The 69,639-nt window shown below is 46.6% G+C and overlaps 8 protein-coding genes across 10 annotated transcripts; 2 read left to right on the plus strand and 6 right to left on the minus strand.

Moving 5' to 3' along the window:
* Nucleotides 1-9,496: 9,496 nt before the first annotated feature.
* On the plus strand, nt 9,497-12,755 carry LOC136546226 (probable methyltransferase PMT2). The gene is made up of 7 exons (XM_066538190.1): nt 9,497-9,695; nt 9,926-10,588; nt 10,683-10,893; nt 11,036-11,330; nt 11,442-11,831; nt 11,919-11,996; nt 12,080-12,755. The coding sequence occupies exons 2-7, from the start codon at nt 9,938-9,940 to the stop codon at nt 12,306-12,308; spliced, it is 1,854 nt and encodes a 617-aa protein (XP_066394287.1). The 5' UTR covers nt 9,497-9,695; nt 9,926-9,937; the 3' UTR covers nt 12,309-12,755.
* Nucleotides 12,756-13,121: 366 nt separating this feature from the next.
* Nucleotides 13,122-16,051, minus strand: LOC136544100 (uncharacterized). Its single transcript, XM_066536368.1, has 6 exons — nt 15,938-16,051; nt 15,737-15,798; nt 15,348-15,516; nt 14,639-15,203; nt 13,710-13,773; nt 13,122-13,523 (listed from the first exon to the last, which is right to left on the minus strand). The coding sequence occupies exons 1-5, from the start codon at nt 16,049-16,051 to the stop codon at nt 13,757-13,759; spliced, it is 927 nt and encodes a 308-aa protein (XP_066392465.1). The 3' UTR covers nt 13,122-13,523; nt 13,710-13,756.
* A 1,981-nt stretch (nt 16,052-18,032) lies between these two features.
* LOC136541951 (ATP-dependent 6-phosphofructokinase 5, chloroplastic-like) lies at nt 18,033-24,436 on the minus strand. Of its 3 annotated transcripts, none has more exons than XM_066534139.1 (14): nt 24,301-24,436; nt 22,903-23,228; nt 22,705-22,792; nt 22,493-22,566; nt 21,485-21,596; nt 21,014-21,109; nt 20,839-20,940; nt 20,685-20,759; nt 19,916-20,056; nt 19,688-19,804; nt 19,498-19,602; nt 19,307-19,387; nt 18,669-18,797; nt 18,033-18,578 (listed from the first exon to the last, which is right to left on the minus strand). In XM_066534139.1, exons 2-14 carry the CDS (start codon nt 23,208-23,210, stop codon nt 18,411-18,413), a joined length of 1,596 nt encoding a protein of 531 aa, XP_066390236.1. In that variant the 5' UTR covers nt 23,211-23,228; nt 24,301-24,436; the 3' UTR covers nt 18,033-18,410. The 3 variants fall into 3 exon arrangements, with proteins under 3 accessions (XP_066390236.1, XP_066390237.1, XP_066390238.1); XM_066534140.1 differs by having other exon boundaries at nt 22,903-23,231; XM_066534141.1 differs by lacking the exon at nt 24,301-24,436 and having other exon boundaries at nt 22,903-23,000; nt 23,104-23,221.
* A 15,541-nt stretch (nt 24,437-39,977) lies between these two features.
* Nucleotides 39,978-50,243, plus strand: LOC136541952 (sugar transport protein 7-like). Its single transcript, XM_066534142.1, has 3 exons — nt 39,978-40,381; nt 48,575-49,521; nt 49,622-50,243. Exons 1-3 carry the CDS (start codon nt 40,237-40,239, stop codon nt 50,081-50,083), a joined length of 1,554 nt encoding a protein of 517 aa, XP_066390239.1. The 5' UTR covers nt 39,978-40,236; the 3' UTR covers nt 50,084-50,243.
* On the minus strand, nt 44,915-46,381 carry LOC136541954 (uncharacterized). The gene has a single exon (XM_066534143.1). The coding sequence runs from the start codon at nt 46,125-46,127 to the stop codon at nt 44,919-44,921; it is 1,209 nt and encodes a 402-aa protein (XP_066390240.1). The 5' UTR covers nt 46,128-46,381; the 3' UTR covers nt 44,915-44,918.
* A 532-nt stretch (nt 50,244-50,775) lies between the features above and the next one.
* On the minus strand, nt 50,776-51,399 carry LOC136544101 (uncharacterized). The gene has a single exon (XM_066536369.1). It carries the CDS (start codon nt 51,397-51,399, stop codon nt 50,776-50,778), a length of 624 nt encoding a protein of 207 aa, XP_066392466.1.
* Nucleotides 51,400-52,010: 611 nt separating this feature from the next.
* LOC136544103 (secreted RxLR effector protein 161-like) lies at nt 52,011-52,427 on the minus strand. Its single transcript, XM_066536370.1, has one exon. The coding sequence runs from the start codon at nt 52,425-52,427 to the stop codon at nt 52,011-52,013; it is 417 nt and encodes a 138-aa protein (XP_066392467.1).
* Nucleotides 52,424-52,804, minus strand: LOC136544104 (uncharacterized mitochondrial protein AtMg00810-like). The gene has a single exon (XM_066536371.1). It carries the CDS (start codon nt 52,802-52,804, stop codon nt 52,424-52,426), a length of 381 nt encoding a protein of 126 aa, XP_066392468.1.
* Between the last annotated feature and the right edge of the window lie 16,835 nt (nt 52,805-69,639).

The raw sequence follows: 69,639 nt of genomic DNA on the forward strand, positions 1-69,639 counted from the left end.
AAGGTCCGTACCGTTGTTGAACTGTGTGCGGTGAGACTTTGTAGTACTAACCACATACTCCAGTAAGCCTTAACTTGGCAATTCTATTACGAGAATGGCTACTCGCGCACTGGGAGTGGAGAGATGGCGAGAATAGCATGTACCCACGTGGCAATGGGCTGGATTGGTGGAGTACTGTATTCTCGGGTGGCGTGGACCCATTCTTATTTTAGAGGATCTGAGAGTAGGTTGATATATGTAGGTCGAGGACCTACATATGTCGTGTGGTCTAGAATTCCAAGCTGGGTTATAATCGGTTCGAATCGTCATTGCTCCTTGGTTATGGAGACTCACTTCTCTGTTCATCATCATAGTTTAATAACTAGAACTTGAGTAAGGTTTGAGAAAGAGATTGATATGAAATTCATGATCTCATTACGGATCATGGAAGATTCATATGTGGTACTTATAAAGTTTTACCTTTGAAGTAAAGAATTTTGTTAAAGAGCTTTTACATAAAAGAACTTTGATTATTGTTAGAGCCATACCTTGAATCCCATGAGCCGGCATTCCTGAGTTCTATCAATTTTATTTTGGTTAAGTCTTGTTGAGTACTTTTGTACTCAGGGTTCGTTGACCCTTGTTGCAGGTGAGGCTCATGAGCAGATCTATTTTAGATCGTGCTGCATGACGGTTGTTCCTTGTGATGACGATGAGAAGTAAATGTGTGGCCCTTGGGCAGGGCAGTTTCATTGTGTGTTTTGTATGATATTATAATGCCACTCCACTATTTCATTTTGTAATAATCATCGAACTTAGTTGTGAGGTTTAAAACTACTGTTTTGTAAATTATGTTATGGTAAGACTTCCGTTGTTTTTACTTTGGTATCGATATTTGAATAAATGTTATAATACTGCAATGACTCTGTAATGTGATCCTGCTCGGAAATCATGGATGATTCGGGGTTCCCCGAGGACACCCGACAGTCTTCTTAAGTTACCGGAAACATATGCATAGATGTCAAAGGTTGTCGGACAGTGATAGGTGCATGTGGGCCCTATAATTTAGGAGGTTCTGCCATAAGAGAGTACATATGCTACTAAGCCTTGTTGCCCATGCCGGTGGGTACAAGATGATGGTAGGCGCCCACAATACTGTTGAATGACATATGCACATGGGAGGTTGTGTTATCTTCTTCGGGTATGGTAGACGTCAGCGTCTGCCACACTGTTGATACCTAGAGGCATGCAAGGGGTTTTACCATGTTTGCCTAGTATGATAAATGCCAGTGCCCACAACACTATCGATGCCCAGAGGCATGTGGGGGAGCCTTACCGTATGGGAGTTAATGGTGCCCACAATACTGTAGGGAAAAATGTCAACGCCTACAACACTGCTTGGGTTCTATCGTGCCAGGGAGGTCGTAGAGTACTGTTTCTATAGGTGTACAGGGTACGGTCCCTAGTATTGTGGTTTGACTTGTGAGCCCTGCCTTACTTTCTCCACCCATTTCCTGGTCCTTACCGAGTGGGCATCCCTGGTTGGTTGGTTCTAGTTGACTCTGAGCATGCTAGTCAGAGAAGAGCAGCGAGCTAGGGTTTGGCGCATCCCCGGTCAGAGATGTGGGTCAAAGTCAGAAGTGGTATTTTTGCTAGGCCTTCTGGTCAGAGAGGCCATCTGGAGGCAGGCTAGAGACCAAAGCGAGAGCTCCAGTTGGAGAGGTAGGCCAGAGTCGGAAACGGGCGTCGTTCCTCCTCGGCCAGGCCTTTCAGTCGGTGATTAGATTGCCCTTCTGGCCAGTTGTTTAGGTACTTGGGCCAGCCCATGAGTTGCGTGTTGTTTACAACGTTGCCTGCTGGGCCGAGCCTTTGTTTGTAAAGCTAGTTCATGAGGGACCCTAGGTTTATGAAGCTGACAGGAGCCCCCGAGCCCTCGGATGATTCGGGTAGAATCGTTTGGGGGATTTTTATCTTGACGACGGGTGCGCGCGAGCGCACCCGCAGGTGTAGCCCCCGAGCCCCTAGGCAATTTGGGCAGAATTGTCCGGGGGGGTTTCGTGTTGCCAGCGGGGGAAGTTTCGTTTTGTCAGCGCGCACCCGTGGGTGTAGCCCCTGAGCCCCCGGGTGATTCGGGCAGGATTGTCTGGGGGTTTTGTCAGCGAGCGTGTGTGCGTATTTTTTAGTCGAGATGGAGTCATCAACCAAGGTGTTGTTGCACAACCGAGATGGTTAGTTTTAGGGATTGGGTGAGACGGAGCTCGTGGATCCTAGCATCGGTGCGCGTCGTGGGATCGAGGCAGCAAGTTTAGGGATCGGACAAGACAGAGCTCGTGGATCCTGGCGTCGATGCACACCATGGGATCAGGCGAGTCAGAGTCATGGATCTTGGCGTCATTGTAGTCTCGCGCAACCGAGGTAGTTAGTTTAGGGATTGGACAAGATGGAGCTTGCGGATCCTGACGTTAGTGCGCGCCGTGGGATCAGGTGAGTTGAAGACGTGGATCCTGATGGGGCAAATTTGGGGTCACAGACCTAGGCGTTTAGTGTGCAGTCGAGGCGTAGCCAAGGGATGGGGCGAGTTCGGGTTGTAGACCCAGGAGTTTTTGGGTGTCTTGAGGCCCCAAGCCCCGTTGGGCTTTGGTAGGGGTCAGTTTGAGTTGTGTGCATTACCCCATCCTTGGTTTCTCACAACCAAAGGGGTTGAGCTTTGTTGCTTGCCTCGATCGCTCGGGCTCGAGTGACACGCTCAGTGAGCTCGCTAACGGGTATGATTGAGTGGAATCCGGGTCCGTCGTTCATGACAGGGTCGACATAGCCCTCTTGGGACATTCCACTGCTCCTTTACCTGCAACCCGGTAGATGCCTAGGTCATTTCGAAGACCGACCCAGGTGGCCCGCCGACCTCCCCTTCGATGGAGATTCTATGGGTTTGGCAGAGGCTTAGGATCAAATGAGAAGGTTGAGATGACCCTATCCGCTTCGGGGCAGACTAGGCTAGGGCCGCATGGGGCTCATCTACATTTTCTCCCTTGACTCTGTTTGATGTGAGGCAGCCTCGAGCCCTTTGTGGGCTAGCCTTCGAACCCCGGTCGGTCGTTGCTCATGTTAAATGAGGCAACTGCCGCTTTGTGACGCAACATGGAGCATTGTGATGCATTTCGCCGCACGTGCGATGCCTTAGTTCTTGAGCCTCTGGGCGATTCAGGGCCTGAATCATCCAGGGGAGCATGGGCGTATGGAATGAATGCATGTATGGACGTATGAATGACTATAAAGAAATAGTGGGGGTCGGTAGTATTACTTGGATGACTCGAGTGATGGGGTTTGAAGAGCTCCAATCAGAAATGTCTGACCGGGACCCATGCTCGTCGTTCATGACAGAGACGGCATGCCCTACATGGGGCATCCCTTTGCTCCTTGCCTGTCTCTTGATGTTTTCCTAAGCTGTTCGATCAACTTAGGAATCCCAATGGTTTCTCCTAGCGGAGATCCCATTGTTTTGGGCTTTTTCAAGTCCCACCTGGGGAGGCGGAGAGCTGCCTATGTGTGGTGGCGCTTTGGTTCTTGCGCCCGGCGTGCGGTAGTGATGGGCCATACCTAGGCCACGTCCCGTCTGATCAGGCACCTTTCCATCGAGCAGGGTGCGTCTCATAGATCAAGGCGCGTCGCATCGTATCCCATCTGCATTAAATGGAGAAGGGAGAGGGTTTTTTGCCCCGTCGTTTCGCCTTTCCCTGATTGTCGCGCCTTCCCCAACTATCGCGCCCTTTTCTTTAAGTAAGAGAAGGGAGAGGGTTTTTCGCCCTGTTCCTTCGCCTATTCCTCATTTGTCGTCTCTTCTTTCTTCCTTCTCGCCAAGAGCGTCTGAGTGCCGTGATGGTTCCTAGGAGAGAAAAGAAAAGGGGGGGAGCGAGAGAGAGGAGAAAACTCACAAATCTGTCCATGAACCTAACGCGAAATGTCAGGTTGGAGGTCATCCACTATGAGGGAGTCGGTGCTGGAGGCCTTCGTCGTAAAGGGGTTTCTGCCGTCGAAGGAGGTGGTGCACTGGAGGGCTCCTAGGAGGGAGGATCTCTCACAACCTTGGCCCGACGAGGTAGTTTCCTTCCTCACCTTCCATGAGCATGGGCTAGGATATCACGCGCACTGGTTCCTACGCGGGCTTCTCAAAGAGTGGGGTTTGGAGCTGCAGCACCTCAATCCAACTAGGGTGCTGCATATCGCCAGCTTCGTCACCGTCTGTGAGGCCTTCCTCGGGATGGAGCCACACATAGACTTCTTTCGGTGGCTATTCTCTGGGCAAACTTTGTCAGTGGGGGATCTGCCTAAGGCCACGCCAGTGGGGGGCTTCGCCCTATAGAAGAAACCGAGCGTAGGGGGCTCATATCCCACGTACCTCCCCTGCGACTCCAATCAGGGGTGGCACGGGGAGTGGTTCTATATTAAGAACCCAGTGGAGGCTCCATTCCTAGAGTTCACCAGCAGGAGGCCGGAGAGGCGAGAAAGTTGGTTGTGGGGCCCTTCCCATTGGGAGAAGAAGAAGGTGGAGATCATCGAGGCGGAGCTCTAGAAGCTCATGCGTGCGCAGCCTTGATGGGGTGCGGGTGTTCCACACCCTCTACCACCATCGGGTTGCTCTATTGGTGGAGAGGGCGTGGCTGATGTGGAACTACGGCGGCCCGACGGACCCCGATCGTGCGTCACCGGAGGAGCTGCCGAACGACGAGGTCTGGAGTCGCCTTGACCGGGTGCTGTAGCTGAAGCCCAAAGAGAAGGTCAATGGAAAGCCCAGACCTCTCAATGCCTCGGTGGTGTCCAAACTGGTATGCTTCCCTCTCTTTACTCTATGTTCTTTCCCCCTTGCTTTCCTGCTTTTTGATTTTGAGTCGCCTATTTTGTAGGGACTTGACGCTTACAAGTCCCGGCCACACCTTTCGAAGGGGGTGAAGGCCGCGGCTCGACAGGCCGCCCAGAAGGAGGCGGCGGATGCTAGGAAGAAGAAGAAAGCCAAGGAGTCTCAGTGAAAGTATGAGAAGGAGAAGGAGATTGCCCGACGTGTGAAGGCCAGGGAAAATAGGAGCAACGTCGAGTCTGAGCTCGAGTCGGAGGACCCCACAGAGGTAGGGGATGACATGATCTTCTTCGAGGAGGAGGAGAGCCAGGAGGTCATTATGACCTCGGTGGAGCAACGCGATCCCATGGCCATGTCTATTGGCGGTGAGCGGGAGGTGGAGAGGCGCGGCGATATCCCCGTGCCGAGGAAGCATGCTACGAGCGCGAACGCCATCGACGAACAGGAGGCGAAGTCGGAGAGGTGGGCCGGAGTCAGAAACAGGCACCATTCCTCCTCGGCCAGGCCTTTCGGTCGATAATTGGATCGCCCTTCTGGCCTATCATTTAGGTACTTAGGCCGGCCCATGAGTTGCGCGTTGTTTGCAACGTTGCCTACTGGGCTGAGCCTTTTTTGGGAAGCTGTTTCGTGAGGGACCCTAGATTTATGAACCCGATAATGTGTATGTGTGTTATCTTTTCACAAACATTTTTCCAAAGGATTAGCCACTCAACTTGCCACGCCACTCGATCCTAGCGATGATACAAAGTTAGATCACTCGAGTGACACTAGATGACCGATATACAAACAAGTTTGCCTCTCTTGATAGTACGGCCATCTATCCTAAACCTGGTCATCAACTTCTCTACACACCTATGATTAGTGAAATGAAATGCCCTATGTTATACCTTTGTCTTGCGCATTCCATTCCATCTCCTCCAATGTCGACGCAACACATGCACCAACACGATTAACAATGATATGATCCACTTCATATCATCACGTGATCATATTGGTTCATCAATCTTGACTTCACTTGCTTTTTACCATTGCCTTCGTCCATCGACGCCAAGTCTTGCTCAAGCTTCACCGCCACGTGGTCCATCGCTCCAAAGCCTCCGACTTGCCCTTCACGCTTACAACCGGTCCATCAAGCCAAGTTTTGTCTTAATCTTCTCCACCTTAATCACATGACTCAATGTCATGTCTCATGTGCAATGAGCTCCTTCATCATCACATGTATGAGACTTGCAACATCTCCGAGCCATTTCAACCTTCATGGCATATGTTGCTCACACACATGTATCTATGGACTAATCACATGTGTATCTCACATAAACACAATTAGTCCACCTAGGTTGTCACTCAATTACTAAAACTACACAAGGACCTTTCAACAACTCCAGTAATCTATTTATTCAGGGATAGAGGAAGTATGTAGCAGGTAGGTCTGGCTACGGCCAAAGCCGCTGTAAACTCTACTACGTTTAAATTTGAATGTATCACGAGCCACTCACTCGATTCAATTCAAATTTTGCTTGACATGATGGAAACTGCGGCGTCGATTTTGGGGCCATTTGGTATGGCTCCTGGACCAGCTCCAGGAGCAGTTCTGCAGCTCCACATGCCAAACGGGAGAAAATGGATCGGCTAAGAGTCGCGAAAAACCGCTGAGAGGAGACGAGAGAGAAAACTAGAGCCGGAAAACAAGCTTCTCCTAGCTCTGCCCGGTTGTCGTGGGCCCCGCGCAGGGTGATGGGCGTTTTTGCCCCGACCGAGTCGTGCGGGCGCGAGGTCGCCGGAGATCTGTGCGCGAGGCCGTCGAGGGCGGGCGGCGTGGGTCCATCGGGGGCGGGCGGCGCGGGTCCGTCGGACGCCGGGCTGTCGGGCGGAGGCATAGCGCTGTGGGCGGAGGAGCGCGGGGAGGTGCAGGTCGAAGGGCATGCGGAGGAGGGAGCTAGCGTGGGGGAGGATGCGGCGCCACCGGTGGACCGTGGCCGAGAGCGCTCCCAGGCGCAGGCAGTGGCGGGATGGGAGCACGGCCTCCAGAGGTTAAAGACGCGAGCGGACGCATGCGGCCGTGCAGTTGCAACGTGAGCGACCAGATAAGGTACGGGGAAAGAAAAAGAAAAGGAATAAAAGTATTATGGAGATTTCACCCTAAATCTGCAAGCATATAGCAGACACGAGGAGCTATTCAATCAGGGGCATTTTGGACATTGTCCCTATCTTAGCCATTCATAACAAACATGAGGAGTTGTTTAGCCAAACAACTTTTCAAAACAGCTCCAGCTTTACCAGAGAATATGCTTCGGTACAAGATCCAAAGTCAGAACTATTTTTTAGAGCCAGAGCCCTACCGCACGGCCCTAAAATCCAGGGCGGTTACAAATGCACGACGGATCACGGATGTGGGTGCGGTGCCGTGGGCCGTGGCAGCGCAGCCATAGTCAAAAGGAAGCGCACGACGAAGGCCGTTGAACCGTTGGGTCCAGCTGCACTTCCATTCCAATTGCTTGTTTTCTTCGGCCGGGCTGCGGTGCTACCGGTAATCTGGATTCTAGAATGCATGCAGCCCTGACAATGACAAGCGAGTTTGCTCGTAATCCACTAGCCCAGCAGGCAGCAGCTGTGTTTGCTCAAAAAAAAAAAAGCTAGAGCATTTCCTTGTGAACCGAACCGGGTTTTCTTTTTGTTTCTTTGTAGCTGTTGTTGTTGAGAGAAGCAAGCGGACCACAACTTCCGTGTTCCGTTCCGTCGCAAGAGAAAGCACAGACATCCTGAACAGCGGAAAGACGCAAGTCCCGTGGCGAGAGGTGTGGGCCTCCGGAGATTGGGTTGGGCTCCGCTTATCATCGTCCAGCCTTTACATGTAGATTACTACTCCACGGTCCACCACGCGGTCTCCGGAATCTGGATGGCCGGACGGGCCCCACCTCCCCACTCACGTGGCCTCATAAGTGCGACGACACCCACCGCACCCATGGGCCCCAACCCGCTGCATGTGGAGCCCACACGATTTAGCTCGTCGTGGGTCGGCCCAGGGCCATCACGCGCTTCTTTGGACTTGTTGTACTGGCGCGCGTGAGCGAGCGTGACGAGGTCAATTTGTACAGTACGCGACCATTTTTGTTCGCCTCTGAAATTTGCGTCTCACTAGCAAATAGAAGTACCTCTATGTGGCTTGGAAAACTTATTGATTTAGAGCATCTTCAAAAGTTTCTAAGCCCACTTTTAATCTTAATTTTTAGTAAGATTGAAAAAAAAATCATTTTCCAACAACTCCTTATTTCACCTCCTAATTTCTCGGGACTCGGGAAAACCAATCAAGGACGTGCAGAAAAATGAGGACTAGGAGGGTTCTCGATGTAAATATATAGGAGAGACGTATAAAAATGGTCGTGGATAATTTGAAAATAGTATATGATTTCTGATGTAAAATTCTCTTCTATGTTTTAGAAGTTAGATTTTAAAAATGGTTGGAGGAACCAAATAAATATGCTTCCAACTTATTTTAGCCATTTGAGAAACTTCTTGATTTACCAATCGATTTTTTTGTATTATTATTGCAGATGCTCTTATACAACAATCATGCCATTGTTCTAATATGCTCCAATAATACTAAAATAGCTAGCTCGTAGAATATTTTTATTTTATTCGATGACAATAAGATACAATAATAAGTTTGCTCTTTATGAAGAGCTAAATTCATGCACTTTCGTATGATTTATATGTGTATGCTCATACTTCTTTACACTAGCATGTTGGATTACTCTATTTTGTATTTTTTTTAATTTATATGTGTTAGCAAGTTGGCTTTTGTTATTTTTTTAAGGGAAGTTGGCTTTTGTTACTGAAGGTGCTCTTGGAATTGAGTCCCGTAACATGGCTAGACATGTATTGTCCGAAATATGGTTTCTTTCTTGTTGAATTTGGATTATGCTAGCTTTTTTATTGTAAATGTGGTCTTATATTGGATATAAATGGCTGCATTCGTTGCAGCTTTTTCTGGCTGCGGTTGCGGCTTCGGCCACTGCTTCTCTAGTTCATAATATAATAAACTATAATTATAGAGTTGGACTTAGGGTTTAGGATTAGGGGTTTAGGCAGCCAAACACATTCATTGGATTTGTTCGCTTATACTAAAATTTGGCTTATACTAATGTTTATACTCAAATATTTTGAGAGGAAAACACTATTCTATGACTGAAAAGTAGCTCAAGCGAGCAGGCTAGATGGCTAAGTGTGAGATGCAGAGAGGAGAGTGAAGCAGCGACGAAGCCAGCGGGGGGCTACCCGTGCTCCAGCCCCCCCTACGGCCATGATTTACATGGAGCCCGGGTTTAGCCCGGGCTACCGCCATGAGGAGGAAGAAGAAGGCAAGGAGGGGCTGGAGGAAGAAGAAGAGGAAGCCAGCTCTGGCTTCGTCGATTCCTGGCTTCGTCGCTGGAGCGAAGCATGATGAGATGGATTGCCTGACAGAAAAAGTGCACGAAAAAATATGAGAGAAATATTTTATTTTCAATATTAAATATATAAATATAAATTTATTATGAGTCAATTGGTCATCAGGCCGAATGTTTGTTCGCGCTCAATCTTCGATAAAAAAAATAAAATATCTCCACTACGCGTGCTTTAGCTAATACCCGACCCATTATACAGCGGTGGCCGGTGGAGCCGAAGCCGGCAAAACCTCTGTCAAATAGCCCAGCATACTCCGCTCTATCTATTCTTCTTCCATTACTAACCCCTTCCTTTACCCAGCGTGCGCGCTCACCTCCCTCTCTCTGTCGGCGGCGACTGGGCGGCCGTCGCTGCCGCCCTGCGCCAGGTGCCCAGGTCTTCTTCGGGCCCTTCGCCGGCGCCCGGCGGCAACCACCACCAGGTACGCCACACCCCTGGGTCTTCCCTTCCTCCTGTGCGAAACCGAGCACCCAAACGCTAACTTGATACTGTATTCGGATCTGATCTAATTACAAGTATATATGCATGTACATTAAGATTGTTTTGCAAAGATCCGCCCCTGAGCCGTAGCATTCTATTTCTATGTACATTCCTAATAAGGATGACTAAATAGTGCAAAAAGTTCATGTTTTCGACTGTCTAATTCCTCAGGGTAAGTAAGCCATGGCTTTGAAGGCGAGCTCCGGCGACAACCGGACCAGGAGCACGGTGTACCTGTGCATAGTGATTGGCATGTGCTGCTTCTTCTACATCCTCGGCGCGTGGCAGAAGAGCGGGTTCGGCAAGGGGGACAGCATCGCGCTGGAGGTCACGAAGCGCACCGACTGCACCGTCTTGCCCAACCTTAGCTTCGACACCCACCATTCTAAAGCTACTAGTGGCAGCAGCTCTAGTGATCTTGTTTCGCCGGCGAAGAAGTTCAAGCCGTGCGCTGAACGCTACACGGATTACACCCCCTGCCAAGACCAGAACAGGGCGATGAAGTTCCCTAGAGAGAACATGAATTACAGAGAGCGGCACTGCCCGGCGCAGAAGGAGAATCTGCACTGTCTGATCCCACCTCCAAAAGGTTATGTGGCTCCGTTCCCGTGGCCCAAGAGTCGGGACTATGTCCCTTTTGCAAATTGCCCGTATAAGAGCTTGACGGTCGAGAAAGCCATTCAGAACTGGGTTCAGTATGAGGGTAATGTGTTCAGATTCCCTGGTGGAGGGACACAATTCCCGCAAGGAGCCGATAAGTATATTGATCAGCTTGCATCAGTCATTCCGATCGCCAATGGAACTGTCAGGACTGCACTTGACACTGGTTGCGGGGTAAGAGGAAATGCCAAACTGTGTATTGCTCGTTGCTAATTCGAGATAGGTTACAAAGTCTAGTTCATGTCTTAACACACCATAACTATTTCAGGTGGCTAGCTGGGGAGCTTATTTGTTGAAGAGGAATGTCTTGGCCATGTCGTTTGCGCCAAGAGATTCGCACGAGGCACAAGTGCAGTTTGCCCTGGAGAGAGGTGTCCCAGCTGTTATTGGTGTCCTTGGTACAATAAAACTTCCCTATCCATCGAGGGCCTTTGACATGGCCCATTGTTCCAGGTGCTTGATTCCATGGGGAGCAAATGGTGAGCTTAATCATGCGTCCTCTTATATTCTGCATCAAAGCAAAAAAATGCAGGGATTGTAACTATCATTGATACTTAGAACATTCATTTATGTTTGATGCAAGTCATTTTACAACCCGAAATTGTTTTCGCATTTTCACAGATGGAATGTACATGATGGAAGTTGATAGGGTTCTAAGGCCTGGTGGCTACTGGGTGCTGTCTGGTCCTCCGATTAATTGGAAGGTGAACTACAAGGCTTGGCAACGCACAAAGAAGGATCTTGAGGCAGAGCAGAACAGAATAGAGGAAATTGCTGACCTTCTATGTTGGGAAAAAGTCTCAGAGAAGGGTGAGATGGCAATATGGAGGAAAAGGATGAATACTGAGTCTTTCCCTTCTAGGCAAGAAGAATCAACTGTGCAGATGTGTGAATCAACAAATCCAGATGATGTCTGGTATGCTGTTCATGTAATCTTGTTAATAAGATCAGTCATTTGAACAGAGTGCTTTGGTTTGTATGGTTCTTTTCTGTTCCAAATTCTTACAAACTACTGCTACTTCATCAGGTACAAGAAGATGAAGGCCTGTGTGACACCCCTTCCAGATGTAAAAGATGAAAGCGAAGTAGCTGGAGGAGCAATCAAACCCTTCCCAGCCAGGCTCAATGCAGTTCCTCCAAGAATTGCTAATGGTTTGATCCCAGGGGTTTCGTCTCAGGCCTTTCAGAAAGACAATAAAATGTGGAAGAAGCATGTGAAGGCTTACAGCAGTGTGAACAAGTATCTGCTTACTGGTAGATACAGGAATATTATGGACATGAATGCAGGACTCGGGGGATTCGCTGCAGCAATAGAGTCCCCAAAATCTTGGGTGATGAATGTTGTGCCGACCATCGCAAAGATGCCCACCCTGGGGGCTGTGTATGAGCGAGGATTGATCGGCATATATCATGACTGGTTTGACATTTTACACTTGAATTGTGTGCTCACAAAAGTAGTGTGCTAGCAATCATGAACTTACATTTTTACACTACCCTATTGCAGGTGCGAGGCTTTCTCTACTTATCCAAGGACATATGATCTTATCCATGCTAGCGGCCTTTTCACCTTGTATAAAAACAAGTAAGCTACTCTTGTCTTTTGTAGTGAATTCATAGCTTGCATTGCCTGTGCTGATCTATTTTATCTATTGAAACTACCAACAGGTGCAGCATGGAAGATATTCTCCTGGAGATGGACCGCATCTTGAGGCCTGAAGGTGCCGTCATAATACGGGACGATGTTGACGTCCTGACCAAGGTGAACAGCCTCGCTCTGGGTATGAGGTGGAACACGAAGATGGTTGATCACGAGGACGGCCCCCTCGTGCGCGAGAAGATCTTATATGCCGTCAAGCAGTATTGGGTTGGTGGGAATCAGACGGCTGTAGCTTGAAGCAAGCACGTTTCCAAGGTTCTAACATGAGGAACTCTGCAACCCAACCTTACCCGACGAACAAGAATTAGCTTAGGATTCATCCTGTGGCAAGGAAAATGGTCAACCCTTGTAGGGGTGGCACTGAAGCAGCCAGGATACCGTGCTTGGCTGGTGATCGCTGCACCACGTAATGTTGGTAACAATTTTTGGAATTCTTCGTTGGACGTGTACTCTATTCAAAAGCTTATATCTTAGAAGATTTCTTTACGGTCCCCGTACTGATTTGGGTGTAACTTATCAAGTAGAGTAGCTTTCTGTAAGCAAGAAATACAAGGTTTTTTTGGACAACCCAGGTCTATTTATGTAGTCCTGAATGATCCTGAAGAAAAAGGGCTGCTTATGGCTCTACTGTTGCAACTTGAAACATGCTGGCGCCAGGCATAACTTCGAAGCCAGAATTTTTTTGTTTTCTTTGAATCTATGGCCATGAGCTCTATCTGCTGTACCATACATTCAAGAAGAATTACAAGTTCAGAATACTTGACCTCCCGAGACAAACATCAAAACGCTGCAACCAAATTGGAACAGCATCTGATCACTGATTTCGGTGTACCTTTCTGTAAGCAAGTACAGATCTTAAAAATATTTGCGCGCCATGTGCGCCCTATCAGGCACTCATGGAGCATCTTGTAAACAAGTGATATCACAGGTCATTCTTTATCGTGGAGGGAAATCGGACACAAATATGCATATCAACGCTTTGACCACCTGTCTCATCGAGGGTTATCGATTTTGACCTAGTTAACCTAGGAAATGCTGATCGGAGGAACACAATTTTCCATTCAAAGCAAACACATTGTTCAGAATCAGTAATCTGATAGTACATGTCCACGGACCAGGAATACTTGCAGCTCGAGATAATTGGGCTGACGTTTATCAAACAAAAAAAGATAACAGGGCTGACCGCAAACAATTTCCAGTACACTGATAAATCACCAGACTGTAGTTCAAACAGATCAATTCTAGAGGTTGGGCACAATATTAAGGGTAGTAACTGAGAGCTAAGGCCTACAGTTAGTGGCACCATATACCCATGGCAACGCACGACCTATCTCCATCTACATAAGTTAGCTACTCAAGCTGAGAAACAAACTCTACACAAGTTTCACATCCGGTTCCAAAAGAGACATGCGGGCTCCCTCTTCCTCTTCGCCTTTGCTGGTCTTCCTCATCCTGTCAAGAGTTAGTTATTAGTGTTTAGGCAGTTGATACGTAGCCTTCTTTTTCATGGCTCAGAACAACATATTGAAAACAGAGTTAGTCTAGCATTTAGTTCCTAAACCAACCTTTGTGATGTGATGGCAACAGGACTCTAGTGCTCAAGAACAAGTGGAAAATTCTCCAGCTTATGAAACTGACCTTTATGGCGTGAATCATGCAATTCCGGCTTTTCTTCAATGACAATCTCAGCGGCTGAGAAACCCTGCAATTATCTCATGAGATTTACCAAATAGGCACTACAGATATTTGCCTTTCAACGATTCAACAGGTCACATGATTGCTAGACAACACTCCAGCAAAGCTTCATATGACAGGAGATGATCAATACAATGTTAAAAGAACATTAATAGGTTAACAGGCAAACCACTATGTCCCTGAAATATGGTGTGTCATGCGTTACGGTCATAATGGAAACAAAGTACAAGAACAAGCATAACATGTAACAAACAGACTACATTTTCATAATGCACATGGTGGCTGGGTAAGCAGGAACTTCCAACAAGTTTGGACTTTGGACTAAGCATATAAAAGGTGCAAACTTAACAGGTTTACTTTTACACCATCTCCCCATGCTGTGCTCAGTATGTCCCACCATCTGAATTAAAGTTTTACAGGAGGCAACATTACAAAAGACAACGGAAGGAAGGCCCTGCTATTATTTTATCTAAGAATGACCACCTGACAAGATAAAGATATTTCATCAACATTTCATTAACGTTAAGAATTATAGTTGATTGCCCAAATCTTCTCCTTAAAAGTTAAAAGGCTTATTGAAAGTTCAAAGGTATAGGAATAATACATTACCCCTTGGCATCAGTGCAGCACCCAGCCCATCTTTACCAATTACCATTCAGGGACCTAAGGTGTGGCAACATGATATTATGCATTTGTGTGGGATGGTGATATGCACATAACAATAGATAATAAAAAGTAGAATGCTAAAAAAATATTATCAGAGTAAAGGGTGAATCACAAGCCAGAATGAGTATCAGGGTGTCAAAAGAAGAATTTTATACTAAATTAGATTAACTGTTGTCAACTGATTTATTCGAGGTGCAAAATTCAACCTGCATTTTCATGAGTCAGATCCGCAGCGGATGTTACTCCTTCATTAATCATCTGTTTACTGGATGCTTCACGCTGGATCTTCTTCTGCTTGTGGCCACTCTTCATTGGTCCACCACTTGGGATTCCAAAAACTTTGCCACTTCGTTTTCGTAATCTCCTGACTGTACTGTCTTCTGAGCCTCCAATAGCTCCAAACATTGGAGTCATCCCTTCAGTTGGTAGTTCAAAGGCATCGGTAATCCCAAGGTTCACTAAAGCTTTCCCACACTTTGGAGTTCCTCGTTCTCCTAAGCGAGAGGATGTACACTCAATGGGAAGAGAAACCATCTCATGTTCACTTGAACAGCGGTCCATACTCTCTTGTTCAACATCATCAGAATCATATTTGATTGAACTGGAAAAGCTGTCACTTAAGAACTTCTTCATGTAATATTCAACTGAATGACTTGGTGCATTCGCAGTAGATTCTGATGGTGATCGTGCATGTTCATTATCCAGCTCCATCTTTGGATTAACAAGCCTATGCCATAGAATTGGAAAGCCAAACTTAAAGCATTCGCACACCTACATAAAGTCATGGATCAGTAAGATGGGTATCTGAAGGATTAAGGAAAAAAGAATATAATAAATCGGTGCACAGGGCTGCCCATTGTTTTAGTAGCAATGCTTCCAAAACTCCGGTCCCTGGAGACCAATCATAGCAATTACCTCCTCAGAAAGTCCATTCTCACGTGTTTTGGGAATATTCAAGAGACGGGCAATCCGTATGAGGTAACCGTCCTCGGACTCAACTGTGGTGTAATCATGGCGCCTCACAATGGCAGAAGATCTGAACACTCGGCTTGCCAACGATGCTCCTTCCCTGTTTCCATGTAGGCTACAGCACCGTGAGATCAATTGTGGAGTACCAACGGAAATTGTTTGACATCACTTTTTTTTTTCTGTACTACCATTGAACTTCTCAAATTACCAAAGAAAAATACAATCTACTGAATTTCTCTAATCGTGGACGAGAAAGCGGCATTTTTCAAACATGATGCACAACTAAAGCACATTTGGGAGAATGAAATCGTTAAATGGAGCAGCAGAGGAGATGCCTCATTTGCGGGGTGTAGGTGGTTCCAGCGACGCGGATCTTGCCCTCCTCGCCCTCCACCCTCTCCAGGCACCAGTCGACGAGCACAGCATAAGAGAGAGAATGACGCCACGAAGGAACACATCAGCCCACCGGACTACGCAGCGCGCAAAGACGAAAAATGGTACGGGGAGGGCGGAAGGGAGGGTGAGAGGGCGCGTACACATCTCCGTAAGGCGGGGGGCCTGGCCTGGGCGGAGGACGCCGTCGGGGGCCGGGGGATCCTGGCGGTGGAGCCCGGCGGGGGCTGGGACGGCATTCCCACGGACTGTCCCATTCCCACGATTCACGAGAGGTGGAATGGCCGCGCCATGGGGGCAAACTAAGGAGAGGAGACGGCTGCGCCTGCGCTGCATGCGACTGGGCGGAGCTCAATGGCACGCGGTGGCGGCAGTGGTGGACAGAGCCCGAAACTAGAACAGCCCTAGCATATTCCCCCCTAGCACACTGCTTGGGATTGGGAGGCCAACTAGGGAGGAAAAAAGTTGAGCGATCGTTGCTTTTGTTTTTTTAAAAAAAAAATAACTTTTGCTTTTAAGTTTTTTTTAGAATTACAAAGTATAGTATATCGTAGATGTCTACGACAGGCACGCACACTCACTCATGTGAATATATGTACGTAAATCCTACCCCTATGAGCACCTCCGAAGCTCTAAGTCGTCCACAACACGCATGCACACTAACCCCTATGAACATACGTATGCAACTCCATGACACGCATGCACACTCACAAAGTCACCACAGACGCCTTGTTATCGATGGGGACGTCATCTACCACTGAAAGCATAGCGCCGTTAAAATCCTGGAATAAATCTAGGAAAGTACGAGCACTCGTGTCAAGTCGAGGACTTGAATCTAGGTGGGCAGATTCCACCACAGGAAACCCAACCAACTGATCTATGATTAAGAGAGAAGAAGATGGTGATCACAAAAATAAAAATAACGAGCAAGAAAATAACGTGTTTGAAGAGAGGAGAGAGCTAGCGCAACTCTAATATTAACTTATGAGCTAGCTCAAAGTATATTGTTTATGCTATTTTAATAAAAAGGAGAAAAATTAGCTTTTAATGAAGAGCTAGTTTCAAAGTATATTGTTTTATGCTATTTTAATAAAATATAGAAAAGTTAGCTTTTAATGAAGAGCTAGTCTGATGCATACATTTTCAAAATTATATGAGTATGTCACGTGAGCCTATTATTGTTATAAGTTACTCTCCGTCTCACAAAGAGCGTCATTAATTCTTACTTTCTAAAAAATTAAAATTTAACCAAATATATATAAAAATATATGTATTAATATTTATGATGTACAATAGTGTTATTAGATAAATTACTGAATACATTTTATAAGAAATTTATTTAGAAATACAAATGTTACTAAGATTCTCTGTAAACTTAGTCTAATTTAAGAAAAATTTGATCAGCACGAATCTCGCAGCGACATTTATTTTGGAACGAGGGGGTATGAGCTAAAAGTTAGTATGAGACTAACCTTTAGCGATAACCATGCACCATATCCTGATGAACAGAGTATTGTGTTTTTTGTGTGTACTCTGTTCAAAAACTGGTCCCATACTGATTTGGGTGTAGCTTATTAGGTACTCCCTCTGTTCTACATTATAAGTATATAGAAACGTCACAATAACTTTATAATTTTAAATGAAAAGAAGGTAGTAGCTTTCTGTAAGCAAGAAGTGCAGGTTTTTTGGACAACCCATGCCTATTCATGAAGAAAAAGGGCTGCTTAAGGCATCCCTAACAGTGCCATTTCAACTGGCTCATAGAAATCCATGTCAGCACTTTTCTGATGTGGAAGAAAGAAGATGAAAAAGAAAAAAGACTATCTCTTATCTCAACACCTATCTCACTCAGAAAACGAGGTATTTTGTTGACCGGCTCATAAAGAATGAGAGGAAAGAGACAAGATGTGGAATAAAAAATCATTTACACATAGAGTTCATGTAATGAAGTAACAATGACATGGCACATATAATGATATCTTTAATAAAATAACAATGACATGGCATGTATAAGACGGTCTCTTATTGTTGAGGACGCCCTTATAGCTCTACCGTTGCAATTTGCGACATGTTGGCGCTAGGCGCAGGCGTAAGCTTAAGTTCCAACTTCCAAGCCAGAAATTATTATTTTCTTCTACTCAATGGGCATGAGCGCTATTCGCTCTACCATACATTTAAGAAGAGAATTACAAGTTCACAGTGACCTCCCAAGGCGAACACCACCAAACATCGAAACGCTGCAACCAAAAGCTCATCTCTGATCACTGCACTTCCTAGTAAGAATATCCAATTACATATTATACAGAGTACATCATCAATAAAAACATCTCACTAAGCTGAAGCCAGTTTTGTACTGGTGCGATTTTGGTGAATTGTTTGCAGCAATAGCATTTTCTGATTTTTATTTTCACTTATGGGACAAACCAAGAGTAGAGTAAGACGTCAGAATGACCTGGGAGTGGCTCTGGCAATTTCGCTATGAGCTCCTCCAACCTCTTTTTTTTTTTTTTTTTTTTTTTTTGCGTAAGACGGATTTATTCAAGTTTCCTGTTAGCAGTCCCTTGAAGGATTAACAATTCTCTTGGTGCCTTGCTCTGAGGTGTTAATGAAGTAGAGTCAATGGAAGTCTGGCTGGCCAGTGGATGTGAGGCAGCGGTGCCACATTCTGCTGTTGGGGTTCACGTGCTTTGGTGTTGTAATGACCTCTGTGATGGGAAGGTAGACATAATGTGTGTTGCAAACACCTGACGTGATGCCACTGAACCCAGCAAATGCTCCATGGACCTAAAGGACATCCATAGAATTTTCTTCTGTAAAAATCCTACTCTTCCATTGAAATGAATATTAGCACACAATGAAAAGAAATCAACTTACAGCATTTTGCCCAAGCACGGTGCAGAGAATAGCATCATATGCATTTGCCCGACAGGCCCGAACCATATATGTTGGATCAATGTATTTTAGATCAGCAGGAACACCGATGTCCTTGAAATGCTTCTTGATCTGTAAGGTGATACAAATGCCACTGAATTATATGTGAAGTGGAAAAAGAATGTCCACAAAAATGCAACAAGAGCAAGGTTAGAGGACCATAAAGGGTCAACTCACATTGGTGTGCTAGTTCAAAGAAGGCACACTCTATAGAAATTCAAGCAATTCTTTTACAGGTTCCTTTTTAGGTGTGTAGGAAACCAGAGTTACATAAACTATGTACTGGTCAGGAATAGATAAATAATAATATATAATCTTGAATATGGTTCCACTTTGTAAACCTAGTATCAGATCTATACTTGGCATTCTTTGCGAGGTTATGAAAAATGAAACTTGACAACAGCAATTCAGCATAAACCACACATATAATAGCCTCAAACAAAGCTCTTGATTCTAGCAGGTATACCAGGCAGGAAGTAAAACCTCGATTAGGTTTCACAAAAAACCAGAGCCCCATCCGGCCACCCCCAACCAAGAGCCATATACAAAATCTATTTCACAAGGGGATTAGCAAGAGATACCTTCTGCTGCATGTGGACACCGAAGTCACTAAGTATCACATTTCCTGAAGCATCAGTTGCATTTGATTTTTGCAGTAAATCCTGTCCCAAGAGTACAAAAATACATTTCCAATTTTCATTATTCACCCATGAAACTAGAGCATTAGAAGCAGTCAAGAAGGATAAACTGTTTAACCACTGCGCTGTCTTACCTGCCCTGCACCTTCAGCAACACAAACCACACAAAATCCCTTTGTATTAAGTAAATGCTCAAGGTGTCGCAAGACACCATGTTCTCCATCAAGTGTGAAGGATACCTTCAATCATACAGTAAGCTTTTGTCAGTACATGTGAAGCAAAGACAATTTAAGTTCATCATCTTAGCGTTTAGTGTTTACAGACCTCAGGTATTAGGCAGACATCAATCTGTCCACTGGAAAGAGAAGCATGCATGGCTATGAATCCACTACTTCTTCCCATTAACTTTACCAACCCAATTCCATGGTATGCACTACGCGCCTATAAACACATAAGGAAGAAATCAAGTAAAGCAAGCACAGACTGTATGTAGAATTCAACTTCATTTCACTATCATTTTGACATGCACTAACATTGAGAATCGAAGCCTACCTCTATATAGGCAGAATTGATAGCACGCTGAGCTTCTTCCACAGCTGTATCAAAACCAAATGTCTTATCCATAAAAAGTATATCATTATCAATTGTCTTTGGAACTGCTACAACAGAAACTTTCAGTTTTCTCTTTCGACACTGCAAACCAGAAAAAAAATATATAGACATAAACAACAGAAGAAGAATAACACTCCATGGAACACACAATATCTGTTTCGAGTGTAGATTCATTTACAACCTTCCTGAATCCTAACTAATGTAGCCCACAGAACGGAAGATAGTTTTAGTACCAGGAAGTTGTGAAAATACACCCACTTCTCACAGCAGGTTTACTCAATACCAATAATTTCAGCTATAGAATTGCGTTCAAAACTAATTTCTTAAATTTAAAATTCAATAAACTTGCTAACTTTTAACTCGAAAAGGCAAAAAGTCCCAAAGGGGTGGACAGTTGCCCGCGTAGTCAGCCAGATATTTGCATATATAGTTAATAATATAGGTAGCAATTAGGTATACTCCCTCCGTTCCAAATTATAAGATGTTTTGGCTGTTCTACGTACATTGCTTTTGCTATGTATCTAGACATAGTGTATATCTAAGTGCATAGCAAAAGCTATGTATCTAGAAAAGCCAAAACGTCTTATAATTTGGAATGGAGGGAGTATATATGAATCTGATTACTGGGCTATAGTGAAATGAACTAAATTTACCACATCCAAACATGCCCCAAAGTCCTAGAAGTATGAAATAGAAGAGAGAGTTATACCTCCTCATGAATAGCATTAGCTCCTGCATGGCTACCATTTCCACCAATTACAAACAGCATGTCAATTCTTCTGGCCTACAAACATAAGACGATCGTGTAAACAATATTGAAGCTGCAACACGGAATATGGTGTCTTCCATTTCAGGTTGCTTACCTGTATACTATCTACAATCTCACTAGTTTTAGCTCCTCCACGAGAGACTCCTAGGAAACTTCCTCCAGAAAGATTTATGTTTTCCACCACGTCACGCGAAAGCTGAAGATTCTCACCACAATGATTCAACAACACCATGAACAATTTAGCACCTGGGATAGAAAAGCATCCTTACCGGCATTTCTTTTAAGCCTTTCTCAAAAAATCCACGATAACCAAATGGGATTCCAACAATATTCTTCACCCCATAAGTCTCCAAGGTAAATACTATCTGGAAATATAAGTAAATATAGTCACATACCACCTACGGCTGTGGTTATTCTATTCAGTGTTTACTTGAAAGTGAGGGATTCACAATTCAAAAAACATCTACAAGTTCAATGTATAAGCATTAAAACATGGAGTAGCATACTAAATTACACTAAGTTCATTTGCATTTGGCCTCCCATTTTTCTCGCTAGCTCTGATCAAATGGATTATCATAGCCCATAAAACGTATCTTTCTCCTAACATGGTCAATACTTGTGTAACCTTTACAAGTGTATGTGATCCATAAATGTCTGGTGCAATATTTCATCAAGAACTGAGCATATTGAGAATGCAAATGGTGCAAAATCACTTGAGCAATACTATAAAACAATCATACCTGTCTAATGACATCATTTAAACCAGGGCAGAGCCCTCCACAGGTAACAATGGCAGCCTTTACTTCTTCAGGTTCATAATATATCTCCTTACGAGGACCTGCACGATGAACCCTATAGAAAGCAACTATCACTTTCTCATCCATTTCTCATTCTTAAAATTAAACAAATTTCTTAAGTGATAGAAGAAGAGTTTCTAATAATTCAGTAACAGGAGAACTTGGCAGTAAGGGTGAAAAAGATTCTAAAACAAAGAAATAAGAAAATAACACTGCATGATTAGCCAGACCAGCGAAAGGGCCTCTAGCTGAGTTGGTTAGGTGGTTCGACTCCCCGTGGGAGCGAATTTCAGGCTAGGGTTAAAAAAATCCCCTTGTCTGTCCCACGCCAAAGCATAGGTCTACGGCCCGGCCCCGGTCGTGGTCGTTCTCACATGGGCTACAATGCCACGGTTATGGGTGGGGCAGGGATTCGGGGGTTTTCTCGACCTGCGTGAGAAGGTCTTTTTCTTAATGCAATATCCAGGGGCTGTCTTACCCCCCGCAGGTCGAGTTTTTTTATTTATTAGCCAAACCAAATAATAAGATTATAGACACTATCAATCGTTCTCTATTAGGTATTACTCATGGTGAATATTGGCAGAAGTTAACAACAATTGGAGTATTTCGGGGAAACATTCATGCTTTTAGCATAAAAAGGTGAATCACCTCCTCCAGAAGAAAGAAAAATAACTAATGTGATGCATGAGATCATACCAGTGTTCCACCCAGCTACAATCAGGATCAATGCACTCAGCTCCAGCAGAAGTAGGAGAGGCATACTTTATCACCAAATAATAAGAATATAGACACTATCAATCGTTCTCTATTAGGTATTACTCATGGTGAATATTGGCAGAAGTTAACAACACTTGGAGTATTTCGGGGAAACATTCATGCTTTTAGCATAAAAAGGTGAATCACCTCCTCCAGAAGAAAGAAAAATAACTAATGTGCTGCATGAGATCATACCAGTGTTCCACCCAGCTACAATCAGGATCAATGCACTCAGCTCCAGCAGAAGTAGGAGAGGCATACTTTATCACCTAAATAAACACACTATGGTAAGTGATAAATTCACCAGTAAGAAAAAACAAAGCCTCTTCTCGAGACCATGCCTCGTTATATGTATTCATCTGCAAGTGCTCAACAAGTTATACTTGTCATATGTGCTCAATATTGACCTTCAGAAGGGCTCTATCACTCTTATTTACATAACCGTTCCACATATCAGCTGATGAGCCATCACCATCATCATCACCCAGGGGAATTCTGTCATAAAAAAATAATGGATGTTGAAATCAAAGGAGCCAGCTACAGTTCATCGGTTTAGATATCAAATCCAGTTAAGTCAAAGAAAGATATAGCAGACAGGAATGAACCTGTTTTTCTTCAAAGAGAATGTAGTTCTTCTTGGCTCCAAATCATATATATCAGTGATGTGTGGCAAACTAAAACGCCTGTTCCAGTCTTCCTGGTACTTTTGATTCCAAGAAGGGTCAGTGAAATCTAAGTCTAGCTTTCCTGATATAGCTGTCACACGCAATGCTGCAAAAAAATTTCTACACTTTTGCCTGCTTAACTGAGTGAAACCATATTGACACCGGTCCTTTGCTGGACTCAGCCAATGCTGCTGTGTGGTAGAACTTGTACTTGCTTTGAAAGCAACAGCCATCCCAGACAAGGTCATAAAAAGATTATAGTGGACCTGCTAATCCGCAGAAGGAACTCAGTAAGATAATGCTAATATCCTATAAGAACAGTCACAATTTGAATTTGGTTGGTGGATAGTAACTCAAATTGCATCATATTTGTGTAACTAAATTGCTAGAAGCAAGTCACATTCAGACATTCTATCTAATGAAGACTAAAGAAACTTGCAGATGGATCATGCAAAGCTTGACACTGGCTCATTTTTACTTCATAATCGGCTGTGTTCAGTACGTTGGCACCGTACAGTATAAAACCTGCATTACCGAATGCATTGGTAGTTTACAAAACTGAAAACACCAGAATATAGTTAGACGAACTGCTAGCTGTCTCTGGCTGACTAAATGTAATCATGATAGCAACAAGATCTAGCTCCAGTTCAAGCTATTTTGGAAATACACCCAATACGTAAACTCATGGCGGCCGAAACAAACCGAAATTTACACTATGCAATGAAAGGCTCATTGAAGCACATGAAATCTAAATGAACTATCCAAACAGCACATATAACAATCCAAAAATCAAATTCGAGAAGCAGGAGGTTCACGACTTGCTTGAATCGCTGGTAGCATACATTTCCGTCCTAATCAACCAACACGACCTTGAATCACGAAACTAGCAAAACCACAGCCCTGACAGCGTCGTTCAAACAGAGCACGAGCATTGCAGGTGATCCGCTAGAGAAACCAGCAAGCCGCAGTCGAGGCGCCCACAGCCCCACACCCCGCTCCTCCAATCAAAGGTACCCAAAACCAAAACCCACGGTCATCTGCAAACATTTGCAACAAACACGAGCACCGATCGCGAGGAAGCCCCGCATCCACGCCGCCACGGACGCGAATAAGCATTGGCATTGCGCCCCTTAAAGTGTACACGCTTGCGGCGTCCATGCCCTGGGCGACCCTAACCGCCCGAATCGATGGATCTCCGCTGACCGGGGAGCAAAAACGGAGATAGATCGATCCCGTGCGCCGTGCGCGGACGCGCGGCGCAGGAGACGGATGGATTGGGGAGGACAGGGGGGGGGGGGGGGGGGGGGGGGGGGGGGGGGGGGGGAGGCTGCGGCCTACCTGCGGCTTCGGACGGCGAGAGGAGATGGGGGATTCAACTTGGAGCGCGCTCTGCTCCGGCTTTGGAGGGTTCGGGTTCGGGGGGTGTTCTTCGTCGCGTCGTTGATCGGTTCGAGTAGTTTGACACCCTGGCGCGGCGGAGAAGCAGAGGCAGTGGAGTGGGGGAGGACTAAAGATGTCAACGAGTACATCCCGACGGATATTGTCAGAACGTTCTCATCCCCGTGATCTGAAATGTATCCCGTCCCCGTTCCCGTCCCCGCTCGCGGGGACAGATTTTCCCTGTGAACATCTCCGACCGGGGATTTTATACCCACCGGATACCCATACCCGAGAACAAACCCATGTACAATCAACAATACATGCCACAATAACACAACAAACTGTCTAGTACGGCAGTACTTTTAGTTTAAAAATACAAAATAAACAGAGAATACAAGTCTACGTCTACAGTATAAGGTCTTAACTGATTGATAACAAGTTAACAACTACAGGTTCAATGTCTACATAGCCTAACATATTACAGATCCACTGACAGTTCGATCCCATCAAGGCATCAACAATTCAACATCAAAATACAGACATAGTTATAGCCCATAGGCTTAGTCGCTCACAGTCATAGCAGCAGCCAGTAGGCATATGCCATCAAATTCTAAGCAGCAACACAATACCGCAGTGTTATCACACATTACAAACCAGACTATTACATAAATATTTAGTGGTTGGGTTGTGTGAGCACATAACAAAATGCACTTGCAATTGCACGCCAGCTTGATTATTGATCTTGCCAAAGCAAACCATCTAGTGAAGGTTGGAGCGATGGACTTAGAGTTTCAGCTCCTGCATGAGCATGACAAATGAGTAGTTGAGTAGGCAATCTTAAACAATGAAGTATATGCAATGAAACAAAGCAGAAAAGCAGAAATATAATTTTTGTAGTCCAGAACAATTACCTGAAGCCCCTCTTGAACTTCATTGAGACAAGACCAAAAGCTAGCAGGTTTTCCTTCATCGGTAAGGACTCCTGCAAAAAAAGATAATTACTTTCGTGTTTTTTCTATATAACATTGAATTGCATGAGAAAGAAATTATAAATTGCTCAACAACAGACCTTTGTATTTGTTTCTAATCTAGTCCTGTGAACACATTAGAGCCTCTAACATCTGAGAGGTGAGCCTGATGTGGTGCTCACTAAGTACTCTCCCGCTTGTGCTGAACGCAGATTCTGAAGCAACAGTTGTAATAGGAATTGCAAAAATATCCCTAGCTATTATCCTCAAAGTAGGATAGCGTGTTCCTGCAACCTTCCACCAGTCCAAAACATTCCAGCCTTCGGTTTGTATGTCCACCATCTCATCCTCTAAGTACCGATCCAGTTCAGATTTAAACCTCAATGCTGATGGCTGTGAATTTGCAACATGTGCAGTGAAGGATGATAGAAATCCTGAGTTCTCTACTGTGGGTTTGATGGTACTGCTACTTGTACCTGCATCCTCATCTATGTGATACTCTAGCATCAAATCACTCAATGTGTCCTTCACTTTACCAACCTCTTCATCAGAGTTTGTCACTTGCAACACTTCAAAGCAGTATAGAAGCATGTGATGTTTAAATCTAGGGTCAAGAAGGGTGGCAATGCCCATCAGACCTTGAATTTCTGTCCAATATTTCCTAAACTTGGCTTCCATGTTATCTGACATTTCTTCTATTAATGAATTGCCACAAGATGACCATTCCCTAATTTTACTTCTAACCTCACAAATCTTGTAGAAGAACATGTTTGCAGTCACATAGTCAGTTCCAGAGAACAAGACAGAAATGTTATTAAATAATTTAAGCCTTGCAGTCACATCAGCAGCAAACTGAAATTCTTCCTCAGTGGGGCAGCAAGTATATTGCCTATCTACATGGCTTGCTCTCATGAAAACAGCCTTGTAGGGCAATGCAGTACTAAGCATTATGTAAGTTGAATTCCATCTTGTCTTACAATCCAGTGCTATCTTCTTCTCAATTTTAACATGCACATACTTAGCTATCTCCTCAAATTTCTCTACCCTTTTTGGTGTGGTTGTCCAGTAAGCTACGCTATCACGAAAGTTTTCAATGGCATCTTTTAGTTTTTCTAGTCCATCCTTAACAATCAGATTAAGGATATGAGCGCAACAACGCATGTGTAAAAACTTTCCATCAGTCATAAGCTTAGTTTTGCCAATCTTTCTAACAAGGTAAGGAATTATAGCATCATTTGAACTACAATTGTCAAGCGTGATGGTTGATACCTTCTCATCAATATTCCAGTCAACAAGGGAGTCATACAGTTCATCACCAATGACTTCATGTGTGTGGGGACTTGGCACATAAATAAACCTGTAAAAGGCCAGTAGACTTTATGAGCAGTATGTCAAAAAATCTATAAATTACAGCACTCTACAGAAATGCAACTAGATCCAACAATCATTAGGCCCACCTTATGATAATGTTTCTTAGAGTCCAACTCTCATCAATAAAGTGTGTTGTGATAGCCATGTATCCTCTTTTCTGGTTATCAGAAGTCCACATGTCACTAGTGATTGCCACCTTAGACTTGATTGTAGCCATATATTGAATGGCTTTCTTCCTCTCCGCTTCATACTGTTCAAGTATGTACTTCCTAAAGTAAATGAAATATATGCACACAAGATTAGAAAGCAGGTTGTAATTTGCATAAGCACACTACATACAAAAGCATGTACAAAGTCACACTATATATACCTTAATGTGTTTCTGGTGCCAATCTTGAACAGGGTTGGAGTGCATGTACAAATCTTCTAAAACCAGCATGGTCAACCATGCTCAAGGGATACTCATGTAGCGCAATCATAGCAGCAAGTTTCTTTCTAGCTATGTCTTGATCAAAGGTGTAATTCTCTATAGAAACTGTCCCTGCATCTGTGGCCCTAAACCTCAATGATGTTTGAGATAGTGTCTTCTTTCCTCCCAACTTAATCTTCCTAAGAGTGCATGACTTCAAGTGACAGTGAAGGTGCTTAGTCCCACACCTTGTTTCTCCTCCAAGCTTGGTGTTGCAGTAAATGCATTTTGCCTTTATTTTGCCATGCCATCTAATTCTCTTGAACTCCTTCCAAACAACATATGTGAGCTTTCTCTTTGACCCAACCTCAGCACCATCTTCCTCATCCGATGGTTCAATTTCAATCTCCTCTTCATCATCATCTATTTCAATTGCTTTTGATTCATTGACAGATTCTAGATGCGATTCAGACTCGGGCTGAAAGCCCTGAGACATAGGAGCCTGGCTGCTGTTTGTACTAGCTTCTAACATTTTTTCAGCCTGTAGTTAATTAACCACATAAATATTTAATTAGTACAACATGAGGTCATGAGTGCATAAAGCCTCAAACATAAGCTACTGCAAAACATTATATAAATCAGGCAATATTTGCACTATAGGACTGGACACAGTGTACATTTGTAGTACAAACCTAATTAATCATTTTTATACAAATGCTGCTTAAATAACAAATGCATATGCTTGCTCAGATACTAGGAAACATTATGATCTCAGACAACCCACAAAGGGAAGTCTCATCGAGCTGAGATTAGAGTATCTTATCATCATTGCAGAACAAATCAGGCTATGCCCGTTGTACAAATGACTAAATAGATGGGTAGAATCACACAGCTTGATAAGAAAATAGTGAACGCCAAATGACTCAATAAAATTCTTGAATGAGCTTAGATACAAAGGAAAAGCACATATCATGACAACCCACAGAGGGAAGTCTCATAATGAGCTGGGTAAAAAGAGTATCATCATTGCAAATGTCATTCAAGAGAATAAGCTGCTACACAACCCTTTTTAAAAAGATCACAAACAAAACAAAACCATATGCATGATCAGATAGAAAGGAATTTTTTTGATCCTAGACAACCCACAAAGGGAAGTCTCATCGAGCTAGGATTAGAAAATAGAAATCCTATCATCATTGCAAAAGTATGTCTTTTTACTGAGCCAACTACATGAACAAAATAGTACAGCTTGGCAAAAAAATTAATACCAAATAACTCAAGATAAAATTCTTGAATGAGCTCAGATGTAATGGAAAAAGCACATATCTATTGAGTATTGCTTGCTGCTAATTGCTAACACTAAATTCCAAATATTGCTAACTGCTAACACTAAATTGGTAACTTCTAGCACTAAACTTGTACATAATAATGAGACAAATAGTATTCATCAAGTTTAAAAGCTTCAGGTCTACTGAGTACTAACCCTGGAGAATTAAAAATTTTGCGTCTAGGATTCTCAGCTGTAGATATCTTCAAGCGACGGCGCTTGGGGTCAGAACCTTTCGCCTGTGGTGGTTAGGGAAGCCGCTTGGGGTCTCCAGCTATGAAGGCGGCTTTGGTCGATGACGGTGGGGGAGCTTTTTTCTTCTCGACAGCAGGTGCAGGGGGAGCTTTCTTCTTCCTAGTTGCAGGTGTAGATGGAGCATCCACCAACTCTTTGGATGCGGCTGCAGCTTCGTTGGTCTTCGATCCGGGGGTTGGATTCGGCAGTAGGGAGTCGGTGATGACCAGATCCGACAGCAAGGAGTCGAAGACGACCGAATCCGGCAGCGGCGGCGGCTCAGTAGCGGCGGCGGCCCTTGAGGAGGGATGGGGTCAGTAGAGGAACGCTGCAAATGATGGGGTTAATTCGTTGAGGAGGAAGAAATGAAGAAGGGCTTCACCGGGCAACTTCCATGGCGGCAAGCGGCGACGGCAGCCGGGTGCCCGGGTCCACAGTGGAGACGAGCGTCGCGTGCAGCCGAGCAGTGAACTGGAGAGTGGAGACTAGACTACTGGAGAGGGACTGAGGGAGACGAGTGAAATGAGCTAGCCAGCTGGGTGCCTCAGTGCCTGGGTTACTTTAGCCTGGGTCGCTGGTATGTACAGTCGCTAGGAGCCTTTACTAGTTTACTGGGAGCAGAGAGCCAGAGAGTGCCAAAGAGGTAGAGAGCCAGAGACCAGACTAGGAGTATTTAACTAGGAGACAGACGAGCGACGCGAGCTGGCCAGCTGGGTGCGGGGTGCCTTAGTGCAAGCGGCGATGGCTGTTTTGCCCAAACCGTGGGCAGCGCCGGTGGTATAAGATCGGTTGCAGTGAACGAGGTGAGGTGGGGCCGGTGCTATAGCGGATGTCGACATCGGCGCGGGAAAACGGAAAAGCAGGCGCGCGCAGCCGTTGTCCGCCTCGGTAAATTTGTATAATAGCATCGTAGCGGATTTCTCGACGGGTAACGGGTACGGATATATAAAGAACGTTCTCATACCCGCCATCCCCGTTGGGTATGGATTTTTGCCTATTTACGTACCCACGGGTAGAGAGATCGTCTCATCCCCGTCCCCTAATGGGTCAAATACCCATCGGGTATCGGGTATCGGGGCCCCGTTGCCATCCTAAGGGAGGACGCAGGTGGCCAGGTGGGTGGGGTTCTCTTCCACGTGGCGCAGAGGGAGCGAGAATGAACTACGTGGGCGCAGTGTACGGACTACGGACTACCAGGGACCGATAACGCTCCGATTAAGACGTCCGTATCCGTATGGATGCCTCACTCTGCTCATTTTCGCATCTAATCCTTCGCTTTCTTCTTCCTTTCACGCTCGCGCCCCATACCATCTCGACATGTGGCCATGGCTGTCTCCCTGGTCGGCGGCGGCGCCCTCACTCACCCTGATGTGCGCCCTCCCCCACCTCAGCATCCTCCTCCCACACCCCAACAGCGTCCCTCCCCTGTCTCGATGTCCTCACCCATCGGGAGTGTCCAACATCAACAGATCCGGTGGCCCTCTCCCCCACCATGACGAGATTCATGGAGCACGACCGAGACCCATGGAGGTGGCGCACCGGTGTTACAGGGGAGTGGGCGGCTCTCCCCCACCCTATCGCTGCACTACGCCATCTCCACCCACGATGCCTGAGCTCCCCCAACCTCGGCGGCGCTGAGCCAAGCCCGGTACTAGTGGCGCTGGTGCTCGCGCACAGCCGCTCGCTGTCGTCTCTGACCCCGATGACCGAAATCGACCGCCCAGCCTTTCCCTCCCCTTTGTTGCATATGTAATTATGTATATTCTAAGTATTTCAGACGTTTCAGATGCATGTTACAATTATTTCATATGAATATTACAAAAGTAGATAAGAGGATGTTGTACATGTTGCATAAATAGCAGGCATGTTGCAAGCGTATGTTTCGAGTATTTTAGATGTTTTCGATGTATGTTTTATCTATGTTTTTCGGACACATGTTGCAAGTGCGTTTATAGAGATGTTGCATATGTTTTTCACATATGTTGCATGTGTTTTATTTGGATGTTGTGTATGATTGCAGTGGTTTTAAGTGTTTTTTCAAGTATCTTCGAAGCATGTTTCGAATGTTTCAACTGGCTTCAGACGTATATGTTTACACCAAAATTTAGGAAGAAGAACACGGGAACTCGAAGCTTCCAGGATTGTGTCATCAAAGAATCGATTAAATATGAATCGGTATCAGCTAATTTAAATGTGATATCAGAATCGGCTATTTTATGGATGACGTCAGCAGACGGCGTTAATGAGCAATACTTGAGTGGCGGTAGGAAGATGTGTCGGACTCTACAGATAAAAAAATTGGGGTCCAGGTTATTATTAAGTTAGTAAGTTTTCTTTTATTTCAAAAATTGTAATGAGTCGTATTTAAGTAGGATTAATGTTAGGTTCTGGATATAAATATTAGACCCTCATTATTGTAAAAAAGAACGAACACTCAATCAATACAATCTTTTCGACTTTCGCCATCGCATTAGGAGTAGGAGTACTGTAGATCTCGGTGAGTTCTTCAGTAAACATGGCTGCATCGACCAATCAACCTCCAGCTTGCTTGTGAGTACCATCACGATTTATATTATGCTTGTAAAGCTGCATCAGCTGATTGATCTTTTATGAGCCATAATATAAGTCAGATATCGATCTGTATCGTAATATATAAGGCTGCATCAGCTGATTGATCTCTTATGAATCATAATATAGATCAAAGTTATCGATCCTGTGTTAAATAACTTATTATTTAATATAATATCACCAGTTGTCAAATCTGCTAAGATTAGTAAGATTTTTCTTGCTATTTTTGGTTAATTCATCAGTTATCGATCTTGCTATAATTAATATTTTATTAATTATAACAAAATCATCTGATTGAGATAGAGATGGATCGATATCATATCATCTTAATTGGTTGTTCTTTGATCTGGTCACACTTCAAATCTTATAATTGATGACTTAATTCCGCTAGATCGACTGTTTTATCTCTATTTCAGTCAAACATAGTATGCATCCAAAGACACGTTTTAATCTTGAATAAACTCACTAGTTAATGAGATATAATCTAATGACACCGCTATAGCTGCATCGATCCGATCGAACATCACTGGTAAGACTTTAAATTAGAAATTATCAATTAGTGGTCTTATTCATGATCAAGATATGTACTCTGTTTGTTTGCTATGACTGCAATCGACTATTTTAGCCGATTTGCCTATACTCTCACTCATATAGCATGTTTTCATGAATCTGTCCACATATAGATGGTTTTATAGATTATTTGGCTTTAGTTTATTATTATTATCATAGTTGCATCAATCCGATCGAAACTCACTGTTGATGATAATAGATTAGACTCAAAACTGTTTGTAGAATCATTTATATTAGACAGTCGATTTATTCGCATGTTATATTCTTTTCATCAGACTTATCGGCTCGACGTTTTATATCGATCATGTTTCATTTAGCCGATGATGTTTTCTGCTGTTCCATGAGCATCGGTTATTTTGATTCGTATCATTATCATTTAATATTAGCCGATAATATTTGATTTAAAGATCATCGTTTCATGGATACGCTGGATATTGACTATTTAGTCAATAGCCTCATTGAATCGGCTATCTAGCCGTACATTTGGAACTGTTTGGTGCAACACCGACATATTCCACCTTAAATTACTGATAAGATTTTCTCTTCTTGTTAATTGCAGGTCAAATTGATTGGCACGTCGTTGGGTTTTTAGAATCGACTGATTCTGTGTTGAAGCCAAGCAGATCTTTGATCTCGTTCCACTCAGATCTTCCGGCTTGCAGTTTGTTGATCACAGCGCCATATATTTTGTGTCAACAGTATGTTACAACTCTTGTCTTTAATGTTTTTTAAAAGTAGATCGGGTGTTGCGTCTCTTCTCCTCACCTACTGCATCGTCTCAGTGTGTCCTCCTCCCGGCGTCGGCAGGGCATCCATACGGCGCCTCGCCCGGGTCTTTCCAAATCGGAGGCGCCGCGTCCCTCCCCCTCTTGTCACTCAGGCGGCGCGAGCCCTGGGTTGAGCACGCGAAACGAAGTGCAGCGCGCGGGCGTCCGTCCGGACGTCTGGGCGCTAGCACCACCGCCAGGCGGGGGCAGAGAGGTACATAGCTCACACTAGACATACTGATAGCCCATTGGACCCGATCCGTCCGAGGAAATCCTGATCTGACAATAACTCACCTCAGGCTCGAGCCATGATTTTCAGTCCATGGTTGGGTCTAACCTGAAAATTTTCAAACTAAAATGAGAAAAATAATAAAAAAAAAGAAATATGGAATGCAAGTGTATCGGATCATATTTGAACCAAAAATTTTGACCCAATCATTTTTCTAGCCCGATCAGATGCGATGTTTGGAAAGGTCTGCCTCATGCAACGGTGGATTTTAATAATACTATATTTGTAGTTTTCAACGGAAGCTTTTTATGCAAAGAGCAATTTCCAAGTGTAAAATAAAGTGGTAGGATTGATCTGCATAGCAAATTACAAACGGAAATGATTTGCACCTGGGAAATAATAATGTACGTACTGCCAGACAAGATCTTTAACAATTTCGCATCTGATCACCGCAAATAGGAACGAACTGAGATAGTCGAGAACGGAAACGAAAAGGGATATGCGGAATACGAAAAAAAAAAAACAAATACGAACGGACACATAAAACTTTAGTTAAGAGAACATATTGTTTGTGTAGAAATCTAATGTTCAAAGGTAGAACATGAAACTTAAGCTCAGAGAACATATTTTTTTCTGTAAAGATCTAATGTTCAAAGGTTGCTACGATAATATGTATTTTTCACAAAAATGAAACGGGATGGAATAAGCGAAGAATGGAACAAAAGATCGAGATTATCCCGTACGATTTCATCCCTAGACACGAGTCCACTACATCAGCAGTTTTTTTTTTTTTTTTTTTTTTTTTTTTTGAGCAGAGTAGCAGTCGTTGGCCCAGAAAGGATAGGCTAAGCTTTGTGCGTGGCCCATCATGATGTGGGCTGTTTGGGCTCGGAGGAATGCGCGCGCGCGCCCGATCCAGTTACCTGAGGTCATCACAGCTCATGCGCACCTCACCAGGCTCGCATGCCAGACGGAAACAGAGACCCTCTTGGCCTCTTGACGACCCGCAGGCTCCCTCCCACGCTTTCTCAGATCAGCCAAGTCCACCGAGGAGACGGCGACGCGTGCAATCTCTGGGCGTCCCGGATGCATGGCAGCCAAGCCAGCAACTAGTCGTAACTGTAACCCCTTTGACGCGGCAGGCTGGCAGCATGTTAATTTTGCAGCGACCTGTCCGCTCCGCCCGCCGCACGACGCTGAACGGCGCGAGGAGTTGCCAGCGACGACGGCCGCCCATTTCTTCCGGCCGAGAGCAGCGGCTGAGGCCGGAGAGGAGACTTTGCCGAGCGGGTCTTGGCAGGCATTCGCAGTACTACGTGATCGCGGCCGGTGGCGATATTGATGTGTCTTTGCTCTCTAACCAAGTGGTGGACGGACGCCGTTGATCGCCGAGATTTTTGGCTAACTAATGGCGTGATTAGGACCCTGCAAGGTTGCAAACGAATTAACCGATGCTGAGTACTGAGTTGGACTGGCCAGTGCTAGCTGCTCCACTGAACGGCCGTTAACCTGTGCTCCGCTAGCTTTGCTCTTCGTTCGTTGCTTCTAGATTACTTTGTGGGTGAGCGGGTTATCTATCCCTTCATTCGTTGCTGAGTACATCAGGATGGCGCCATCAGACGCTGAGATATGGTGAGCAGTATACGGCTTTTGAACTACTCATCATAGCCTTTTTTTTTTGAAAAAAAAAATCCTAGCAGTGGGCCTAAACTTGAAAGCTTACCACGGATGTACTGTAATCGTCGATCCATCAGTGTCATTGTAAGTGTCAATAGCAGGGGTTATTCTGGCTGTCGATCGATCCTCCAGCAGCTCACGCAACGCCAACCGGAGTGAACACAAGCACTGGACTGAACACGGGCTGGAGCAATTCCGTTTCCATATCTCTTGAATGCAAAAAAGTCTACAGAGCGGTTGATTGGCTACCCATTATATAGCCATAGAAAGAAGCAACTCGGTCTTTGTTGTCGATACTCGACCTAGCTAGGAAAAGTTTCTGGAGTACAAGGTTGCTCTGTTTCAGACTTTCAGTGTTGCTTCTCTTTCTTCCTTTCAGCATTTCAGCAAAGGGTAGATGAAACGCGCACTAGTAGATCCACCACTTGCTTTATGCATGACGAAAACAAGAATTCTTTACGAAGAACTGGATGACGAAAAGGGATTGCTTTAGGACAAACGTGCCAAGAAGATAAAAAAAAGGTGCTGCTGGCAGTTCGGCATGCTGATGCATCATGCATTGCAGATATCCTGGGATATTTTCATCAGCTCGTCAAAAAAGAATGGCAGTCATCATGAGCACTTTCACTCCTAATCAGCCGGCCGCCCCAGGACCAAAACACTCCAAGCAACAGGGGGGAGCAGATCAGTTCAGGGTCGCCGTTTGCGATTGTTATCATTCCATCTGGTGGGAAAAGCGAGAAGCTTCAGTCTAAAAGCTGCCTTGCACGCTTGGATTATTATCACCACAGACACCACCGAAAAATCCCCGATTATTAGTCAATGCTTTACAGCCGTGGTCGATCTCCTTTCGGTTAGTGATGCAGTATTTCTTTTTACCGAAAAGAAATACAGTACCATGATCAACCAATGTTTTATTTTTGCGGTGTTTCTTATCAGATGGTTATTGATGCATTTTCTCTGGACAGAACAATGCTTTCTTATTGATGTATTTGTCAAACTATATTAACATTGATCAAGTTTATAACGAATAGTATTAACATTTCTATCTTCAACTAGATTTTACTATGAAAATATATTACATAATTAATTTAATTATACTTATTTTCTCGCAAAAATTATACTTATTTTGTATTATAAATGATAATGTTTTTTATATAACTTTGGTCAAACTTTAAATGTTCGACTTCTTGAAAACATATAACTTTGATCAAACTTTAAATGTTGACTTCTTGAAAAATGAGAATTACATTCTTTTGTGGACGAAGAGAGCACCTTCTAAATTTCTTTCCCACACAAGTAGGAACTCTAGCTGTGTGTCAAAAAAAAAAGTAGGAACTCTAGCTCGTTTGACTTGCAAAGCCAGGGTGCGCTGGATCATTATTTGCAACGAGCCAAGTGGAATGGAGTGAGTTAACGAGTTTTGAGTATTTCGTCTAAACCTATCTACGGCTAGATCGGTAGCTGCATGCATGGAGACCAAGTTGCATTTGACCATGTTAAATTTACGCCCATGGGCCATGGTTGTTCTTGCCGCAAAGGGGATGACACGCTGTGCACAGCTGCAGTTGCTGATAGGAAATTAGGGCGCGTTTTGATGGCGAATTTTTTTTTATTTTGGCTACTGTAGCATTTTCGTTTGTATTTGACAATTAGTGTCTAATTATGGACTAATTAGGTTCGAAAGTTTCGTCTTGCGATTTCTCACCTAACTGTGCAATTAGTTTTTTTTCCGTCTATATTTAGTACTCCGTGCATGTGCCGTAAGATTCGATGTAATACTTTAGGGTGAAAATTTTTGGGAACTAAATAGCTTAGGTGTGGTGCTTAACTTGGCACTCTGAGTGAGGAGCCCCCCATGTGCATGCGTCAGCAGCGGTATGCATGGTTCTGGGCTTCTGCCCTCGCGTCGCGTTGAAGCTGAAAACTTTCGAAGCATTTCTCCTGTGCATACATGCTGAGCACGTGCGACAGATTACAGTAAATTCATTGAATTCAAAATCTGTTTGGCTCTGATACCACTATGGGAGATATTACAGTAAACATTGAGAAATTAACTCGGATTCAGAATTCAAATTTAAGAATCACGAGTTACTATTTATAGCACTATTTAAATTCATGGCACTATTCAAAATACTCGTTACTATTTAAATTCGGAATATGAACAGTGCACGAGCACTCATCCGAGAGTGGCTCAGGCACTCAACCCCTTCACTATTCAAGGCACTAGGCAAATATGGTGGGTGGATGCTGGATGCGTGAGTGATTAGTTATGCGTGCGATTAGTGAATATGTGGATTAATATTTCTCATGATCTTTTGCAGGCTGGTGAGATCAACAGTTCAGCCGGTCGTGTGACTATGCTTGTGTTAATCACCGTATGCATCACTAGCTCGCTTCAGAACCAGGTTAACTCGGTCTTCTCCCTCGCTATCCCTACCCACGTACACACATGACTCAGGCTCTATCGTCTCCCCAGGCAGTTCCACCCAAAGGGAACACTTATCTGCGTACACAAGGTTCTCTACAAACGCCGCTACTAGGGCTAACACGAGAACAACATACGCAGAGGTTTCTCCTCTAAGGTCCTTAGCATAGAGACATCATCCCATATGAACGAGCTTAAAGGAAGGCAGGGATTAAAACAGAAAAGCTTAATTCATTTTCACAGAGCAAGCTTACATACGGCTTTCTCTTTCGAGAAATCCCAAGCACTTAACACAAACCTTAGGGATTACCTTACAAGCGCAAAAAGATCACGAGAACTTTCTTTATTCTCTATTTTACAACGGTGGAGTGGCTACTAAGTAAGTGGAGTATTAGTACCAAAGGTGGACGAACTCAGAGAACTCCTGTGAAATCGTAATCTTCATGGTGTATGTGTGAGTGGAGAGATGGTAGAGTGGTGGTGTGGAGTTGAGTCTTCAGTGGATGAGTTCATGGTGATGGTGTTGGTGGTCTTCGGTCCGATGCCGCATGAATGTGCCTGGCATCTCTCTTTATAGCGCGATTCATGCTTATCTTCCGGAGTTACCTCGTGCTTAAGTCTTCTGGTGTCTTCAATTATTCTCTTTTACTGTTGCCTGGACAGCTGGACGGAGCTGCGTGCTTCAATAATTGTCCTGGCTACAGTAGAGTGACTGTATATTCCTTTTATGCTGTCCTCCATCGCGCACGGTCTTATCATTCTGGATATTCTTTGGTATGATCTTCCACGCGCTGAATGATTGATGTTGCAAAAACATCAATCCAAGGATTCTGGCATGTAGTATTATCTCGACCGTCCAAACACCATATCCAGATATGTGCTATCCAAAATAGTAGTGTGAAGCATCGAGTAGAGGGAACAACACAAATTATAAAAAGAGTTTTCAACGGTAAAGACACAGCATGCTGAGCATGTAAATGCTTCAATACATTTTTGGAAAACTTTCCTATTGTTTCTGAGGAGCGGGATGCATTCTTGAGCTAGCAGCTTCCATAACACAGTGGTCGACTCCCGGCTGCAGCTGGTCCGTCTGGGCGAGTGGCCATGTGGCGATAAGTGGAAGAGTCGTGCCCGTGGAAACAGCATGTCTCGCACGGGTCACTTGTGCATCTCGCCCGTCACTCTCAAGTCCCGGCAGGTTGCCCGAGCATTAGGAAGAGAGCATTACGATACCGCTGTGTCATTCTTATCTTTAAACTCACAAATCGACCATTTAGGTTCTTAAACTTATTTATCTATGTCATCTCGGTCCCTAAACTTGTTCGGCTATGTCATTCTGGTTCCTAAACTTACAAATCACCCGTTTAGGTCCTTAAACTTGTTCAGTTGTGTCATCCCAGTCCCAAAACTATTTTGAGTCTCATCTGGTTCAAAACAAGATGATCTAAAAACTTTATATCAAAAAATAACTTATAACTTTTTCATATGAATTTGAATGAAGACAAACTTTATATCAAAATTGAAGCCTTTGACGCGATCTACGATTTTGTAGTTGAAAAGTTTTTGAATTAAAATTGTTTAGGGTCCCAAAATATTATTATATATTTATAGATTTTAAAATTTAAAATTTAAAATTAAATTTTAGGACACTAAATGACTTTAAACAAAAAACTTTTCAACTACAAAGTTGTAGATCGTATTGAGAACTATAACTTTCATATAGACCATATCAATATTCAAGATTGTTTGATAATTTTAAATTTTAAATTTCAAAATCTATAAACATACAATAATATTTTAGGACCCTAAACCATTTTAATTCAAAAAAATTCAACTACAAAGTCGTAGATCACGTCAAGGGCTACAATTTTGATATAAAGTTTGTCTTCATTCGAGTTCATATGAAAAAGTTATGAATTATTTTTTTATATAAAGTTTTTAGATCACCCTGTTTTGACCCAGATGAGACTCAAAACTAAGTTTAGAGACCGGGATGACACAACTGAACAAGTTTGAGGACTTAAACAGGTGATTTGCAAGTTTAGGAACCGGGATGACACAGCCGAATAAGTTTAGGGACCGAGATGACACAACAGTATAAGTTTAGAGACCGCTGGTGCACTTTACTCCGAATATATATATGAATCAAGTATGAAACAAGGCACATGTAAACACTATCGATCACGGATATATATGCTATAATCTCGTAAATGAACATAGTAATTATCCTATCCTAACTTAAAGTGACTACAAAATAAGTTATTTTGTAGTCAGCTACAGGATAGTAGTTATATATATACGGTAAGGCTATTCTATATCTGGCCACGGAATAACTTATTCTATGACCACCTTGATTTACGATAATGTCTGTACCAATTTACGATAATGATAATACACATTTACGATATATGTGTTACTATAATTTAAGATGATACTTACCATAATGCTATCGTAAATCACTTATGATGGAGTTACCAATCTCGTAAATTAGTATAGTAATTATCGTAACTCAAAATAGCCACAAAATAACTTATTCTGCGACCAGCTACAGACACACACATGTGATCCATGCAAAGCTATACAAGTCCAAACGAACAGTTACGGATATTATCAGGATATATCCAAATTAAGTAGTACTCCCAGTTATTGGATATTATAGATATCTGAGACTGTATATTTAATGTCTGAAAAATTGTTAATTAAGATATTACAAGAACATTTAATCGCTGTCCAATTCTCTTCGGACAGTTCGGTAGATATCTCTACCTGTATCTGGACGGCCGACGCACGAGTTAGCTGTCCGCTTGCTCGCGGCTTATGTAACCACCGTTTAGATCCAATTTTTTTTTTGATTTTGGCTACTGTAGCACTTTCGTTTGTATTTGGTAATTAGTGTCTAATTATGGACTAATTAGGTTTAAAAGTTTTGTCTCGCGATTTTTCACTCAACTATACAATTAATTTTTTTTCGTCTACATTTAGTACTTCATGCATGTGCCACAAGATTCAATGTGACAGATACTTTGCAAAAATTTTTGGCAACTAAACAGGCCCGATCATCCCCAGCCCTGCTGGCTCTGCCTGTCCCCATTAACTTCACTCGCCTTCGCGCCAAGACCCAGGAGGGTCGAGAGTGGCAGGTCAAGAAGGGAAGAGCCAGCCAACCGAGGGATCAACGCTTCCGTTTCTACATATACTTGTGGTCTTCGGACGGGCGGTCGTCGGTTAGAGCATTGCTTCGGTGTGGTGTGGCTGGTAGCTCGGCTCTTCTTGGCCGAGCGAGTTCGTCTTGGAGCAGAGAGAGAGAGAGAGAGAGGGAGCCAGCAGCAGCCAGCAGCGAGCAGCGATGGCGGGCGGCGGGATGGCGGCGCTGGGCGTGAAGACGGAGCGCGCGGCGCAGTACAAGGGCCGCATGACGCTGGCCGTCGCCATGACCTGCCTCGTCGCCGCCGTCGGGGGCGCCATCTTCGGCTACGACATCGGCATCTCCGGTACGTTCGCTTCCGCTCCCCGCTCCTCTCGTTTGCGTCCGCGCTGCGCTCATCTGCTTCCACAGTCCACACGACCACACCCCGTGCCGTGTCCGCTCGGATTCAAGCCACCAGGGCCACCCCATGAGCGGATGCCCCGATAGCATTGCCGGCGTGGCCCCGCTCGGATTTGGCCGCTCTAGTCCTGTCATGCCGCCCAGCGAGCCGCAGGCCCACAGCCAGCAGCTAGCGAGGTGTCCGTCGCGTTCCCGCACCAGTTTCGGCACGCACACATCACTGATCACTGTATGACACATGGAATCGGGCCTTTTGGAAAACTGGATGGATTTCGTGGTCAGGTTAGGACGACGATTGCTGGTGTAGTTTAGCTGAACCGAATCCATATCCATGCGTCTCGTCTCCACAGTAGTAGTAGAATTTTTGGTCGGGTTCGAGCGAGCAACGAAGCCTTCTGTGATTCCGAGGCACCGGGCACGACACGCGCGCGGACGCCACAAAAAGCTTGCAGTCAGAGCTGGCGGCGCGCCGGCGCCGCGTGTCCCGCTTCCGCGCCTGACGTCGCTGCCGTTCCGCTCCATCTTTTCTTCTCCTTCCTCAGCATCGCAGCGCAGAGGCGTAGTACTAGTACGCGCTCTTTACCAGCACGCTCGATTCTGACTTCGGCTACCGAAAATTTTTGGCAAAACGACACGGTAGCATTTTCGTTGTTATTTGATAATTAGTGTCTAATTATAATCTAATTAGGTTTAAAAGATTGGTCTCGTGGATTTCATCTAAACTGTGTAATTAGTTTTATTTTTTATTTATATTTAATACTTCATACATGCATCTAAAGATTCGATGTGACGAAAAATCTTGAAAAAATTGACGATTTGGAGGGAACTAAACAGACACTTCGATGAGCTATCGATTTCAGCTCGTGTTCATTGGACGCTCGGTACATGTCGTCTCGGTACTTTCAGGGCCAGATATTCTCGCCTCGGTACATCTCGTCTCGTCAGAAACGATGACCGGAACCGGACGTCGAGATCAACTAGTGGATCCACTTGCCACAGTACTCGTCAGACAATTTGCGCGACAGTATAGTTGCAGGTAATGCACGGCAGGGACCAGGAAAAAGATGCAGTAAAAACACTCACATATGACGGTCAAATCTTTGGTTGTCAAAGTTTTTTATATCTGGGAGGGAGTGGACTAGTGGTTGCGGACCGTGGCCTATGCCGTCACGCGAAGAAAAAAAAGGAGATAGCACGTCGAGCAGTCTCTCAGTACCCCCTCTATTGTTGTAAAACTATTAAGAGTTCATATATTTTTTCTTCCTCTAGCAGTCTTTAATACCTTTTTTTTACCACCAATATTTCTCTCATATTCCCTCAAATAAAGTGAGAGTTGCATCTCCACCGATAGTAGGAGAACCATCCCAACCATCTTTTTTTCTACACATCTGTGGAGTCCATCTTTTATATGAGTATTGACAAAGATATATGGGGTACTGCTGTACTCTCCCAATATTCATAAAAATAATACCAGTCTACCTACTACCAACATATTATGCTATCCTTAAGTGAAAGACAACAGCTAACTCTTACATGTCATTTCGCTGTCGCCTCATTATGTGGGCCCTAGGTATAAGTGATATTTTATTCTACGTCTTCCTTCCCTCTCCCCTCCTTTGAGTAGGCCTACGAACGATCTCGTATTCTAAGCGAGATAAGTATGGAGTGAAGAGATAATTTTTTCTCTTTTCTAACTTCTCTCTCGCACGTAAGCAAAATGTTTATCTGCATTCCTATGAACTAGCTGAAGCGTCACTATTCAAACCACCCTTAGGAATAAATTATTGGAAGACTAGTGGAGTGGAGATGCTCTAGGAAAGTAACTCCCTCAGTCCCTCATTAGTTCCATCCTAAAAAGATGCTGAAGGACAACAACTGCAGTTATTATGTGATTCTGGTTCAAACCCTATACTAGCTCTGAAAGGTGGTCATGTTAGTGACTGAGTGGTTGCATAGATTTGTAGTAGGCCCAACTATCCGGTTTGATTAAGTTTATATATAATATAAAAGTATCAATATTCATGAGTACTAAATAACTATTACTAAACTTAACATATTTGCCAAATAAGTATTAATCAATTTATTATATTTTCCATTACAAATATCGATAGTTTCCATGACAAATTTGGTAAAATCTATAATAATCTCATTTATAATGACAGTTTTCTTCTAGTACGAAGAGATGATTATTTTATAGAAATATATATTGTATTCTCAAGTCAAACCAAAGTTACATGCAAAGACACGGTTGACACGGTGATAAGTACTATTACTTTTTTTTCGATCACGTAAAAGATTTGCGCGTCTTTATATTAAGAGAGAAAAGTTAGATTACAACACGGGGATGACATAAAGGTTTACAATGAGTTCATGGTCTCCCCGACACCACACTAGCCTTAGCCTATTACTCGCTTGGCGCTGGCCTGCACCCATTGCTCGGCTTGATGCTTGATGACGGCCATCAGTGTCTGGATCGGAGTGTTTGCTCCACGGAAGCATCTTGCATTCCTCTCTTTCCAGAGTTCCCAAGCGATCAAGGCAAAGAGGGAGTCTGAGCCGTTTCTGTGGCTTCCTGTCCACTGTGATCGCCAGATTGTAAAAAACGTGAATGCTCGACAATACACGCGCTCGGCAAGATCACCGTGGAGGAACGCGTTCTTGACGTCGAGCTGATGCACAGGCCACCGTCTTGTCGCCACGAGGTGCAGTACTGTTCGGATCGTCGCCGGCTTGACCACCGGGGAGAAGGTCTGATGGAAGTCGACGCCGGGGCGTTGGGAGAACCCGCGGACGACCCATCTGGCCTTTCGACGCTCCAATGTGCCATCAGGATGCAACTTGTTCTTGAAGAGCCATTTGCCGGTGATGACATTGGCTTGTGCGGGTCAGGGCACGAGCGTCCACGTGTCGTTGCTCTTCAGGGCGTTGAATTCGGCCTGCATCGCGGCCAGCCACTCTGGATCACGAAGAGCGGCGCGGACACTTGACGGCGGCGGCGACGGCGCAGGCGTGGTGGCGACGTGTGCATACTTGGGATTAGGCATGTGGATCCCAGCTTGCGCACGCGTGACCATCGGGTGTCGTTGCGGTTGCGCGGACGACGTCCCTGGAGGGTCCGGCGGTGCCCTCAATGGTGGAGAGCCCGACGTCACAGAGTCGGGCGCTGAGGACAATGTCGCGGCAGGCGACGACGACGGTGCCGCAGGCTGCGCGTCCAGTTGCGGGGATGTCGCATTGCTGGAAGCAGTGGGCAACGGGGTCTCAGTCGATTGAGAGTCCGTTGCTGGTACGCCGAGCTGCACTGCTGGAGCACGCCGTCGAGACTGGCTTGGTCCGGTGGGGAGCGGGACCATGTCAGGCAGGCACGACGAGCATGGAGGAGCAGCAGACGATGGCGTCGTGTCAACCTGTGCAAATGGAAAACAAGTCTCGTTGAAATAGACATGACGTGAGATGAGCACACGTTTGGTAACAGGATTGTAGCACTTGTATCCCTTTTGGTCGAGCGGATAGCCAAGGAAGATACAACGGACAGAACGCAGAGCCAGCTTGTGCGGGGCTGTAGAGGCGGTGTTGGGGTAACAAAGGCACCCAAAAACTCGGAGGTGGTTGTAATCTGGCGGTGAGCCAAAAAGCAGCTCGAATGGGGTCAAGTTGTTATGAGGTCGACACGGCCGCCGGTTCAGTAGATAAGTGGAGGCAGCGAGCACATCCGGCCAGAAGCTAGGCGGGATGGATGCCTGAAACAGCAAGGAGCGAATGCCATCGTTGAGAGTGCGGAGGACGCGTTCTGCACGCCCGTTCTGCTGGGATGTGTATGGGCAGGTGAGGCGAAGAGCAATGCCGTGCGCGGCGAAGAATGCGCGCGACGGCGAGTTATCAAACTCTTTGCCATTGTCGGTTTGGAGACACATAATGGGCACCTGAAACTGAGTGCGTACAAAGGCATGGAAGGAGATGAGTGGGTAGAACATCGGATTTGTGATGCAAGGGAAAGGTCCAAACATAATGCGAGAAATCATCCAAAATGACAAGGTAGAATTTGTAACCAGAATTGCTCATTATAGGTGAGGTCCATACATCACAATGCAGAAGCTGAAAGGGAAACTGAGAAATATTATTGGACTCGGTAAAAGGCAGCCGGACATGCTTGCCAAGGCGACATGCTTCACATGTATGACGACTGGACTTGGAACAAGAAAAACCTATGGAGCGCGACAGGCGTTGGAGCGTGGCATGACCAGGATGACCAAGGCGCGCATGCCAGAGTGTGTTGTTGTGCGATGCAAGGAGAGCAGTCGGGGGGCGCGCCGAGTGATGGCGAAGTGGGTAGAGTTCGCCGGACGAATCACATCGGAGCAGAGCCGTCCTGGTGCGGAGATCCTTGATAGAGAAGCCCCATGGATCAAATTCAACGGAAACGGAATTGTCACGGGTTAAAGCACGCACTGAAATGAGATTTTTGACAAGCTGAGGAGCAATTAAAACATTGCGAAGTTGCAAAGGAGAAGAAGTGGTAGGAATAGAGGCGTTGTCAGTGCACTGGGCAGGAAGAAATTGGCCATTGCCGACAACAATATGATGATGAACAGAGGGGGAGGGAGCGGAGCTGAGGATACCGGAATTGGACGCCATGTGTGCCGTGGCTCCCGTGTCAAGGAACCAGTCGCCACCGCCGCCACCGGGGTTGCCGCCATGGCCTGCGGAGGGTTGACGCCTGGCCGCGAACCGAGGACACCAGGTCGCCAGGCGTTCATCGGCCACGCCTGAACAACGCCTTGCCAAGGGTTGTAGGCTGAGGCCCACGGTGGCGGCGGTGCACTGGCGTGGGGCGCAGGGTGGCCGCCGGCTACTGCGCTCTGTCCGCCGGAGGCGTTCTGGCGATTTGGACCATCAGCGGACTTGCGCTTCTTGCGACGGTCATTGGCACCGGTGTTGGGTGCCTGCGGCGGAGGTGGGGGCTGCACCACGGGCCGGGTCGTTGTGGAGGTGGTGGCGGCTGCAAGGAGCGCCGTTTGCGCCTCCATCTTTTGAGAGTGCCGCATCCGATGTTCCTCCTGCAGCAAATAGGATTTGGTGTAGAGGAATGTGGGCGGCGGAGTCATGGTGGAGAGAACAGCAATGGCCTGGCTGAACCTGTTGTTCATGCCACGCAGTGTGTTGATGATGAGCGCCGGATCGGAGACGGCGGCGCCGCAGTCGTAGAGAGTGTCGGCGAGGCGCTTGAGACGGCCGCAATACTCGCTGATGTTAATGTCGCCCTGGAACAGGTTGTGGAACTCTTGCTGAGCATAGACGGCGCGCTGAAGGCTGTTGTCGAGGAATTGCCCCGTGATCGCCGTCCACGCGGAGTAGGCGGTGGCGCCCGGCTTGTTGACGTCACTCCAAATCTCCTTGGACATGGTGGTGTAGAGCCAGGAGACGATGCAGAAGTCAATCTGGAGCCATTCCGGATCGTCGATCATGGCGGCGGCATCAACTGTGCCGTCGATGTGGTTGACGAGGCCGAATTTCTTGATCGCGAGGTCGAAGAAAGAACGCCACTGCCGGAAGTTGCCGTCATCAGCGGAGAGGATGACCGGAACGTGGCTGCGGATGTTGAGCAACACGAGGGTGGAGGCTGGGGGAGGAGCAGGGCCGTTGCCCACGGCGAAGGGATTGGAAGAGGTGGAGCCGTGAGGACTGTCCATGGCCAGGAGCAGCGGAAGGTGGAGGTTGGATCGGAACGATCAGTCTGATACCATGTAAAAAACGAGAATGCTCGAGTTTTTCATTGACAGTGTGTATAGGTACACATACATGATGCCGATCACTGCTAGCCAAGCGATGCTAACTACTTCCTACATGCAGGATCAGCTAGAGAATAGGACGCAAGCACTAGCAGTTTGACTGACTAACTGAAGCAGCTGATCCTACTGCTATCTAACTGACGCCTGTAGAATCGTTTGCTGACACAGATATCCCACCAGTCAAGGATGGAGTCGGTCGGCAAGAGCTGATTCCCCTCTCCAAGAGCCGTGCGCACTTCGAACCAAACTTGTCTTGAGAAGGAGCAGCTCACCACAATGTGGTCGATCGTCTCTGGTTCTTGGGCGCAAAGGAAGCATGTGTCGTGAGTGTCCAGCCCATGCCTTCTTCTCGGATCAGCAGTCCAGTGCCTACGCCGAACCGCAAGCCACAGGAACATCTTTACTCTGAGTGGCGCCCAAGATTCCCAGATCCTGACGCAGCCTGGCACTGGGTGAGAGGCGGTGTGAAGCGCTTGATATGCCGAATGTACTGTGAATTTCCCGTCTGATGCCCATCTCCAAATGAGCTGATCGGGTGCATCGGTGAGCGTCGTTCCTTGGATGGCATTCCAGATGTTTAGGTAATCGGCGATGACTGGTACCGAGGTGCCTCCTCTAATCTGCCATACCCAGTTTCTGTTGGTGAGCGCCTCAGCCACTGTCTGCTTCCTTGCGACACGAGCAGGGATGAGGTTGAAGAGTGTTGGTGCCATGGCTCTGATGGAGACTCCATTGATCCAGCTGTCCAGCCAAAACGAGTCCCTGCCATTGCCGATGATTGAGTAGGTTGATGCCCGGAAGAATGCACGAGCTTCAACTGTCATCTTCAATGGTAGTTCCGTCCAAGCTCTCTCCCGATCGGTTTTTTGTAACCATAGCCACTTGGCTTCGAAAGCTGTTGCGGCTAACTGTAAGTCAGTGATGCCCAGCCCTCCAATCTCTTTGGGCCGAGTGCACGTCTTCCAAGCTACCATGCACTTCCCCCTAACGGCGCCGTCTTTGCCAGCCCACAGGAATCTTCGACAGATGGAATCAATCTCTTTTCTTGCCCATGGCGGTAAACCGTCAGCAATCATGCAGTAAACTGGGATTGCAGAGAGTACCGATTTGATCCAGATGAGCCTCCCGCTTCTAGCCATCAGAGGCCCGTGGCAGGCCGGCAACCTTCTTGCCACTGCGTCCACTGTTCCTCGAATTTCCGCCTTTGGTACCTTGGAAGTACTCAGCGGTAATCCCAAGTAACGGATGGGGAAGGATGTGATCTGACAGCCTAGGACCTGCTGCAAGTCGTTGAGTACCTCCTCTGAGCCGTAAACGTTCGTGATAGAGCACTTGGCCATGTTGGTGCGCAGCCCAGATGTATCTCCAAAAATTTGGAGGATGTCTTTGATTGCAGCAGCTTCGTGCATATCCGGATGGGCGAACACAATGACATAATCAGCGTAGATGCTGCACTGGTACTTGACTCCTTCTCTGCTCATACCACGCAGAAGTCCTTGTTGCCGCGCCCAGGTATAAGTCCTATTACTGTATAACATCGCAACTACATTATCCTAAACTAAAGCTGACTTTGTGTCTCATGGCTAAAAATGTGTGAATGCGTTGATCTATGGTCAACTGTAACTGAAATGCTCGCATTTGCTCCATAGCGTATCCGCTCTACCCTCTTAACTGCAGTTCCGTGGAAGATTTGGAAGGATTGCAATTGGAACCCAAGAGTTATCAATGGAGCATGCATAACGGCGAGACCACAAAATGATTGTGAGGGTATATGTAGGCTGTAGCAGTGGCACTCAAGATCTATTTGGATCCATTAATTCTTAAGCACTTACTAGCAATTTCCATCTGGTTATTTATGATCTTCGAGTTTTAAACTTGATTATATTATTTATTGAAATATAGTCATGGTATATAACAAGTATGAAATTGTGAACCTAGTTTTCAAACAAATCTATGCAATAGATTTTCGTGTTTCCAAACTAAACATTTGAAAACTATTAACGATCAAAGTTTCAAATATTTGACTGAATTTTGGAGAACGCGTCAAGTATCTGTACCAGGGGGAGTAGCTATGCCATACTACATGCTTAAGAAACGCTTTACACGTCTACTGGTCATCAAACACAATGCTGCAGGAGAATTCCACGCGCTCGTTGTGCCGCTAGTTGAGTTGATCGGGTGAACACTCTTTTGGTCGTGCCACTGTTACTGTTAGGATTTCAGAGGCCATGATCACAACAAATTGTACTGTGTTTGGACTTTTTAACTCTGTCTGATTGAAGTGCCAATGTTTCACAATGGATTATCTCCTGGTATGTTCTGCCGACCTGACTGACGGAATGCTGCAGGAGGCGTGACATCCATGGACCCGTTTCTGGAGAAATTCTTCCCGGTGGTGTTCCACAGGAAGAACTCCGGCGGGAAGAACAACTACTGCAAGTACGACAACCAGGGGCTCGCGGCGTTCACCTCCTCGCTCTACCTCGCCGGCCTCGTGGCCTCCCTCGTCGCGTCCCCCGTGACGAGGAACTACGGCCGCAAAGCCAGCATCGTCTGCGGCGGCGTCAGCTTCCTCATCGGCGCGGCCCTCAACGTGGCGGCCGTGAACCTGGCCATGCTCATCCTCGGGCGCATCATGCTCGGCGTCGGCATCGGTTTCGGCAACCAGGCCGTGCCGCTGTACCTGTCGGAGATGGCGCCGGCGCACCTCCGCGGCGGGCTGAACATGATGTTCCAGCTCGCCACGACGCTGGGCATCTTCACGGCGAACCTGATCAACTACGGCACGCAGAACATCAAGCCGTGGGGGTGGCGGCTGTCGCTGGGCCTGGCGGCGGCGCCGGCGCTGCTGATGACGCTGGCCGGGCTCTTCCTCCCGGAGACGCCCAACAGCCTCATCGAGCGCGGGCGCGTGGAGGAGGGCCGGCGCGTGCTGGAGCGCATCCGGGGCACCGCCGACGTGGACGCCGAGTTCACGGACATGGTGGAGGCGAGCGAGCTGGCCAACACCATCGAGCACCCGTTCCGGAACATCCTGGAGCCGCGCAACCGGCCGCAGCTGGTGATGGCCGTGTGCATGCCGGCGTTCCAGATCCTGACGGGCATCAACTCCATCCTCTTCTACGCGCCGGTCCTGTTCCAGAGCATGGGCTTCGGCGGGAACGCGTCCCTCTACTCCTCCGTGCTCACCGGCGCCGTGCTCTTCTCCTCGACGCTCATCTCCATCGGCACCGTCGACCGCCTCGGCCGCCGGAAGCTCCTCATCAGTGGCGGGATCCAGATGATCGTCTGCCAGGTGATCGATGGAATGGACTGATCGACTGAGTTTCTGACCGAGCTCTTCTTGGGACTAACGTACACTACTTGCAATGCATTGCATGGACGCGTGCGCGCAGGTGATCGTGGCGGTGATCCTGGGCGCCAAGTTCGGGGCGGACAAGCAGCTGTCGCGGAGCTACTCGATCGCGGTGGTGGTGGTGGTCTGCCTGTTCGTGCTGGCGTTCGGGTGGTCGTGGGGCCCGCTGGGGTGGACGGTGCCGAGCGAGATCTTCCCGCTGGAGACGCGGTCGGCGGGGCAGAGCATCACGGTGGCCGTGAACCTGCTCTTCACCTTCGCCATCGCGCAGGCGTTCCTGTCGCTGCTGTGCGCCTTCAAGTTCGGCATCTTCCTCTTCTTCGCCGGGTGGATCACCGTCATGACCGTCTTCGTCTGCGTCTTCCTGCCGGAGACCAAGGGCGTGCCCATCGAGGAGATGGTGCTGCTCTGGCGGAAGCACTGGTTCTGGAAGAAGGTCATGCCGGCGGACATGCCGCTCGAGGATGGCTGGGGCGCGGCTGAGGGTAACAATCACAAGTAAAGACTGAAGTGAAGCATGCGTGGCTGCGTGCTTGGTTTCCTGGACATTATTACAGTATAACTAAACACACACTGACATCTAGGCGGATGCTTATTCTTATTGTAATCTGTATGTAAGCAGGCTGTGTTATATGCGATTGAGACGTTCGGTTGTGCGTGCTTGTTCTGACTCCTGACTTTCTGATGAGTCCTGACGGTGGGAAAATTGTGCGACAGCATCTTCAGGCATTGGAACCGTTGTAAAATGTTGTTCAGCCTTGATGCGATTTTCTATTTTCGAAATCGAAATGAAAGAAAAAAACATAAACGCTTATTCATTCGCAAAACAGAACAGAGCAGGAATTTCATGGATTACAATGGTGACTCCAATACTCCATTTCAGGATGATCCTAAAGATGTTCAAATCTGGAGCTTGATCCTAAATATGTTCAGATCTACAAACTTCAAAGCGATGCCACATAAACAATAACAATCATACTACGTACAATTTTGATGATGACAAAACAAAAGGAATGGAGCCCGTGAGTGTGATGAACTACGGGAACCACAGATACACTACAGCCTCCAGGTTCAGTAGTCCGCTGTGAGTGTGAACTCCGCTGTACCCTGTACGACGCATGCTTGGGAGTCTGGTCGTACTGTGAGCCTGTGACTACTACTACGACTCATCTACCGGCTTGGCCTCCACGAACCTCATGCCGCCGCAGCCGTGGGCGCCGGCGCGCGGTCGTTGTCAAGCGCATGGACACGGATCCGAGCAGCCCTACCGCGGGGCTTCAGCAAGAGCACCAGGATGGGCAGCGCGCGGGGATCAGGGGCGACCGCGGCGAACGACGCACCCGAGTACGCCTGCTCGGCCGCCTCCTCCTTCGCCAGCGGGAGGGTTTGGTGCGCGGCCGGCGCGGGTTCTGACTTCATGGCGTCGGCACCGCGGTGCTCAGCAGCCTCGGCCTCCTTCTCACGCGTGTCGGGACCACGCTGGTCCACGGCCGGTACCGGCACGGCGGTCTCCGCCTGCACGCCGCTCTGGCCCGCGCCCGCCTCAGGTTCGTTCTCCTCCGTCGTCGTCTCCGCGCCGCTCTGGTTCGTGGCCACCACGGATTCTTCCTCCGTCTCCATCCCCATGTTGTCCGTGGCCACCGCGTTGCTATGCTTCGCGGCCGCCACACCCGCATCCTTCCCCGCCAGCGCAGTCTCGGCCTTCTCCGCCACCGCCTTCGCGACGCTCGGCGCCGCGGCCGAGGCTGTCGCCGTCAGCGGCGCCGTGGCCATATCCATCAGGACCTGGCCCCTGCGCAAGATCACGACGTTCTCCATGACGCGCTTGTGCGGTGGCGAGCTGGCCCCGGCCCCGCTGGCCCCAGCCGCCGGGGGAGACCGGTGTTAGTCTCAGATCGGCGGTGAACGCCGACGGCGAGGACACAATGCCGGAGACGGAGAAGACAAGACTCGAGAACAAACACAACGCACGCGAACGCTTGGTTTTGATGCGGCCTAAAAGCGCAGCGTTTTTTTAGTTCTATTTGTCTTTTATTGGAATAAAGAACGGAGCTATGCTCGCAACAGCGCGCACGACGCGAGAAGTATGCGTGTCTATCCCCACGCACCGTGTTCGCCGGCCACGACTGCATGCCCAGGTGCGTGGCTGAGCGATTCTCATGCCACGACCTCCTACGTGCGCGACCGCAACAGCCTGGGGCTCACGCGCATGCAACTGGCTAAAACAGACAGATGCCATGCAATCCTAGCTAACCGGCGCACATAAAATTACTAACAAAATCTCCTCCTAATTCTTGTGTATGCCCTGTACATCAATGGCTCTCATCCTAGAAGGCAAGTCACGTAACCGCTCACGCCCCAGGGCTTTGGTCAGTATATCCGCCAGCTGCTCCAATGTCCCAATGGACTACAGTTGCACCCTGTTCTCCTCAACACTCGCGAATGTAATGATAGCGAATATCAATGTGCTTACTGTGGTCGTGGAAGACGGGGTTCTTGCTGAGCGTGATGGCGGACTGGTTGTCGATTTTCAAGTTGATGGCGCCGGTCTTCTCCCCTTTGAGCTCTGCAAGAAGACGCGCCAACCATACTCTCTGGCAGGCTGCAGTAGCTGCAGCAATGTACTCCGCTTCACAGGAGGACAGTGCCACAACCCTCTGTTTCTGTGATTGCCAGGTGATGACATTGCTGCCCAGGAAGAAGAGGACACCGGTGGTGCTTTTACGTGTATCAATGTCGCCAGCTAGATCGCTGTCGCTGTAGCCAGTGAGCTGGGCCTCCTTCTTCCTTTTGTAGTGGCAACCGAAGTGCAAGGTACCAGCAACATACCTCAGCACTCTCTTCATGGCTGCAAAGTGCTCGGTGGTGGGTTTCTTGACCTGCTGATGTAGCCCACCGAGTACGCCAAATCCGGTCTCGAATTCACCAGATAGCGCAGGGACCCCACGATGCTGCGATAAGATGTTGGATCAACAGCAGGAGTAGTACTCAACTTACTAAGTTTCAGTCGAGCCTCCATAGCGGTGTGGCTCGGATTGCATCCGGTTAGGCCTGCGTTCTCCAAAATCTTGGCCGCATAGGCGCTCTGGCTGACGGTGATCCCGGCCTCAGTCTGTGATACCTCCAGACCGAGGTAGTAGTGGAGCAGCCCCAGGTTGCTCATCTTGAACGTCGCCTGCATCTCCGCCTTGAACATGTCGAGGTCAATGTTGTTGGCGCCCATGACCACTAGATCATCGACGTACATACCCACGACAAGGCGTCGATCACCTTTGCCTCATAGGTAGACAGCGTGTTCGGAGGCGCTCCTCTTGAAGTTGAGTTTGAGCAGCGACTCATTGAGCTTGGAGTACCAAGCGCATGGGGCTTGACGTAGACCATATAGCGCCTTGACGAGGTGGAGCACCTTGTGCTCATGCCCTCGGAGAACGAAACCAGGGGGCTGCTCAACAGAGACTTGCTCCTGGAGAACGTCGTTTAGGAACATGGACTTGACATCCATGTGGTGCATTGCCCAGCCTTCGAAGGCAGTGTGGGCGAGTAGCAACCTCACAGATTTGAGTCGTGCCACCGGAGCGAAGACCTTGTCGAAGTCGATCCCTTGTTGCTTCATGGATCCCTCTACGACGAGCTGGGCTTTGTGCTTGGTGATGACCTCAGCTACATCCTTGGTCTTATAGACCCACTTGAGGCCGGTCGGCCTCATGCGTGGCGGCGGCTCGACTAGCTCCCAAGTGCCGCTTGCCTCGATGGACGTCATCTCGTCTAGCATCGTGTGGCGCCAACACTCGTGGTGTAGTGCCTCCTTGAACGAGGTTGGCTCAGCGTTGCTCGTCAATAGCAGTTGCTCCTCTAGGTCCCGTTCAGCAAGCCCAAGCGGCGTAGCATGCCCAAGCACGTTGTCGATGTGGCAGAACTAGAGAGGCGCATCGTCATCGTGGTCGTTGTCCAGCTGCTCGCTGAATCCAACACTTGGTGGTGAGGCGAACTCGATGCCTTGGTGCGGCTGTGGGCTCGATGTCATGGACGCAGAGCCGGCTGCAGGTGAGCTACCCATGGACCATGTCATGACCGGTGGCGGTGAGGATGTTGACGACGCTAGTGAGGACGAGCTCGATGCAAAAGGCGATGCCAGTGTACGCGTCGTCGTCGTACTGGTGGTGCTGATCACCACGGGCTCCACTTGTGTAGGCTGCTCGACGACAAAGTCTGTGGGCTCGCCGTCATGCTTAGCGGACCATGTCCACTATTCAGCCTCGTCAAAGATGACATCGTGACTGATGTGTATGTGTCGAGTTGTGGGATCATAGACGCGATACGTCTTGGAGCCTGGCTCGTACCCGACGAAGATCATGCGGCGGTTGCGGTCATCTAGCTTCTTTAGGTTTGGCGTGGTCACTTTGACGTGGGCGACGCACTCAAACGTGCGGAGGTGATGTACCCCCGGTGCGCTCCTGGTCCACAGCTCGTACGACGTCTTTCCTCCGATGCTCTTTAATGACGATCGGTTTAGCAGGTACACGGCCGTCGTCATAGCTTCTCCCTAGAACATGCCTAGATGAGCTTTTGCCTTCAGCATACTCCGCACCGTGCCCACGATGGTTTGGTTGTGCCGCTCCACGATGTCGTTTTGCTGGGGCGTGTACGACACCGTGAGCTCGCATCGAACACCGAGTTGGGCGCAGTACTCGATGAAGTCCACCGCAGCGAACTCTCCTCCATGATCTGTGCGGAGGGCCAGCATCTTCTTGCCCGACTTGCACTCTGCTGCCGCCTGGATGCGCTTGATTGCCATCACGGTGGCATCCTTGGAAGGCAGCAATGAGATCCACATGTACCGGGAAAAATCATCAACGAGCAGGAGAAAATACCGATTGCCACTGGGAGTTACCGGCGAGATTGGACCACACAAGTCTCCATGTAGCAGTTGGAGCACCTCTGATGAGCGTTCCTATGCATGTTGGGGAAAAGGGGCTCGTCGGTGCTTGCTGTCGGTGTTTTGAGTTACCATCAACGAGTAAATTTCTAGTATTATGTGTCTAGCTCGGATGGTGTGCTTAGAGGATACAAGGTTTATACTGGTTTAGGCAGAATATTCCTACATCTAGTTCATTGCTTCTACTCATGTTACTAGCACTGAAAGTTTGCAGTAGGGGTTACAAATGGGTGAGAGAGGGACAAATCCCAAGTCTCTGATAGATGGAATGAACGAGTGCCGAGAGCTTGGTTGATGCTCAGCCGTGTGCTTGTGTTGTGTTCTGATCGGTTCGAGGTTCGATGGGTTCATGATGGTTCGATCAGGCCTGGCCTGAATCGATCCCCTTCATGGGGTGCCCTGCTTTCCCTTTTATAGGCTAAGGGAAAGTATGGGTTACAGTAGAGGAAAGGAAAAGAATGAGAGGGAGAGGAAGTCCTTTAGGATTGCTAGGTCCTTCTTATCCTTCATGCGGGTCCCATCGACCCTGTAAATGTCAATAGGGATGGCTCCACATCATAGCCCTGTCCATCACTAGCGCCATGCGCAGGCTTCGTCTGCTAGCCATGGCGCTCCACTCTATCCTGAAGGATGTTGCGGTGAACTGACGCTCCTATCAATATTTGTATGAGGGTTAGGCAGAACAACACCAGTACGCCCGATGCTGTTTCTAATGTGAATCCTCGGATATGGTCCATCATGGCCGCGAGATACATCTAGGCGTGCCGGTCTCTTCCCTAGTGTTAGAGTTTTGACCCAGGCCTATACGCCTGGATCTAGAGTGGTTGGCGGCGTTATGGGACCCCATCGGGTGAGACGGAGCCCATACCCGAGGGGTCAGGCAAGGCAGAGTCCACAACCTTGGGGTCTGGCGAGGAGGGGCCTACAGCCTTAGGGTCAGGCGAGGGAGGGCCCACAGCCTTGGTGTCGGGCGAGGCGGAGCCCACCCCCAGAGGTCGAGCGAGATGGAGCCCACGGTCTCGGTGTTGGGCGAGGCAGAGCCCACCCCCAGAGGTCGGGCAAGGTGGCGCCCACAACCTTAGGGTCGGGCAACACAAAATCCATGGCATTAGTGTCAGGCAAGGTGGAGCCCGGCCTTGGGGTTGGGCGAGGTGGAGCCCATGGCCTCGGTGTCGGGTGAGGCGAAGCTCGCCCCTAGAGGTCGAGCAAGGCAGAGCCCGCAACCTTGGGGTCAGGCGAGGTGGAACCCATGGCCTCGGAGTCAGTCGAGGTGGAACCCATGACCTCGGTGTCAGGTAAGGCAGAGCCCACCCCTAGAGGTCGAGCGAGGCAGAGCCCACGGCCTTAGGGTCGGGCAAGGCAGAGCCCACGGCCTTGGTGTCGAGCGATGCGGAGAACGCCCCTAGAGGTTGGGCAAGGTAGAGCCCGTGACCTTAGGGTCGGGCAAGGTGGAGCCCATGGCCTCAGTGTCAGGCAAGGCGAAGCCCACCCCCAAGGGCTCCCCAGAGGTCGGTCGAGGCAAAGCCCGTGCACCTAGGGGCCGATTGGAGCCTTAGTCGTGCTCTTGACTGCTCGGATGAACTAATGTTGATGACCATTAGCCCCTCCTCTTCGAGTACCCTAGTATTAGTCCCCGACAGTAGCCTCCGAGCCTGCAGAGTAGTAGAATACTCCTTCGGAGGCTTTTCTGAGCGGTAGAACTCTGAGGGCCATGGCCTTCTTTTGTTGCCCATGGCGTGACCTAGGGACAGTGATTCCCTTTAGTCGAGATCAAACCCCTCGAGGGTTTAGCCATGAGATTTTGGTGGATCAGAAAAGGTCTTTCCTGATTTCGACCCCTATGGGGGTCTATCGTTTTGCGACCGTGCACTCAGCCTTTATGGGAGTCCAACTTTCCTCGAGCCCCCCACCCATAGCAGGGGTCCGGTCGAGGATTGGCTCGTCTTCGCGATTGTCTTCCCTCAAGCTTTTTTTCCAATAAAAATGGAGGGGCCAAGCCATGTCATGATTTTCCTCTATGGATGAATCATGGTGCTCGGTGGGCTGTTGAAGGGTCCTTGTTTGGTTTTGGTAATTGAGTGACAACCTAGGTGGACTAATTGTGTTTATATGAGATACACAGGTGATTAGTCCACAGGTACATGTGTGTGAGCAACATATGCCATGGAGGTGAAAATGGCTTGGAGATGTTGCAAAGCTCACACATGTGATGATGAAGGAGCTGATTGCACATGAGATATGACATTGAGTCATGTGATCAAGGTGGAGAAGATCAAAACAAGACTTGGCTTGATGGACCAGTTGCAAGCGTGAAGGGCAAGTCAAAGGCTTTGGAGTGATGGACCATGTGGCGGTGAAGCTTGAGCAAGACTTGGCGCCGATGGACGATGGCAATGGTGAAGAGCAAGTGAAGTCAAGATTGATGAACCAATATGATCACATGATGATATGAAGTGGATCATATCATTGTTGATCATGTTGGTGCATGTGTTGCATCGACATTGAAGGAGAAGGAATGGAATGCGCAAGGCAAAGGTATAACCTAGGGCATTTCATTTCACCGATCATAGGTGTGTAGAGAAGTTTATGACCGGGTTTAGGATAGATGGCCATAGTATCAAGAGGGGCAAACTTGTTTGCATATCAGTTATCTAGTGCCACTCGGGTGATCTAACTTTGCATCATCGCTAGGATCGAGTGGCGTGGTAAGTTGAGTGGCTAACATCCTTTGGGAAATGATTGTGAAAATGCTAACACACATACACATGGTGGTGTACACTTGGTGGTGTTGGCACATCTACAAAGGAGGTGCTAACACACATACACCTCGGCGCTTTTGGGAAAATGGAATGCCTATTTTCTATTGCACCGGATGCAAATTCTTGTGGTTAGCACACTTGAGCAAGGGTGAAGAGAATGGAGGAGATGCCAGTGTCGGTCAAGTGACCGGACGCTGGATCCAAAAGTACCAGACGTGACTGCCTACGTCCGGTCACGCTGACATGGAGTGTAGCAGTAGCTGGAGAGTGACCAGACGCTGGTGCTGCGTCCGATCACGTTCGACCAGACGTGTCCGGTCATGCTCGGGAGCTTACTGGAAATGACTGGACGCTGAGGGTCCAGCGTCTGGTCAGTTGAAGCTGTTGTGTCTGGTCAGGTCAAGTGACCATTGGAATCGGGACACGTGGTTGTTTGCGAGTGACTGAACGCTGAGGTCCTGCGTTCGGTCAACACGACCGGAGCGTCCGGTCGGCCCGATCTTTGCCCAGTGAAGGGGTAACGGCTAGTTTAGCCCTTGGGGCTATAAATAGAAGTGGCCTTCGGCCATGGCTGGTGTAGAGCACCTCAAGGGACTTAGTGTCCATGCTTGTGAGTGCTTGGGAGCCCTCCATCACACATATACTTGATAGTGATCATTCGATTGTGTGAGTGAGCGATTCTAGTGCGATTGCATTGTGAGGTTGCATCGAGTGGCACTAGGTGATCGAGTTGCAAGCCGATGGTGCTTGTTACTCTTGAAGGTTGCCATCTCCTAGACGGCTTGGTGGTGGTCTCCGTCGAAGCACGCAAGAAGCTTGTGCGGCGCTCCGGAGAAGTGCTTGTGAAGGGCATTGTGCTCGCCCCGCGGGAGCCGCGAAGAGCAACTCTAGTAAAGCGTGTCATTGAGCTACCTTCACTTTCGGGGTAGGTTCTTGTGGTGCCCGACGTGCGGGCTTAGCGGGTGATGCTAATTAGCCACCGAACCACCAAGTGAGCGGTCGACACAACGGGGACTAGCGTGTTGGCAAACACGCAAACCTCGGGAGAAAAATCATCGTGTCAACCTTGTTCTTCCCATTGGTTTGCATCCCCATTACACAAGCTTGCAATTACTTTTATATATATTAAGCTTATGTAGTTGCTCTTGTAATTAGATAGCTTGTGTAGCTTGCTAATTACCTTCTTGCTTGTGTAGCATAGAAGTAGCTCCTATGCGTGGCTAATTTGGTTTCTATAACCTTGTTAGTCACATTGCTTAGTTTGTGTAGCTAAGTATTTGCGCTCTCTAATTAGGCATTGGTTGCCTTGTTATTGAGCATTGCTAGTGAGCTTTGTTAGCTTTGTGCTTTTGCTTACTAGCATGTGTAGGAGCTCCCTTATTGCTTAAAGAACTAGTGGCATAGGTTTGTGTAACCTTGCTCCTAGAATTGGTTAGGTGAGCTCTAGCTAGCCCGGCACCTTAGTTGCATAATTAGTATCTTTGGAAGGTGCTAGAGAACATATATAGTGGGGTATAGTCTTGGCTAAACCGATAGTTTTAATTCCACACTTGTATCAGTTAGCCGACACGATTAAGTTTTAGAAAAGACTATTCACCCCCCCTCTAGTCGCCATCTCGACCCTTCAGCTGTTAATGGGCTAGTCTGAGTGAGGGCCCGACATCCCGTTTGCGGGGATCTGGCTTGGGTCAGTGTGGCAGAACCGCCTATTCTAATGCTTCACAGGAGTGCTTGTCTTCCATTAGACACTAAGCACTCGAGGGAGAACACTAAATTACTCGGTTCCGTTGGACACACCCCAGTGGAGAGCCCGAAGGTCCACATTTTTGCCATCAGGATCACAAATGAGAGAATAAAGCTTACATCAATCATAACCATTTCTTACATCACTTTTGATACAACATCAGAGTATAATATTTATTAATATAACAGCGGAATGAAATCATATTATCAGAGTTATAAACAATTTAATTGAACAGCGGAATAGAACATGTGAACAGAGTTATAGCGGAAATAAACATCTATTAATGACATGATGAGGTATTGATATATACACTATGACAATAGATTATGAACTTTCATTTATAAAAGCATTTGGTGAGAGTTATAAATAGCAACTACGATCACAGTGTAAAGGAAATCCTCTCTGAGCCCACCAGGAGGAATCCACACACAAGGTCCACTAAAGCCTCCACCTGTTACATGCAACAGGGGGAATAAAACCCTGAGTACTTAATTGTACTCAACAAGACTTACCCGATAGGAGAAAAGAAAAGACTCCAAGGATATGCAAGGCTATCTGGCTTGTGGGTTTATTGCCTTTGCAGGAAGCATTACTAAGCATGTGTCCTTATATTGGATTTTTATTAATAGCCGCATTGGTTCATTAACTAACCATTCTATGTAAGCACCTGTGCTACTTTCAAGCAGGTGGTAAGCAATCAGATTTCCCTTTTTCCATCTTCCATCTTTCATCTTCAGTTCTTACTACGATGCTAAACCGTAGACAAGCTGTACCAGATATCCCGGCGATTCGCGAATCAATGCCCCCAGCTGGGTACCCCAAAAACACACGCCCCGCTTGTACCCCAGGCATAAGCAGGACCAACCCATCACTCTCCTGTCCCAGGTGTCTAGGTCCCTGTCCAAACTGGGACTCCAAGCCCCCGCCCCTGAGTCCTGGACTCAGTGCGGTGCAAGGACCTCCTCCACCAAAAACAAACCCTAACAGTCGGTCCAGAAAGAGCCGGATCCGCGACAAGAGAGCAACAAGTCTTCCAAGTGCCCATACACAAGTATGTGCTCGGGATAATAAGTCTGTGACCTACCCAGAGTCATATGCAACGATCGGTCCTTAACCGACCAGACAGGGAAAAACGGTGTAACCAAGCTATGACCCGCCTCCGCGGCGACATAACTTCTTACACCCACCAATATCCAAACCATATCCCTGCCCGATCACCATTTTCCTTTCCACCATTTTGTATATTCCAAGTGATAATCATATAGTAACATATTTCCTATATCTCGCGAGTGATAGGCAATCACTCGACTTCTACCGAAGCCCTATAGCATAGCAATCTACACGGTCCTATCATACTAGTAGGACTCATAGGATAAAGATATATATGAAGTGGGTTTCATTCAACTCCTTGAAACTTAATGCACAAATATAATTTAAACTGCAGAAAGTAGGGGTTATGCACCGGGGCTTGCCTGGGTAAGATATATATTAAAATTAGTATCTGCATCTTCAGATCATCCACCATCAGCTGGATAACAAGCCCATTGCATCATCTCCTAGAGGGGATACCAGTACACCATCCGTGGATTCCCAATCATCCTTCGATCGATCCGTTAATCCATCATTGTACCTATATGATATGCAATGCGATGCAATGCAAAGACATAATTAATCGATTGCAACGGTGACTTGTAAAAATACGATTTACGCCTCTCAAACTAACGAGCTAGTTTTCACGATGGCCATACTTAGGTTCATATACATGTTGTCGGATAAGACGTTATTTCCCAACGATTATTTTAGTTATATAAACCAACGGTGTTTCTTTATTCCTATCTATCGATTTAATTGTTATTCGAAACAGAGCATCATTAGCTACCTAGCAAACTAATTATTATTGAGCTACAAAATTTATAGTGGGTAGATTATAATATTAGTAGTTTACTGTCAAATTTTTAGAGTCAACACTATTAACAATTTCCCACGGAAATTCCTACAAGTTCTCCTTTAACCCTATTAAGCATTTTTAAAATAATTAGGGCAACCCTAAAAACATACGAAACCTAGGCGCACAAAATACCCTATCAGATAGACCGTGATTTTAAAAACTCAACGGAACTAGTTTCATCATTTTTGAACACCTACATAATTTTAAATCGATTTTACAGTTTGTTACCGAAACTAATTAACACATGCTTCATAACACTAAATGGCCAACGGCCAACTATTCAGCCCAGTGGCCCAAGGCAAAAAATCCGTGGCCCAGGCACACAACATCGGGCGGCCCATAGGCGCACACGGCAGGCCAGCCCAGCGTAGGCGGACGGCACGCGTAGTCAACCACAGCCCAGGCGAACGGCGCATGACGGCCCAGGCGGGCGCGACGGCCCAGCAGCAGGCGGCCCACCCACGGCGCGGCCCACACGTGGAAACGGCGCAGGCAGGGATGTCTGCGCGTGCCCCGATGTTTAAGCAAAAACGCCCCCGCGTACTACAGAATCAACCCGCAGTCCTATGTACTATTCCTACAGACCGTGGCTTCGTAAGAACACCCTTCTAAACCTTCGCCCTCGCAACGGGGAGGTCCCCGATGCCTCTTCGCCCACCGGTGCGGCAGCCAGTGGCACCAGGTGACTACGCCGGCCAACTAGGACACCCTACTACTTATCTAGGGAGTCGACTCTCACCTGTGGGTCCTCACGCACGGATGGGTGGCGGTTGGGAAGTTGGAGGTGCACTGGAATGGCTCCCCCACGATGACGGCAATCTGCAATGGTGGCGGTGGTGTTCCAGTGAGCCGAGGCATTAAAGGAGTGGTAGGGGTGGCGGGTGAGCTCCAGTGACTCACCACGAACCTGGCTGGGGTGATGGCTTGGTCGGAGACTCCCCGAATGATGCTGACCATGTGCGCCTAGATGGCGCGGCGGCGCACCACGACAGCATGGCCATGTCAGCGGAAGGTAGGAGGTGGTAGAGGTTCAAGTGAGGTACGCAGGGTGGAGCGGAGGTAGAGGCGAGGCTAGCGGTGCAACAAATTTGAATCGAGGTGAACACTTGAGCTATTGCGGTGATCGCGGCCGAGCTCGGCCTTAATGGCGCGGTGGGGCGAAAACCTCCAAATTGGGGTACGGTGGTGGTTGGTTGAGGGGATGGAGGGGTCGGCCAGTCGACCTACATCAAGACAAAGTCGGAGCCGCTGTGAATTTGGCACTGGTGGTCCTGAGTAGCCAGCCTACGGTGGCGTCCCCGTCGGCCATGGCAAGCAGAGGAGGGGAAATGAAAATGCTAAGTCCGTGCTCCGGTCACGTCCGCAACAGGATGGGACAACGTGATTAGCACAGTAGGAGCGACTCGCGTGCAGGGCTAGACCACGACATGCGCCCATAGATGACCGAGTTGCGTGGCTTGAGCGGCCAGCCGACCAGCCAACAGCGTAGCCGAGCAGGGCACGGATGCGACGCGCGCGCTGACCCCAGGCAGCACAGCTTCACCGCGCGCAACGTGGAGGGGACAGTGGGATAGCGTGGGCAGGCGCACACGCAAACCTCCTAGAGGAGATAGCAGTAGCCATGGTGGTGGGACAACGTGCAGGGCGGTTGTGGGCTCGGCGCGGCCAGCGCTCAGCCAGGCATGGCCCAAGCGTGCAGAGACGCATGGTGACCGTGACCCAAAGGCCAAAAGGGCGAAATCAGTGCCATGCATGCTTTTTAAAGCTATTGACACCGTTTTTTGCACGTGTCAAAATGATCAGAGTGGGCTAATCGGTAGAGGAAAGTTACTGTGTACGCTGACAGCTGATGAAAATCAGCTTGTAAAGATGGTTGCCGATGAATGGTGGTGACCGATGGAAAGGTTGATTTATACTCGGGCATTGTCGATAAGGTTGGAGATGTTATTGTCGATGTCGATGAAGGAAGGCTTGAAGACTACTGCCGATGAAACAGGAAGTATGCTGATGGAAGGGAGGATGGTGAGATTTCCATCATAATTGAGGCGGACAGGGAAATAGATAGGAGTTGATTTCCTTTTCTATATTTGTTAGAGTATGATTCATGTAAGAGTCACATGTTTCCCTAGATATGGGCTTGGTGTCCTAGTTGTGTTTGGTTATGTCTCTTTAGATCAGGGTATAAATATAGAGTGAGGGGCAATGTAATATATATATCAATCAATATCAAAACCAATTTTTACTCCTATTTGCATCTACTTACTTTTTGGCGACTTCGTCAATTTGCATATTTTTCCTTTTTACGAGTTCTCATTGATTCGGCGAGTTGCACAGTAGTGCGACCTTCAGCGATTCTCGAGTTCTGCATGAGTACCTCTTGGCTGTGACTTCTGGGCGTATCGCTGTTGTCAGGACCAAAGTGCTTGTATCTTCATCCTTGTCGATTAACAGGTCAAATCGACTGGCATGCTTTGGATATCGATTCGGGTATTAGCCCTTTGTGTTTGCAGATCCACTTTTGCATCAACACATCTTTTGGCACGCCCGGTGGGACCAATCAATCCGATCAAAATGTTCAATTCTGAGATCAATTCAGAGAACATTATCGTGGTATCAGAAGAAGATCTTAAGGAAGAGCAGAGGTAGGCTATGGAAAAGGCTGTAGAAGAATACAGGCAGCTTTGTCTGAAATCATTTAGCCTGAACAAGAGTGGACAAGTCATCCAGAAGCAAGATTTGTCGTTGCCTTGGCAGGTTACCTTTGACTCCAATCCTGGTAAACTTCAAGACATGGTTAATTCTGCAGTAAATTATGCTTTGATTAATCATTCCAATGTGTTGTCTAATACTGTTCATAATGCTATGGTTCGAACTCTCAAAGAAGGACAAGCGGCACCACATTACGTTGGGCCTACCTATCACCAACCAGAGTCGGCATCTGTCAATACTCCATCGGCTCCCTCGGCTGTTGTGGGTACAGAAGTTACTTCCCCTCCAGTATCGGTAGGCTTACCTAATATTCAATCTACACCGATACGATCAGATCCGGTACTACCAGGAGGACGAGTTCAGCTTAATACAGATCTATCGGCATCAGCTATGTCAGGCCCTGTGTCTCAGAATAGCCAGATTCTTGCTAATTGGTGGGGATATGGTATGCCTCCGGAGTCATCTGCTTTCAATCTTGGGTTACCTCAAGTGTTTGATGCAGTAGGAAAAGCTCCTATACCTTCAGCTGTTTCGTCAATGGCTCAAGTGCCTCAATATGCCACAGCAACTACTGTGCAACCAACTCCAGGAGGTTTCCAGATGCCTTTGGTTCAAACACCCAATTCAAGTCCATCGGCAAGCTTACTGCCGATGCAGCAGAAAGCCCCTGCTATGAGTCAAACTGGGGTTCAGTTCATGCCTCAAGCTGGTTATAATTATCCAACAATGTCAGCAAACTATCAGCCATCGGTAAGTTTTGTACCGATGAGTTCTAATAATGGTTGGTCAGGACAGTTACCTGTTTAACATACAGTTCAGCAAAATTAGTAGGTTGCAGGGATTCAACAAGGTCATATGCAAGCTGGTTTCTAGAATCAAGCATCGGCAGCTCAGCCGATGAATCCTTTCCAACAGGTTAATGGACCACAAGTAACGGCAAATATGCCGATTGCTGGAGATCGTGGGCCACAAAGATATGTGGAAGGATATCAGCAGGTACCTCCTGTAGAAATTCAGCCAGTTCGTCAGCAGGAGGCTAGTGCTTTTTGGGCCGATAAGATAGCAGAAATTATGAAGGATCAGTTTGGGATAAAGCCCAAGGTCAATACTTATTCTTATCGGACTCCTTACCCTCCTGCATATGATTTAATTCCTCTCCCAAATTGGTACAAGGTACCAGATTTCACTAAATTCTCTGGGCAAGATGATACATCAACAATGGAACACGTCAATCGCTTCATTATTCAATGTGGAGAGGCAGCTAGCAGAGATGAATTGAGAGTTCGATTATTTTCATCATCTTTGTCTGGATCAGCATTTACATGGTTCATTTCATTACCACCAAATTCTATTATTACCTGGGCTGATCTAGAAAAACAATTTCATAAGTATTTCTTTGCTGGAATCCATGAAAAGAAGCTTACTAATTTAGTAAAATTGAGACAGCGTAATGATGAATCGGTAGAAAGCTTTGTGCAAAGGCTACGAGATGTAAAAAATAAGTGCTACAGCCTGGTGCTGGATGATCGGCAGCTTGCCGATCTAGCTTTCCAAGGATTATTGCCACATCTTAAAGACAGATATGCTTCTCAGGAGTTCGAAAGCCTCAGTCATCTTGTGCAAAGGATCTCTGATCAAGATACTAGGGTCTTTGAACCTAAAAAGAATTGGAGTAAAAAAGTATCATTTATTGAAGAAGTAGGAGATTCTGATTCTGATGAAGAACCAGTTATCGGCTTAGCTGAGTGGGTTAAGAATAAAAAGCCGATATCTTGTCCCTTTGGTCAGAAAGAGCTAGAAAAGTTTACCTTTGATATCACCAAGGCTGACAAAATATTTGATCTTCTGCTTCAAGAGGGCTAAATTAAGCTGTCACCTAATCATGTGATCCCATCGGCAGAAGAGTTGAAGAAGATCTTGTACTGCAAATGGCACAATGCAACTTCACACAGTACAAATGAGTGCATGGTGTTCAGGCAACAGTTACAATCGGCTATTGAATCTGGGAGAATTAAGTTTGGTACTTCCAAGGCCCAGAAGCCGATAAAAATTGATCAACACCCTTTTCTAGCAAATATGTTGGAGGCCAAAGGGAAGACCAAGGTATTGATGTCAGAAGCTACTGAGAAGAATGCATCAGTAGATCCCCAACATCGGATAACCACCAATGATGCGAAAAGTAAGGGTTTGCTAGGAGAAAGCAGTAGTTCCAAAAACCCTCCTCGACCTGGCATTGTGATTACCCATCGAAGGCAGCAGGAGGATTGGTGTCAGCGTAAGGACCGATATCGACAACAGCAAGAAGAGAGACGTCGGAAAGAATGGTATCGGCATAAAAATCATTAGAGGTGCCCGTTTTTCATCCATTGTTGGGAAGAAGGTATTAAATTGCCAACTGTTGAAAATTGCCCTGAGTGCAATGGTTATTATAGGGTCAATCGATCAGAAAGGAGGTTTCAACCTGGCAATTAGGGTTTATTTATTAATGAGCCGATCAGAGGCAGAGCGTCAGTGCATGATCGGCTGGGGGTAGACTTAGTGTACATGAAAGGCTTGGTAAACGCGCTGGATATTTTCTAAGGAATCAAGAGGAGGTTGAGGAAATGGCGAACGCAAGAGTTCCCGATGAAGAAATATTCTACAGGGACCCTAATATACGCCATGTAGAATCAACTGGGACCTGTTATTAGCCGGTTTGGAAGACCAAGTTTCCTCGATGGTGCCCGGAGGGTCTGACAAAGACACAGAGAAGAAGGATGCAATGTGAGCGTCAGGAGGATTTATACCAAGAGGAAAATTCCTCCAATGAGAGGTCCGGTCATCAGCAGTGGCAGGTAAAACACAAAAATAAGGGTCCATCAGCAGATGTTAATATGGTATTCATGTTGCCGATGGAGTTTTTGGCACTATCTGATAATGAGGACGAAGTTGTTCTTTCTGATCAAGTAGCTCAGTTGACACTAGATCCAATGATGGCTATTTTTGAGAAACCTACTGATGATGAGAGACAACATCTTAAGGCTTTGTTTGTGAAAGGCAGAGTTGATGGGTAGCCTGTATCTAAGATACTTATCGATGGAGGGGCTGCAATTAATATTATGCCTTATGTGATGTATTGGAAACTTGGTAAGGGAGATCAAGACTTGGCCAAAACCGATATGATGCTGAAGGATTTTGAAGGCAATGTGTCACCGGCTAAAGGGGCGGTATGCGTCGAATTAACTATCGGCAGCAAAACCTTGCCGACGACGTTCTTCGTTATTAATGGCAAGGGTGCATATAATCTGCTTCTAGGGAGGGATTGGATTCATGCTAATTGTTGTGTTCCTTCTACAATGCATCAATGCCTTGTACAGTAGATTGGGGATAAGATTGAGTTTGTCCCTGGTGATTCTTCTTATATCATCGCATCGGCAGAATTAGATACTTATGAGCGAACTAAATGCATATCAGGAGAAGTTTGGGAAAAAGAATTCCTTAGAGTGGCTGATTATGAAATTTCACTGATCCAAGCAGTCGATTCTAAAGAAGAGTTTTAATGGATAGGTTTGCCGATGATGGAAAATTAGGTCAAGGGTTCACATTGGCAGATGATTTAGTAGAAGTAGATATTGGTGATGGCGATAGGCCAAGACCTACTTTTATTAGTGCTAAGTTAGATTCCAAGTGTAAGTAGCAAATGACTGATTTGTTAAAAGAGTATAAAGATTGTTTTGCTTGGGATTATACTGAGATGCCTGGATTAGACCGGTCGATAGTTGAACATCGGTTACCTATCAAATCTGGATTTCGGCCACATCAGCAGCCAGCGCGCCAATGCAACCCTAATATACTTCCTGACATTAAGGCCGAAATAACTAAATTAATTGAGGCGAAGTTTATTCGGCAGTGTCGATATGCAGAGTGGATCTCTAATGTGGTTCTTGTTTATAAGAAAAATGGAAAACTTCGTGTTTGTATTGATTTCAGGAATCTTAACAAAGCTACACCGATGGATGGCTATCCAATGCTGATTGCTGATTTGTTGATTGATGCTGCAGCCGGACATCAAATTATCAGCTTCATGGATGGTAATGCAGGTTACAATCAAATATTCATGGCTGAAGAAGATATTCCCAAGACTGCTTTCAGATGTCTAGGTCATGTAGGGTTGTTTGAGTGGATAGTCATGATGTTTGGTTTGAAAAATGCCGGTGCTACTTATCAAAGAGCTATGAACTTTATTTTTCATGAATACATCGGCACATTAGTGGAGATCTACATTGATGATGTAGTGATTAAGTCTGGAGATATCACAAAACATCTAGCCGATCTACGAAAGATACTGGAGTGCACAAGGAAGCATGGATTGAAGATGAATCCTAATAAATGTGCGTTTGGTGTATCGGCAGGTCAGTTCTTGGGTTTTATGGTGCATCAGCGGGGCATCGAAATCAGTAGGAAGTCTATTGATGCAATTAACAAGGTGGTTGCTCCTGCCAATAAAATTGAATTGCAATCTTTGATTGGTAAGATTAATTTCATCAGAAGATTCATATCTAATCTGTCGGGTAAGATCAAGGCTTTCAGTCCATTACTTAAATTGAAAGCCGATCAGGAATTTGTATGGGGAGCTGAGCAGCAGTTAGCTCTAGATGAAATTAAGAAATATTTAACAAATCCTCCAGTGCTAGTTCCACCTCAACACGGGAAACCTTTCAGGTTGTATTTGTCAACTAATGATACCGTTATCGGTTCAGCTCTTATTCAAGAATTTGAAGGGAAAGAACGTGTTATTTATTATTTGAGCAAAAGATTAGTGGATGCTGAGACAAGATATTCGGCCATCGAAAAATTATGTCTGTGTTTATACTTTTCTTGTGTCAAATTAAGATATTATTTGTTATCTGCCGAATGTACGGTCATATGCAAAGACGATGTAGTCAAGTATATGCTGTCGATGCCGATATTAAGTGGTAGAATCGGCAAGTGGATTTTAGCATTATCAGAATTTGAACTATGTTACGAATCAACTAAGGCAGTTAAGGGGCAAGTTATGGCTAATTTTATTACTCAGCATTGTAATACAGTGGACTCTCTGGAGGTTGCTCCTTGGACACTTTTCTTCGATGGGTCCACATGTGGTGAAGGAGCAGGTATCGACATTGTGTTGATTTCACCTCAAGGAAGAAAGTATGAGTTTTCATTACCGATTGTTGCTACATCGATAAACAATCAGGCTGAATACCAAGCCTTGATAAAAGGGTTAGAATTGCTGAAGGAGATACGTGCCGATGCTGTTGAAATCTTTGGTGATTCTATGCTAGTTATAAATCAATTGGCTGGGATTTATGAATGCCGAAGTGAAGTTTTGATTTCGTATTATGAAAGGTGTTCGCAATTGTTGAAAGGATTTAGAGATTTTCGTCTTGAACATATTTCTCGACTGCATAATGAGGAGGCTAATCGACTAGCTCAGCATGCTTCAGGGTATCAGCCTATTCAGGAAGTGCTAACATCGGCAGTTGATACCGATGACTGGAGGAAGGAGATTGTCGATTATTTAAAGGATCCATATAAAAAGGTTGAAAGACGTATAAGGTTCCAAGCTACCAAGTATGTGCTCCTCGATGATGAATTATATTATCGAACTATAGATGGAGTTTTACTTAGATGTGTTAGCAGTGATGAATCGAAAAGCTTGATGGGTGAAATTCATGAAGGAGTGTGTGGGGCGCATCAATCGGCTTTCAAGATGAAGTGGATGATCAGAAGGAATGGATACTATTGGCCGACTATTCTTGAAGATTATTTTAAATATTTTAAAGGATGTCAGGGGTGTCAAAAGTTTGATAATATTCAAAGAGCGCCTGCATCGGCTATGAACCCTATAATCAAACCTTGGCCGTTCCGGGGATGGGCTATCGATCTCATTGGTCAGATTTATCCGCCATCAAGCAAAGGACATAAATTTATTCTGGTT

The sequence above is a fragment of the Miscanthus floridulus genome, chromosome 3 (genome assembly GCF_019320115.1).
Source record: "Miscanthus floridulus cultivar M001 chromosome 3, ASM1932011v1, whole genome shotgun sequence".
NCBI lineage: Eukaryota > Viridiplantae > Streptophyta > Magnoliopsida > Poales > Poaceae > Miscanthus > Miscanthus floridulus.

Excerpts from the sequence above, each read along its gene's own strand:
- LOC136544100 (XM_066536368.1), bottom strand. The coding sequence starts at position 16,051 with ATGGGACAGTCCGTGGGAATGCCGTCCCAGCCCCCGCCGGGCTCCACC. Across the intron at positions 15,799-15,937 it reads CCCCCGCCTTACGGAGATGT|AGGGTGGAGGGCGAGGAGGG; the intron begins GTACGCGCCCTC and ends TGGTGCCTGGAG. Across the intron at positions 15,517-15,736 it reads ACCTACACCCCGCAAATGAG|CCTACATGGAAACAGGGAAG; the intron begins GCATCTCCTCTG and ends ACGGTGCTGTAG.
- LOC136544103 (XM_066536370.1), bottom strand. The coding sequence starts at position 52,427 with ATGAAGAGAGTGCTGAGGTATGTTGCTGGTACCTTGCACTTCGGTTGC.
- LOC136541951 (XM_066534139.1), bottom strand. The coding sequence starts at position 23,210 with ATGACCTTGTCTGGGATGGCTGTTGCTTTCAAAGCAAGTACAAGTTCT. Across the intron at positions 19,603-19,687 it reads ATGTCTGCCTAATACCTGAG|GTATCCTTCACACTTGATGG; the intron begins GTCTGTAAACAC and ends GTATGATTGAAG. Across the intron at positions 19,388-19,497 it reads TTGCTGAAGGTGCAGGGCAG|GATTTACTGCAAAAATCAAA; the intron begins GTAAGACAGCGC and ends CTCTTGGGACAG.
- LOC136544104 (XM_066536371.1), bottom strand. The coding sequence starts at position 52,804 with ATGGGCGCCAACAACATTGACCTCGACATGTTCAAGGCGGAGATGCAG.
- LOC136546226 (XM_066538190.1), top strand. The coding sequence starts at position 9,938 with ATGGCTTTGAAGGCGAGCTCCGGCGACAACCGGACCAGGAGCACGGTG. Across the intron at positions 10,894-11,035 it reads GATTCCATGGGGAGCAAATG|ATGGAATGTACATGATGGAA; the intron begins GTGAGCTTAATC and ends GCATTTTCACAG. Across the intron at positions 11,331-11,441 it reads ACAAATCCAGATGATGTCTG|GTACAAGAAGATGAAGGCCT; the intron begins GTATGCTGTTCA and ends CTACTTCATCAG.
- LOC136541952 (XM_066534142.1), top strand. The coding sequence starts at position 40,237 with ATGGCGGGCGGCGGGATGGCGGCGCTGGGCGTGAAGACGGAGCGCGCG. Across the intron at positions 40,382-48,574 it reads CTACGACATCGGCATCTCCG|GAGGCGTGACATCCATGGAC; the intron begins GTACGTTCGCTT and ends GGAATGCTGCAG. Across the intron at positions 49,522-49,621 it reads TCCAGATGATCGTCTGCCAG|GTGATCGTGGCGGTGATCCT; the intron begins GTGATCGATGGA and ends GCGTGCGCGCAG.
- LOC136541954 (XM_066534143.1), bottom strand. The coding sequence starts at position 46,127 with ATGGACAGTCCTCACGGCTCCACCTCTTCCAATCCCTTCGCCGTGGGC.
- LOC136544101 (XM_066536369.1), bottom strand. The coding sequence starts at position 51,399 with ATGGAGAACGTCGTGATCTTGCGCAGGGGCCAGGTCCTGATGGATATG.